Source organism: Triticum urartu, chromosome 2A (assembly GCF_056163025.1).
Source record: "Triticum urartu cultivar PI428250 chromosome 2A, HENAU_Tu73, whole genome shotgun sequence".
Classification (NCBI taxonomy): Eukaryota; Viridiplantae; Streptophyta; class Magnoliopsida; order Poales; family Poaceae; genus Triticum; species Triticum urartu.
In genome coordinates, this window is record NC_141874.1 from 692,205,308 (window position 1) to 692,276,990 (window position 71,683).

General features: G+C 46.7%; 4 protein-coding genes and 4 pseudogenes across 6 annotated transcripts; 2 read left to right on the forward strand and 6 right to left on the reverse strand.

The window, feature by feature from the left end:
• Positions 1-9,522: 9,522 nt before the first annotated feature.
• On the reverse strand, positions 9,523-11,185 carry LOC125534141 (acetylserotonin O-methyltransferase 3-like). The gene is made up of 2 exons (XM_087540156.1): positions 11,020-11,185; positions 9,523-10,067 (listed from the first exon to the last, which is right to left on the reverse strand). The coding sequence occupies exons 1-2, from the start codon at positions 11,059-11,061 to the stop codon at positions 9,762-9,764; spliced, it is 348 nt and encodes a 115-aa protein (XP_087396282.1). The 5' UTR covers positions 11,062-11,185; the 3' UTR covers positions 9,523-9,761.
• On the reverse strand, positions 11,087-11,791 carry LOC147986794 (acetylserotonin O-methyltransferase 1 pseudogene; annotated as a pseudogene).
• Positions 11,792-19,498: 7,707 nt separating this feature from the next.
• Positions 19,499-20,622, forward strand: LOC125534143 (uncharacterized). The gene is made up of 2 exons (XM_048697433.2): positions 19,499-20,158; positions 20,287-20,622. Exons 1-2 carry the CDS (start codon positions 19,499-19,501, stop codon positions 20,620-20,622), a joined length of 996 nt encoding a protein of 331 aa, XP_048553390.2.
• Positions 20,623-24,000: 3,378 nt separating this feature from the next.
• On the reverse strand, positions 24,001-25,023 carry LOC125534144 (BTB/POZ and MATH domain-containing protein 2 pseudogene; annotated as a pseudogene).
• Positions 25,024-27,680: 2,657 nt separating this feature from the next.
• On the reverse strand, positions 27,681-28,568 carry LOC125537926 (BTB/POZ and MATH domain-containing protein 1 pseudogene; annotated as a pseudogene).
• Positions 28,569-31,926: 3,358 nt separating this feature from the next.
• Positions 31,927-34,354, forward strand: LOC147986795 (uncharacterized). Of its 3 annotated transcripts, XM_087540159.1 has the most exons (4): positions 31,927-32,185; positions 32,350-33,710; positions 33,903-34,007; positions 34,214-34,354. In XM_087540159.1, the coding sequence occupies exons 2-4, from the start codon at positions 32,358-32,360 to the stop codon at positions 34,217-34,219; spliced, it is 1,464 nt and encodes a 487-aa protein (XP_087396285.1). In that variant the 5' UTR covers positions 31,927-32,185; positions 32,350-32,357; the 3' UTR covers positions 34,220-34,354. The 3 variants fall into 3 exon arrangements, with proteins under 3 accessions (XP_087396285.1, XP_087396283.1, XP_087396284.1); XM_087540157.1 differs by having other exon boundaries at positions 32,350-34,007; XM_087540158.1 differs by having other exon boundaries at positions 33,903-34,317.
• A 4,726-nt stretch (positions 34,355-39,080) lies between these two features.
• Positions 39,081-39,401, reverse strand: LOC147986796 (uncharacterized). Its single transcript, XM_087542162.1, has one exon. The coding sequence runs from the start codon at positions 39,399-39,401 to the stop codon at positions 39,081-39,083; it is 321 nt and encodes a 106-aa protein (XP_087398288.1).
• Positions 39,402-39,808: 407 nt separating this feature from the next.
• LOC147986797 (uncharacterized) lies at positions 39,809-42,067 on the reverse strand (annotated as a pseudogene).
• Positions 42,068-71,683: the final 29,616 nt, after the last annotated feature.

Genomic DNA, 71,683 nt, shown 5'->3' on the forward strand with positions numbered 1-71,683 from the left:
TCGTGCGACGGTGCGACAAGGCTCCTCCTTGCTGAAAGAAATATGCCCTAGAGACAATAATAAAGTTATTATTTATTTCCTTATTTCATGATAAATGTTTATTATTCATGCTAGAATTGTATTAACCGAAAACTTGATACATGTGTGAATGCATAGACAAACAGAGTGTCACTAGTATGCCTCTACTTGACTAGCTCGTTGAATCAAAGATGGTTAAGTTTCCTAGCCATAGACATGAGTTGTCATTTGATTAACGGGATCACATCATTTGGAGAATGATGTGATTGGATTGACCCATTCCGTTAGCTTAGCACTTGATCGTTTAGTATGTTGCTATTGCTTTCTTCATGACTTATACATGTTCCTATGACTATGAGATTATGCAACTCCCGTTTACTGGAGGAACACTTTGTGTGCTACCAAACGTCACAACGTAACTGGGTGATTATAAAGGTGCTCTACAGGTGTCTCCGAAGGTACTTATTGATTTGGCGTATTTCGAGATTAGGATTTGTCACTCCGATTGTCGGAGAGGTATCTCTGGGCCCACTCGGTAATACACATCACTATAAGCCTTGCAAGCATTGTAACTAATGAGTTAGTTGCAGAATAATGTATTACGGAACGAGTAAAGAGACTTGCCGGTAACGAGATTGAACTAGGTATTGAGATACCAACGATCGAATCTCGGGCAAGTAACATACCGATGACAAAGGGAACAACGTATGTTGTTATGCGGTTTGACCGATAAAGATCTTCGTAGAATATGTAGGAGCCAATATGAGCATACAGGTTCCGCTATTGGTTATTGACCGGAGACATGTCTCGATCATGTCTACATAGTTCTCGAACCCATAGGGTCCGCACGCTTAAAGTTCGGTGACGATTTGTATTATGAGTTTATGTGTTTTGATGTACCGAAGGTAGTTCAGAGTCCCAGATGAGATTGGGGACATGACAAGGAATCTCGAAATGGTCGAGACGTAAAGATCGATATATTGGACGACTATATTCAGACATCGGAAAGGTTCCGAGTGATTCGGGTATTTTTCGGAGTACCGGGGAGTTACGGGAATACGGGGAAGAAGTGTTGGGCCTTAATGCGCTTTAGTGGGAAGGAGAGGCAGCAGCCAGGAGGTGGCGCGCGCCCCTCCCAAGCCCAGTCCGAATTGGATAAGGGGTTTGGGGCGCGGCCCCCCTCTCCCTTCCTTCTCCCCTTCCCTCATTTCCCCCTTCTCCTAGTTGGACTAGGAAAGGAGGAAACCTACTCCTACTAGGAGTAGGAATCCTACTCCCTTGGCGCACCCCTCCTAGGGCCTCCTCCTCCTCCCTTGCTCCTTTATATACGGGGGAAGGGGGCACCACAGGACACACAAGTTGAGCCATTGATCTATTCCAGCCGTGTGCGGTGCCCCCCTCCACCATATTCCACCTCGGTCATATCGTACCGGTGCTTAGGCGAAGCCCTGCGTCGGTAGCAACATCATCACCCTCACCACGTCGTCGTGCTGACGGAAATCTCCCGTGAAGCTCTGCTGGATCAGAGTTCGTGGGACGTCATCGAGCTGAACGTGTGCTGAACTCAGAGGTGCCGTACGTTCGATACTTGGATCGGTCGGATCGTGAAGACGTATGACTACATCAACCGCGTTGTGTTAATGCTTCCACTTAACGGTCTACGAGGGTACGTGGATGACACTCTCACCTCTCGTTGCTATGCATCACCATGATCCTGCGTGTGCGTATGAATTTTTTTGAAATTACTACGTTCCCCAACAATGGTATCAGAGCCTGGTTTTATGCGTAGATGTTATATGCACGAGTAGTACACAAATGAGTTGTGGGCGATACAAGTCATACTGCTTAGTAGCATGTCATACTTTGGTTCGGCGTTATTGGTGGATGAAGCGGCCCGGGCCAACATTACATGTACGCTTACGCGAGACTGGTTCTACCGACGTGCTTTGCACACAGGTGGCTGGTGGGTGTCAGTTTCTTCAACTTTAGTTGAACCGAGTGTGGCTATGCCCGGTCCTTCAGAAGGTTAAAACAGCACTAACTTGACGAACTATCGTTGTGGTTTTGATGCGTAGGTAAGAACGGTTCTTGCTCAGCCCGTAGCAGCCACGTAAAACTTGCAACAACAAAGTAGAGGACGTCTAACTTTTTTTTGCAGGGCATGTTGTGATGTGATATGGTCAAGACATGATGAGATATAAATTGTTGTATGAGATGATCATGTTTTGTTGAAGTTATCGGCAACTGGCAGAAATCTTATGGTTGTCTCTTTATTGCATAAGATGCAAGCGCCAAATAATTGCTTTACTTTATCGCTATGCGACAGCAATAGTTGGCGAGACGACCATGTGACGACACATTGATATAGATCAAGATGATGGAGATCATGGTGTCATGCCGGTGACGATAGAGATCATGACGGTACTTTGGATATGGAGATCAAAGGCGCAAGATGATCATGGCCATATCATATCACATATTTTGATTGCATGTGATGTTTATATTTTATACATCTTATTTTTCTTAGTTCGATGGTAGCTTTATAAGATGATCTCTCACTAAATTTCAACATAAAAGTGTTCTCTCTGAGTATGCACTGTTGCCAAAGTTAGTCGTGCTGAGACACCACGTGATGATCGGGTGTGATAAGCTCTACGTTCATCTACAACGGGTGCAAGCCAGTTTTGCACACGCAGAATACTCAGGTTAAACTTGACGAGCCTAGCATATGCAGATATGGCCTCGGAACACTAAGACCGAAAGGTCGAGCGTGAATCATATAGTAGATATGATCAACATAGTGATGTTCACCATTGAAAACTACACCATCTCACGTGATGATCGGACATGGTTTAGTTGATTTGGATCGTGTGATCACTTAGATGATTAGAGGGATGTCTATCTAAGTGGGAGTTCTTAAGTAATATGATTAATTGAACTTTAATTTATCATGAACTTAGTCCTGGTAGTATTAGCATATCTATGTTGTAGATCAATAGCTTGCGTTTAGCTCCCCTGTTTTTATTTTGATATATTCCTAGAGAAAACTAAGTTGAAAGATGTTAGTAGCAATGATGCGGATTGGATCCGTGATCGGAGGACTATCCTCATTGCTGCATAGAAGAATTATGTCCTTGATGCACCGCTAGGTGACAGACCGCTTGCAGGAGCAAATGCAGATGTTATGAACGTTTGGCAAGCTCAATATGATGACTACTTGATAGTTTAGTGCACCATGCTTAACAGCTTAGAATCGGGACTTCAAAGACGTTTTGAACGTCATGGATCATATGAGATGTTCCAGGAGTTGAAGTTAATATTTCAAGCGAATACCCGAGTTGAGAGATATGAAGTCTCCAACAAGTTCTATAGCTAAAAGATGGAGGAGAATAGCTCAAGCAGTGAGCATGTACTCAGATTGTCTGGGTACTACAATCGCTTGAATCAAGTGGGAGTTAATCTTCCAGATAAAATAGTGATTGACAGAATTCTCTAGTCACCATCACCAAGTTAGTAGAACTTCGTGATGAACTATAGTATGCAAGGGAAGACGAAAACGATTCCCGAGCTTTTCATGATGATGAAATCGATGAAGGTAGAAATCAAGAAAGAGCATCAAGTGTTGATGATTAACAATACCACTAGTTTCAAGAAAAGGGCAAAGGGGAAGAAAAGGAACTTCAAGAAGAACGGCAAGCAAGTTGCTGCTCAAGTGAAAAAGCCCAAATCTGGACCTAAGCCTGAGACTAAGTGCTTCTACTTCAAAGAGACTGGTCACTGGAAGCGGAAGTGCCTCAAGTATTTGGCGGATAAGAAGGATGGCAAAGTGAACAATGCTATATTTGATATACATGTTATTGACGTGTACTTTACTAGTGTTTATAGCAACCCCTTGGTATTTGATACTGGTTCAGTTGCTAAGAGTAGTAACTCGAAAGGGGAGTTGCAGAATGAACAGAGACTAGTTAAGGGTGAAGTGACGATGTGTGTTGAAAGTGGTTCCAAGATTGATATGATCATCATCGCACACTCCCTATACTTTCGGAATTAGTGTTAAACCTAAATAAATGTTATTTGGTGTTTGCGTTGAGGATGAATATGATTTGATCATGTTTATTGCAATACAGTTATTCATTTAAGTTAGAGAATAATTGTTGTTTTGTTTACATGAATAAAACCTTCTATGGTCATACACCGGGCGCGGTGTTTCTCGCAGTTGCTCGATGGCTAGGGGAACGGATAAATCCCCAATGAAAATGGTTCATTGGATCTCGATCGTAGTGATACACATATTCATAATATTGAAGCCAAAAGATGCAAAGTTAATAATGATAGTGCAACTTATTTGTGGCACTGCCATTTAGGTCATATTGGTGTAAAGCACATGAAGAAACTCCATGCTGATGGGTTTTTGGAATCACTTGATTATGAATCACTTGATGCTTGCGAACCATGCCTCATGGGCAAGATGACTAAGATTCCGTTCTCCGGAACAATCGAGCGAGCAACTGACTTATAGGAAATAATACATACTGATATATGCGGTCCGATGAGTGTTGAGGCTCGTGGCGGGTATCGTTATTTTCTGACCTTCACAGATGATTTGAGAACATATGAGTATATCTACTTGATGAAACATAAGTTTGAAACATTTGAAAAGTTCAAAGAATTTCAGAGTGAAGTGGAAAATCATCGTGACAAGAAAATAAAGTTTCTATGATCTGATCGTGGAGATAAATATTTGAGTTACGAGTTTGGTCTTCAATTAAAACAATGTGGAATAGTTTCACAAATGTGTGCCACCTGGAACACCACAGCATAATGGTGTGTCCGAAGGTCATAATCGTACTTTATTGGATATAGTGCAATCTATAATTTTTCTTACCTATTTACCACTATAGTTTTGGGGTTATGCATTAGAGACAGCTGCATTCACGTTAAAAAGGGCACCATCTAAATCCGTTGAGACGACACCTTATGAACTGTGGTTTGGCAAGAAACCAAAGGTGTCGTTTCTTGTAGTTTGGGGTTGCGATGCTTATAAGAAAAGGTTTCATCCTGATAAGCTCAAACCCAAATTGGAGAAATGTGTCTTCATAGGATACCCAAAGGAGACAGTTGGGTACACCTTCTATCACAGATCCGAAGGCAAGATATTTGTTGCTAAGAATGGATCCTTTCTAGAGAAGGAGTTTTTCTCGAAAGAAGTGAGTGGGAGGAAAGTAGAACTTGATGAGGTAAATGTACCCGCTCCCTTATTGGAAAGTAGTTCATCGCAGAAATCCGTTCCTGTGACTACTACACCACTTAGTGAGGAAGCTAATGATGATCATCATCTAACTTCAGATCAAGTTACTACCGAAACTCGTAGGTAAACCAGATTGAGATCCGCACCAGAGTGGTACGGTAATCCTGTTTTGAAGATCATGTTACTTGACCATGACGAACCTACGGACTATGAGGAAGCGATGATGAGCCCACATTCCGCAAAATGGCTTGAGGCCATGAAATCTGAGATGGGATCCATGTATGAGAACAAAGTGTGGATTTTGGTTGACTTGCCCGATGATCAGCAAGCCATAGAAAATAAATGGATCTTCAAGAGGAAGACGGGCGCTGATAGTAGTGTTAATATCTACAAAGCTAGACTTGTCGGAAAAAGGTATTGACAAAGTTCAAGGTGTTGACTATGATGAGATTTTCTCACTCGTATCGATGCTTAAAGTCTGTCCAAATCATGTTAGCAATTGCCACATTTTATGAAATCTGGCAAATGGATAACAAAACTACAATCCTTAATGGATTTATTAAAGAAGAGTTGTATATGATGCAACCAGAAGGTTTTGTCAATCCTAAAGGTGCTAACAAAATGTGCAAGCTCCAGCGATCCATCTGTGGATTGGTGCAAGCATCTCGGAGTTAGAATATACGCTTTGATGAGTTGATTAAAGCATATAGTTTTATACAGACTTACAGTGAAGCCTGTATTTATAAGAAAGTGAGTGGGAGCACTACAGCCTTTCTGATAAGTATATGTAAATGACATATTGTTGATCAGAAATGATATAGAATTTTTTGGAAAGCATAAAGGAGTATTTGAAAGGAGTTCTTCAAAGAAAGACCTCGGTGAAGCTGCTTATATGTTGAGCATCAAGATCTATAAAGATAGATCAAGACGCTTGATAAAGATTTTCAATGAGTATGTACCTTGACAAGATTTTGAATTAGTTCAAAATGGAACAGTCAAAGAAAGAGTTCTTGCCTGTGTAGCAAGGTATGAAGTTGAGTAAGACTCAAAGCCCGACCACGGCAGAAGATAGAAAGAGAATGAAAGTCATTCCCTATGCCTCAGCCATAGGTTCTATAAAGTATGCCATGCTGCGTACCAGATCTATTGTATACCCTACGCTGAGTTTGGCAAGGGAGTACAATAGTGATCTAGGAGTAGATCACTGGACAGCGGTCAAACTTATCCTTAGTGGAGGTGACAAAAGGTTCGTCGTAAAGGGTTACGTCGATGCAAGTTTTGACATTGATCCAGATGACTCTAAGTGATACATATTGAAAGTGGGAGCAATTAGCTAAAGTAGCTCCGTGCAGAGCATTGTAGACATAGAAAATTGTAAAATACATAACGGATCTGAATGTGAAAGACCCGTTGACTAAGATTCTCTCACAACCAAAACATGGTCATACCTTAGTACTCTTTGGGTGTTAATCACATAGCGATGTGAACTAGATTACTGAATCTAGTAAACCCTTTGGGTGTTGGTCACATGGCGATGTGAACTATGGGTGTTAATCACATGATGATGTGAACTATCGATGTTAATCACATGGTGATGTGATCTAGATTATTGACTCTAGTGCAAGTGGGAGACTGAAAGAAATATGCCCTAGAGGCTATAATAAAATTATTATTTATTTCCTTATTTAATGATAAATATTTATTATTCATGCTAGAATTTTATTAACCGGAAACTTGATACATGTGTGAATGCATAGACAAACAGAGTGTCACTAGTATGCCTCTACTTGACTAGCTCGTTGAATCAAAGATGGTTAATTTTCCTAGCCATAGACATGAGTTGTCATTTGATTAATGGGATCACATCATTAGGAGAATGATGTGATTGAATTGACCCATTCCGTTAGCTTAGCACTTGATCGTTTAGTATGTTGCTATTGCTTTCTTCATGACTTATACATGTTCCTATGACTATGAGATTATGCAACTCCCGTTTACCGAGGAACACTTTGTGTGCTACCAAACGTCACAACGTAACTGGGTGATTATAAAGGTGCTCTACAGGTGTCTCCGAAGGTACTTGTTGAGTTGGCGTATTTCGAGATTAGAATTTGTCACTCCGATTGTCGAAGAGGTATCTTTTGGCCCACTCGGTAATACACATCACTATAAGCCTTGCAAGCATTGTAACAAATGAGTTAGTTGCGGGATAATGTATTACGGAACGAGTAAAGAGACTTGCCGGTAACGAGATTGAACTAGGTATTGAGATACCGACGATCGAATCTCGGGCAAGTAACATACCGATGACAAAGGGAACAACGTATGTTGTTATGCGGTTTGACCGATAAAGATCTTCGTAGAATATGTAGGAGCCAATATGAGCATCCAGGTTCCGCTATTGGTTATTGACCGGAGACGTGTCTCGGTCATGTCTACATAGTTCTCGAACCCATAGGGTCAGCACGCTTAAAGTTCGGTGACGATTTGTATTATGAGTTTATGTGTTTTGATGTACCGAAGGTAGTTCGGAGTCCCGAATGAGATCGGGGACATGACGAGGAGTCTCGAAATGGCCGAGACGTAAAGATCGATATATTGGACGATATATTCGAACATCGGAAAGGTTCCGAGTGATTCAGGTATTTTTCGGAGTACAAAGGAGTTACGGGAATACGGGGAAGAAGTGTTAGGCCTTAATGGGCTTTAGTGGGAAGGAGAGGCAGCAGCCAGGAGGTGGCGCGCGCCCCTCCCAAGCCCAGTCCGAATTGGACAAGGGGTTTGGGGCGCAGCCCCCCTCTCCCTTCCTTCTCCCCTTCCCTCCTTTACCCCCTTCTCCTAGTTGGACTAGGAAAGGAGGAAACCTACTCCTACTAGGAGTAGGAATCCTACTCCCTTGGCGCGCCCCTCCTAGGGCCGGCCTCGTCCTCCCTTGCTCCTTTATATACGGGGGCAGGGGGCACCCCATGACACACAAGTTGATCTATTGATCTATTCCAGCCGTGTGCGGTGCCCCCTCCACCATATTCCACCTCAGTCATATCGTAGCGGTGCTTAGGCGAAGCCCTGCGTCGGTAGCAACATCATCACCGTCACCACGCCGTCGTGCTAACGAAACTCTCCCGTGAAGCTCCGCTGGATCGGAGTTCGCGGGACGTCATCGAGCTAAACGTGTGCTGAACTCGGAGGTGCTGTACGTTCGGTACTTGGATCGGTCGGATCGTGAAGACATACGACTACATCAACCGCGTTGTGCAAATGCTTCCACTTAACGGTCTACGAGGATACGTGGACGACACTCTCCCCTCTCGTTGCTATGCATGACCATGATCTTATGTGTGCGTAGATTTTTTTTTTGAAATTACTACGTTCCCAACACTTGCCTTGCAGATGGTTCTGCTCTTGGGCAGATCCTGCCGATGCCTCGAAGAAGAAGAAGTCTGTCCCAGCTCCAGTTGATTCGTCGCTGAAGAAACGAAGGTAACTCTCGTACCAACTTGCATGCATGTTTGTCTCACGCGAATCATACTCAATTGACTTATCTATACCCTTCCCTCCGAAGGACGGGGAACTCCGGAGAGGTGAGGGGCGGTGCAAGGTTGTTACATAATTTGCCTTAACTAAACTCTTCGCCTTTAACGCAAGTGGGCCCCTCCTCCGATTTCCTCTAACCAAACACTGAATCCATTATGTAAATCAATGTAGGAATTGCTATGTAGGTGTAGCATTGCTCGGGGTTGCGCTTGCGCATGGGGTGGTCCGAGAAGAGGGGGAAATGCACCAAGGTGAGGGTCTCCGTCCCGCCTTGGATATGTCGTCCACCTCTTGTTTTATTTCTCTTCTTGATCTTGATCCGTCTTGGCAAAATATAACTATAGTTTTGGAGAGTATTTCAGTTTTTAAGACCACAACATTCATTGCATCAGAATGCAACAAAATATCCAATAACTCTTTTTTTGGGAAAACCATAGTATCCCATGAATACTTACAATATACTTTGATACCAATATCCCTCTGGGTTCTTTTTGGAGAACCTACACCATGGATTTTGAGCCATTTTTTCAATTGAGAAAGGATGGCAAGGTATATTGATTGCTATCATATTTGCAAAACAGAACATTTATTTTATTGAAATCAACTGTATTGCTTGCTGTGGGATTTTGTGCAACCAACTTTTAGAGAATTTCATTAAGTACCTGTCAAGAGAGCAAGTATATAGTATCTCATGATGTTTCATATCTGAACCTTCATAAACCTTAAATGATTTGCTTCAAGTTACATATTTGAAATTTGATGAAACTGTCGAAAACTTGATACAACGCATATGAGATAGCGTAAAACACAATCTTGTCTTTATAAATAAAAAGGCAGCAGTGAGTCATGAATTTTTTCATGATAATGTAGACCACTTTCTATCTTAATTGAAAGACATATGTGTTATCATAGCCTGGTCTAGAAATGTTGACTCGTAGGACGGGTGCGTATTCAGCCAGTCTCATGGATAGAGTTCAATGATTTGTCGAAACCCCTTGGTTGGTGTAATCTTATAGTCAGTGAATCCGGCTTCAACGAAAATCTTCTTCCACTCGTGGTCCTCTCGCTCAATTCCATCGATGTTCATGATGTAGACGTCGAACAAAACCTCAGTCTCTTTGGAGATGATTCCCTGCGACGAGCTTGCAGACCCAACCACAGCATCGATAATTATCGCCTTTCCTCCTGCGTCCCTTGATGGGATTGCTTCCTTGCATCGTCGCAATATCTTCACACAATCTTCATCTTTCCAGTCATGCAGAATCCACTACAACAACATCACCCGAGTTATCTATACTACGTATAACATCATGGAGTAAATACATGCTACTAATTCTGTAGCACATTGGTTACTTCCTTCATTTAAAAATATAATTATTCCCTATTAGGTCTCGTTAGTACATATCTATAGCCAACAATTACATTATTGCTCAATACGCTTCCTCTTTTAATATATGTATAAATCTTTTTAAAATCCACATTCAATATTAAGTTTAACCAAGTTTAGTTAAACAAATATCAACGTATATTTGTTTAAATAAACTCGGTTAAACCTCACAGCGTTTGAGTTTGCCCGGAATTTATACATCTAGAGGAACAACAAGAGTAGTATATAGTGTCGTGACGTACGAAGTCATAATTAACCATAAAAAATATTTTTCAAATATAGGAATCTCGGTAATGTTCTTTACTAGTAAGGTTAAACTTGTGACGGTTCATAAAAAAAATACTTCCTCCGTCCGTAATTACTTAAAGTTAAATTTCAGAAAGTTTGACCAAATGTATCTAAATAAATACTTAATTTTACAATATAATAATTCATGCAGTATAAAAATATATTTTATAATTAATCTTTCGTTACATTGCCGTCCGTTTCTAAATTTAAGCCCTTTTAGTGAACAGATGTATATACACGCATTTTAGAGTATAGACTCACTTATTTTTGCTCTATATGTAGTGCATATTAAAATCTCTAAAAAGCCTTATATTAAACAAAAAAAGCCTTATATTAGGAACGAAGGGAGTAGATGTTGACATTTTTTATATAGGCTTGGCCAAACTTTACAAAGTTTTATTTTGACTGAACCAAGATTAGAGGCTATTTGTGGGCGGAATACCTATACGATTCCAAATCAACGGAGAAGGCATCTCACGGATACTGTGCGAGTAAAAAGTAAAAACCTAATATGCTTTGTATTTGAGTTGGGGAGTACACGTACCTTGAGTAGAACAACGTCGGCGGGTGGGATGTACTCAAACATATCGCCGGCGACGAATGTCACCCTCTCATGGGCCGGAGCAGAAGCGACGACGTGAGGGAGATCCAGCACGCTGCACTTGAGATGTGGGAAGGCACTTTCGACGGCGGCCGCCGCCGACGTCCACTAGCGAGCCCCTCACGGCACTTAACACGCTTGCTCCGCAATCCGTGAGGAGGTTCTTCACCGTAAAGCGGCTGTCGGCGTCCATGGCAGCCTGCAAGGCGGTGCCAGTCGTGGGGTCCGACGCGGCCATCTCCCACAACGTGCGCCCATTTGCCACCTCGAAGAGCGACATGGCCGTCGCCCGCTCGTCGGTGAACCACTCGCGCATGTCTGAGAGAGCCGCTACATACTGCGGGTAAAGGAATCCTACCACCATGGGGGACAGGCCGCCCGACACGAGGAGACGAGACACGCGGGTGAGCTTGTAGCATGCGGCGTCGCCGGAGCCAGAGACAGAGAAGACACCGGAGGTGGTAAGCACTCGCATGAGCCGACGAAGGTTGGGGAGCTTCGTCGGGTGGATGCCGATGTCCGCGACGAGCTCGGAAAGGGTCGCGCCGCCCCCGCCGCGGCTGTGGATGGCATCGGGGATGCCGAGGTCGATGGCGGCCTTGAGCGCCAGCGACTTGACGAAGGCGAGGCCGTGGTGGTACAGCTCCAACTGAGCTTCGAGCAACTCGTCGCTGCTCATGGCGAGCTTGTCTTCCTGTTGGACGAGCGCTGCCATGCTAACGTGTGTAATGTACTAGCTAGCTTATGCGCGTTGTAGCGTCTATGAGCGTTGTCCTTTATTTATATATACTCCTCCTACGATACTCTCCTACCAGTTGGCTTGTACACTATAGTGCATTATTTTTCGGTCACTCGGGAAATATGAGACGTTGACAATAAAAAAGCACTCGGGCTAACTGAAAACGGGACAATACATGCACTTTATCGAAAAAGACTTTCGCCCCGCTTTATATATAAAGCAAAGAGCATCAACAACCCGGTACAAACACACACCGACATAACACATACACCCAAGGCAGAATATAAAGATGTTGAGCGCAGCAACACCACCCCTATCACTACAAGAACAATCGGAGATCTCGGCCGTGAACACGCCACTGCCAAGAGGTGAAGCCGCATATGGCGAACCATGTGCTCCAAGGCGGCGCCTTCAAGAAGGGAACGACACCGGAGCGCCGCCACCGCCCGGCACGAGGGTCAGGGTTTCCCCTAAAGCAACACGACGGACAATGAAGGTCGCGACGACGCCTTCAAGAAGGAAACGATTCGCCGCCGCCGGTCCGTCCGAAGATAGAGCAGGTTTTCACCCCGGCCGACAATCACCACCACTGAATGCCACACCCCGGCAACCATGCCGCCCACACGGCCATGCTCATCAGGCAGCACCAAGCCACGGGCTCTGCCCATGAGCACCGCGCTTCCACCACCAGGGCCTCCGCCTTGGCATCCAAGATCTTGACACCACCTCACCCGAGACCAGCCTCTACTCCAACCAAAGAGACGAGTGGAAAGGCCCCGTCTTTCGCACCCCTGGGCGACCCCCAGCACCGAGACCCAAGAGGCTGGCCGAAACTGGCCTCCATCATCCTGTCCTGCTGCACCGGGTGCGAGACGGGCTCAGTCCTGCTGCCGGGCGCGAGACGAGCTCGGTCCTGCTGCCGGGCGCGAGACGAGGTCGGTCCTGCTGCCGGGCGCGAGACGAGATCAGTCCCGCAGCACCGGGCGCGAGACAACCGATGGACCACAGCTGGGAGAGGGTCAGCCCTTTGACGAAGGTAGCGTCCGAACACCGAGGAGAGAAATCGAAGGCTAAAACAGGCCGCTTCCCGACGGGCCGACGCCGGAGATGTCCGACCGCCGCCGTGAAACGACCGAAACCATCGCCATGAGCCACCACCACGCCGTGGTAGCCACATCCATGCGGGGACCCTGAGGGGCAGCCCCGAGCCGCCCTACAGCGGCTGTGGTGTGCCGCCGAGGTCGCAGCCCGCCCCCGCGCCGCCCATCTGCGCTAGATCCCAAACCGGGAGCCGCCGCCGCCACGAGCACGCCAGCCACCGCGCAGCCTGCGCCCCAGCCCCGCCGCCACCTCCCGCACCGCACCAAAGCAGACCGGAGTCAGGTCTAGCCGGACCTAACCAAGGACACCCCACCGCGACCAACGGAAGAGAGCCCACCTCCCGCGCCGCCTGGATCCCGCGAACACAGCGCGCAACACCGCCCCCGTGCAGCCCTCCGCACCACCAGGAGACGCCCAGCACCGCCGCCAGACGCCGCCACAGCGCCGCCGCGCCATCCCGCACCACGACGCGCCCCGGCCTGATTGGATCTGCCCGTGGCAACCCCACCACGCGAGGAGGAGAAATTGCCCCACCGCCGCCTAGGCCGGCCGGGCTTTGCCCGCCGGCGCGATCAGGCGGCGGTGAGGAGCGAGGAGGAGAAGGAGGGCTGCTGGTGGGGGCGGCTAGGGTTCCTCCCCTGCCGCCCGCGGGAGCGACAAAGGGAGGAGCGGGGGCGGGCTCAAAAAAAGAATATCCGACACATGCACTTTACTCCCAAGTCCCAACACGATTCCTACTCTAGGCTAGGCTAGGAAACAGTCCTCTCAAGGATCCAGGCTCAAAATAACGTGATGGCTCATCCATATAATCGAGGACGAATCTCCCGCTGCTGCTTGGTCTTCCTTAGGAAAGAGCATGGCTACATGCACAGCGCTGGCCAGACGATATGCAGACGATATGACACCCATCATCAAAGGCCAAGGCAAAACAGCTCCAGCGGTTGGATTAGCCATCGTGCATGTAGCACGACGCTGCCTATTCCATCAGAGCAAACTCCAACGCGCCGATTCAAATGGACAGCGCTTTTATTCGTTTTTTGTCTGTTTCGGTCGGCCGCCCACTCGGCGTCTGCTCCATTTAAGATTTGGGTTGGTAGTACGCCCAACGCGCCGACCCATTTCATATCCGCACGCAAATTTTAAAAAAAAGGCCGCAGCCATAGTTCGTGCCAGTGGCCATGTCATCGCCCAAAGTTCATGCCGGCGCCATGCCAGGCCAGCATGTAGTCGTCGGCGGCGGCCTCCAGCATTTGGTCGAACAGGTTGCGTGCGCCTAGCAGCACGTCCACTGGCATCTGCCACGCGAGTTTCCTCGCCCCTCCGGATGAAGAGTCACAGGACACCGGTGTGGCGTTGAAGATGATGGGCGCGGGCACAGGCGTGGAAGGCGCCACCACGTTCACCTCGGGCGAGCACTCACCGGAGAGTCGGGAGGCCTGCGGGTAGACGTGGAAGTCGGGCATCGGCTGCATCGCCAACGCGCGGGGTGAGTCAGGCAGCGCCATCCGAAAGAACACGGATGAGTCGGTGCTGGCCGCAGCCACGACAACGTTGGTGTGTGCCATTTCCCAATGCCTAGCTATACTTGGCTAAATATACTCATGCCTCTTTTGGTTTACAGGAATTTCATAGGATTTCTATAGGATAGGATTTGCAAAGAAAAAATTTCCTTTGAAGCCCTTTAGTTTGTAGGAATGGATTCCTATTCCTATATAGGATAGGAATCAATCCTTCACATTTTGAAGGAAAAAAAAATATTAGCTAAGACTCAATGAAAAATTCCTATCCTATGCATCAAATGACATCTCTTTCTCTATAGGAATTGAGATACATGTCATCTCACTTCTTATGAATTTTCTATTCTTGTAAAATTCCTATCCTATGAATCAAAGAAGGCCTCACTAGTGAAGTATAACTTCCTCCGGTACATATTCTAAACACAGAAAGGGAAAATGCTCCGCCATGGTTACGGCTGATGACGACACCTCTGTATATACAGGTGACGCCCCTTGAAGAATCGATGCCACCGACTGTTCCTGCCTACGGATGGTTTCGAGCTGGATCTGTACTTCTTCAACCAACCGAAACTAGAAAGTCAACTATCCAACCTTGCAACATCTCAGCACTGGTTATTCTTCTGCCCCCTCTGTAAACTTTTAGATTTAAAAATGATCTTATACTAGTTTACTGAGGTAGTATTAGTTGACGTACAATAACAGGGACAACTAACTGAACTTTTTCGTTTGACGTACTAGTTGACAGTACCCCACCAAGGCAATGTTAATTTTTTCGTTTGACTTACAATAACAGGGACAGCTAACTGAACTTTCTGACACCTTAACTACAGGGGCATCTTTATTTCGTATGTTTAAACTGTGCACAAAAGTATCGGCACGCATCTATGGACAGCTAATGAAACATATACGTACTACTCCCTCCGTTCTAAATTACTCGTCGCAGAAATGAATGTATCTAGAACTAAACTAAATCTACATACGTCCATATCTGCGACAAGTAATTCGGAACGGAGAGAGTAGATTGCAGCCAAAAGATACTTATACAAGCGTTTATCCTCAATCACCCATAGATTCCAAAACTCTTATTTTAAAGAAAAATATTGGTGAAATCATAGAATGGACAAATCCTAAATAAGCAAAAGAGAAGAAATCATATAACTTTGCCAAGAATATAAAGGATAACTGGATTCTCACGTTCTTGGTAGAAAAATAGGTAGTTAGGTCCCACACAGGGGAGCACATGAAAGAGAGAAATAGAAGACGTAGAGACCAAAACACGACCTTGAACCAGCACACCAGTTACCTTCACTTCATTGGTTTCTACAGTATGTCACGATAGTGTTTCTTTGTTCTATTAGTTCTCTACATTTTGTATCAGCATGTCTTTATTTGTTAGTTATGCACTGTAAGTAGTTAATACTCCTTGATGTTGGCCCGAAACGGAAACTGAGATAGCTTAAGGAAAGGAAGGGAGGTGTGTCTGTTAAATGGTTTGCCTCAATTTTTTCATATCTCTATTGCCCCTTATATAGGGTAAGCACATGGTACAAAGTCAACTAAGCTATCACATCCGACTTTTGACGACATCACCGACTCGTGTACACTCTCCTGGAGTCGTCAGCGGCTCGAGCAACATTGCACACTCTCGTCGAGCACAACTTCGTAGGCAATGTGCACTCATCCCGTCACCGAGTCGTAGGCCTGATAACCCTTCATGACCGGCTCATACCCCACGACGATAATTGGCCATTGGCCGGCTGCGATCGCCGAGCTTCTTGAGCCCGGGCAACGTATCTCTAACGTGCACCATACCAGGGCCGGGCTGGCAAAATCCGAGGTCCTGTGCGAAACTAAAAACATGGCCCTATTTTACTAGAAAAAAACTAACGAGTAATTGTAATGTATATGATATAATGTCTTACATAACAGAATTGGATATATGAAAATCATACCTATCCAACTCCAGGTTGCATAGTGTTTATTTGAACATCATCATTCTTTTATTATTCTTTGAAATGAAATCTTCAACGATATCATAATCAATCCTCTCCAACACTTCGTTTCAAATGCTATTGTGGCCGAATATTAAGTCTTTGTTTCGTCGTAATAGTACACATATAAGACTTCAATAACTTCAAATTTAGAAAAAAGCTCTGTTCTGCCAATGCAACTGTACGAAGATGAATAGAATAAATTTGAACTATTGAAAATATACAAAATTGCTAATTCTAACTCACCTAGTCTATACAGCAATCATTGATCGAGGAGTCAAAGAAGCGATCGCTAGGCCTAAAGATCCATGCCGAAATTTAGTTAGGATTAAATAGCCAAAATCGATCAGAAATTTAGTTAGGATATAGTAGTTAGTATTCAAAAGACAAAAGGAGGATCAACTCACCAGGCACTGGCTGGGTTGGAACTTGGAAGGCAGACGAATAGAGGGTCGATTTTATGTTCGCCGTTTCGGTTTGTTCTGGAATCAGGAGCCAGGAGGCAGGTCCGGCCTGGTGCCTGCGCTCGGGACGGGAGTCGGGGACGGCAGGATGCGATCGTCACGATGCGAGTCAGGCGGCGCTGGACTGGAAGTCCGGAACCGCTGGCATCCTGGATGGGAATCACGAGCGATGCACACCCACACCCACAATCGATGGATCTTTCTATTTTTTTGAGGGAACGATCCACGGACGTGAGCGAACGCCACAACAGCTCAGGCGCCCAGCGAACACGAGGAGTACGCGATAGCGGCCCAGTCCCTAGGCCTATATAATTTTTGGGGCCCCCAAATTTATGGGCCCTGTATGGGCCGCACAGTTTGCACCACTATGGGCCCGGCCCTGCACCATACAACCAAACATGCTCATGAAGTGCACATTCGTCTTGCAGCCATGCCAGGCCTCGAATAGTGTCTTGCCGTCCACGCTCTTGGTCGGTGACCTATTCAAGATGAACACGGCCGTTGACACTATTTCACCCCAGAACTTGTCGAGGACCTTCTTGGCCTTCACGAGGCTACTGGCCATGCCCACAAATGTCTGGTTGCATCGATCCACTGCGCCATTCTGCTGCAGGCAGTAGGGAGCCGTCAGGTGACGCTCCACTCCAAGCTGCATGTATGTGCGACACATGCGTGAATGGTCTGCCGAAATCCGGTCCGCTGCCTTGCAGGGGCGCAACTTTCTTTTGCCATTTTTTTTTTGATGTCTTGACGATCAAGTTTATTGTTTCCTTGTTCGGTAAGTTTAACTTGGAAATCAAGCCGGTTTGAGATCGTGATCACGATACGATATTGTCTCTGGTTCTCCTATATATACTGCTTACCAGCCTCGGCTAAATACACACCGAAAACACCTAGGGTTTTACCTCATCTCGCAACTTGTACCGCTATCGTAGTCTAATCTATCCCGAAGGCCGGCATGCATCGACGTCGGGAGAGCAGGTCTCCGGAACCATCCATCCTTGCAATCATGCACTGGGAGAAAACACCATGTGGCATAAAACACAATGTTTAAGTAGTGATTATAGTGAGGAAAAAAGGTGTTACACCACTGCATAGAGGGGGAGGGGGGATTGGTGATGACGGCGGCAAAGTTGTTAGTATGGATCGCCGTCATGATGATTCCCCCGATGGCACTCCGGCACCACCGAAAGAGAGGGCGAGGGAGCCCCTCTCCTTCTTCTTGCTGGGCCTCCCCCTAGATGGGAGGAGGATTTCCCCTCTGGTCCGCCATGACTCCCGGAGGATAGGAGCCCCTCCGAGATTGGATCTCTCTCTCTGTTTCTCTCTTGTTCTGCGTTCTTATTTTTTGGTTTTTCATTATTTTTTATATTTCCGAAAATTCGTAACTCCGATTGGGCTGAAATTTTAACATGATTTTTATCCGGATATTATCTTCCTTACTGCGAAAGAAGGGCCTCAACCGACTTACGCGGTGGCTACAAACCTGCTTGGCATGCCCTAGAGTAGAGGGCACGCCGTGTGAGCTTGTGGGCCTCTCGAGCATTATATTGCATTGATTCTTCCCCCCCAAAAAAATCACATATATTCCAGAAAAATCTTTCTAAAATTTTATCGCGTTTGGACTTCGTTTGGTATGGATTTTCTGCGAAACAAAAGACATGCAACAAATAGGAAATGACATTGGGCACTGAATCAATATGCTAGTTCAGGAAAATCATATAGAATGTTGTCAAAAGTACGTGAAAATAGTAAAATATTGGCATTAAACAAACACAAATTATAGATTGTATCACATACCTACTTGCCACAAACCACACACTCAGCACATGATTCACCATCTTTCAGGTGCTGCCGATGCAAACCATAATCTGCATCCACTCCTGGACTACCTCCCAAGTTCCGTGCCGACGCTGGAGCTAACGCCGTCGCAACGGCTATGTCCAAGGATACAAGTCCACCAGGAGGATGTCGCAGCCGCCACGCCATCCTTAGTTGAACACACTAGTTTCCAAATCAAATCCCAATACGGATCGCCTCATCGGGGAAGGGTCTGAAGATTCTTTATCAGCGGCGTCATCGCTATCACCGAAGCTAAAATGATGAACAGCTTAAAAAACTAAGCTACCAATACCTAAAACGATCCACGCACGCGGATATGGCAACCCCCTCATTGTCGGCAACCAAAGCCGTCGGCGGAGGAGAGCCGCCCGAGGAAGCCCGAGGACGGCGGAAGGAAGGAAGCTCCCTGGCGGAGGAGAGATCGCCTTTCTTCCATCCGCTGGAAGAAAGAAAACGATTGCACGCTCGTATCCGTACGTCGCTCGCTCGCGGTATTTTCCCGATCAACTTGAGCTACACAAGTCTACTCAAACAAGTCAGGTACTATTAAGGTACATACTCGGTACGAACCATAACTGGTGTACGCATGTAGGAGTATTTATTTTCAAACGGATTATGTCGTTGTTATCTACTTGTACAAGAAGAAAGTAAACCATGCACGTCTAATCCCGTGAATGGATATATAACAGCGGACGCATGGAAATCTCCTTAACAGTTCCAGATTTGTAGCCGAAACACCAACGTCCTCTGTCCTCCTGCCTCTCTACCATGGAAAACTTCCCATTGCTCTCCCGGCTTTCCTCCATGGACAACATAAATTTCTCTTCGCTGAGGAAGCGGTTGAACGCCGATCTCTCCTCGGCGAAGCGGTACCTGCGCTGGAAGTGGCTGAGGCTGTCGAGGAGGCGGTTCCTGGCGCGCAATGTCGAGGGCGCGCCGCCGGGTCTCAAGGCGGACTTCGTGACCATGCTGGAGGACGAGGGCGCGGATGTGACGATCGTCGTCGGCGACCGGCAGTTCCGCGCCTACAGGCGCGTGCTCACCGCGGGGTCGCCGGTGCTCGAGGCGGAGCTCGTCGGCCAGATTGAGAAGACCTCCGCCGAGCTCGTCAAGATCGACGGCATGGAGCCGGCCATCTTCGAGGCCCTCCTCCACTACGCCTACACGGGCGCGCTGCCGGATAGCGTCGACGGCAACGAGCCGCTGCAGCGCCTGCTGGTCGCCGCGGACCGGTACGGGATGCACAACCTGATGGCCATGTGCGAGTGGAAGCTGTGCAAGAGCATCGACGCGCAGACCGTCCCGACGACGCTGGCACTGGCCGAGCAGCACCACCGTGCGAAGCTGAAGGATGCTTGCATCAGATTCGAGTCCTCCAAGATCAAGAGTGTGCTCGCCGCCATCAAGGAACAGGAGCTGCCGTCGCGGGTACGTGCCAGCAATTTCTCCCTTATTATATACCGTGTTTGATTCCAAATTTCCGATAGACCGATCGCTAGTTTTCTGCAGTTTCAATCTGATTGATTGTTTCCTTTGCTCGCGATGGATGGATGCAGGTGACAGGGACCATGGCCCGGCTGGGGACGCGCGTCCAAGGGAGGCTGGCGCTGTTGGGCACGAAGGCCACCTCGTTGTTCCGCCATGCGAGGAACAGCCAGGCCTGCCGGGACACCCTGCTGTTTGTCGCCTCGTGGGGCCTTCTCCTATACCTATCCATCAAAATGGAGCACATCATAGAGGAGGCTATCCAACTTGAGCAAGACTCTTGGCTCGACAACTTCCAACAGATGCAGTCTTCCATCTCTCGGCTCTCCTGGATCTGCCGGCTCGCTTTCCTTGAGCGCAATCTCCAAGAGTTCCAAGAATCTGCGTGGCTCAACTCGAATATATGATTTGAATTTGAATGACCCAGCTCATCTGCTAGCTCCTGTAAATTTTCGTTCGTCCCTTCGTTCCGAGCACAACTCATCTTGCATGCATCCATCAAGGAGGTTGGAGTGATATACTACGCAGTTACCAATTTTGATTTAGGGCAAGTTTTTACGATTTCAAACTGTTTTTAATTAGTGCTAAACTTATAGTATATTTTTTCATAACTAGCTAGACGCAGTTGTGGTGCCCACAGAACCCTATCGACGGGGAGGTGGGGGTACATCGACCGAAAACTATGTGATGGCCTTGTCTCCTCCCACCCACACTCTGCTTTAGCTGCCTTGTTCGTTGGCATCGACATTGTATTCTTTTCTGCGTGAAATCCATGACTTGGCCTTCTGCCCAGAATCAAGTGGCGCCGCGGATATCTTGGTTCGAAGTTCTGCTATAAGGGTGATAGCTCAAAGTTTGATTTAAGGTCGGACTGATAGTCGAAGCGGCGGCTGTGGCGCGCGGTCGTCTCCTTGGTGGTGGAGGACCGATCGAGAGCCCATGCCCCCGCCAGGTCGGATATTGATGATGATCTTGTTTTTTTTTATCATGAGCATTGTTATGGTAATAAAGTTGCTATAAATAATGAGAACACGTTGTTATTGAAAGAGAAAAGTCCATACTTAAACCCCGACTGACCAATCGATTTGATTTACAATCCTAATCTTTGAAACCGGTCGTGTTGCATCCTCCACTTACCACAAAGTTGAAAAGACAACCACGGTATCGTTTTTGGGCTGGTCAACCGGTGTTGATCCAAGTCAAAATTGACTTGGCGCTGACTTAGTAGCCAACTCACAGGCGCATCTAAACTTACCCCTCTCGCTGTTCATTTTCTTACCAAGCCCTCACCAGTCCGCACCGCCGCAGCTTGGAACGAAAAGACAACCATGATATCAATTTTGGGCTGGTCAACCGGTGTTGATCAAAGTCAAAATTGACTTGCCGCTGACTTAGTAGCCAACTCACGGGCGCATCTAAACTTACCCCTCTCTCTGTTCATTTTCTTACCAAGCCCTCACCAGTCCGCACCACCACCGCTTGGAACGAAAAGACAACCATGGTATTGATTTTGGGCTGGTCAACTGATGTTGATCAAAGTCAAAATTGACTTGCCCCACTGTAGAGGTAGTAACAAAGACTAGTAACATACGCATGTTACTACTCTATGTTACTACCCATTGTGGCTAGTCTCACCAGTCCGCACCGCCACCGCTTCGAACGACCCCCCCCCCCCCCCCCCATCCCCCTAACCCGTGACCATCCAACAAGAGGCAGGTCCGTCCGGCATTGCCGACTCGTTGGTAGTCGAAATCTCCGACAATGAGAGTAATATATGCTGGTTTTAGGTTATCTACGTTGTGGGTAAATCTTGTGATGCATGCTATTGTATGGATTTGAGGTCTAATATGAGGTACTTGGTTGCAACGGAAAAAAAGAGAGAGATGACGGGTTACTATCCAGATTTGATATGTCCAGCTGCAGATGCTCTAGTACCTATACATCTGTACCTAGCTAACAAAAATCATTGGGTTGAAGCGAATCAACTTGTAGTTGGATGGTTAAGAGGACATTGGTACTCGCATTATTTTTAGATTTATTTCAGTCTTCCAGCGATGTTTGTTCAGTGGGAGAGACGTTCCCGTCAACTGCGAGGTGCCTGCAGTGACTTCATAAAATCTGAAGATGCTATGGCGTTGGCTCGGTCTTTCGAAGGTGCTCATAAGGGTAGGGTGTGCGTGCGTGCGTTCATAGGAGTGAGTGTATGCTTGTGTATGTGAGCGGTTTCGATGTTACCGTGTTAAAAATAAATCGAGTTCCAAATTGATATTTCCTCATGTAAGCAATAAAATGTGAAGCTAATATTCATCACGAAACTTCAAACACTGACGATTGTGAGGTTCCGGAAGAGAGACGACGTAGGCTGGTTCATAGTAAACAGAAAACCACCCCTTAAACTTATTTGCTCAACATTCTTTTTACAACAACTAGAAAAGTGAAGAAAATCCAATAAAGGGAGGTCTGGGCTGAACCCAACAATAACACACTGGCTCTCGTGAACTAACATGTAGTTGGATGGTTAGGTGGACAGTGGTATCCTCAGCCCATCAGGGTTCAAGTCCCGGTGCTCGCAATTATTTTAGATTTATTTCAGAATTTTCGGCGATGCGCGTTCTGTGGGTGAAGACGTTTCCGTCGACTACTAGGCACTTACGGTGACTTCGTAAAATCTCAAGATGATATGCAGGCTCAATCACTCGAGGTTCTTATAGAGGTAGGGTGTGTGTGCATTCATAGAGATGAGTGTATGCGTGTATATATGAGCTCTTACGTCTGTACCGTGTTAAAAAAACACGCTGGCTCGGATCCTAACCACGTCTAAGTTTGTAGAAAAAATATGGGGCGTGCTACGCGTCCACCCGCTGATCTTTTTAAAAGATCAGACGAATCGCGAGCCGTCAGATTTGCCGTATCGAGCGAGCTGAGCGCGCCTCCATCACTACAACACAGGTCTTGTTACAGATTTTTTTGCAACAACTGTTTTGTTGTTTTTTTTGCAACTGAGGACTAGTTGCATAAAAATGTCCGCAACCGAGATTTTATTGCAAAACATAAACCCATCGTAGACCATTACAACACTGCGCATGTTTCAGAAGCATAGCCCTTGTTGCAGAAGCGCATTCGATAAAGGACAGTATGCGAGCCCTCACTTAACGCGTGTCATGCAGGGGAGATGACGGACATGGCCGTTGCCATCCGCCGGGTGATGGTAAGCTTTTCCCTTAGAAAATCGAGTAACAAATTGTATCTTCAAGAACATACATAACATAATGAACACACACTCGGTCTCTGCATAGTTAGGATGCATATAACCAACACTTACTAGTAGTTTTAAAAGCCAAAGCTAAGAGTGGTTGAGAAAAAAAACTCCAAAGTGATCATATATGCAATCGGCAAACTGCAGTAATGACCATATTAGTATCAACCATCTCATGACACCACATGGATGATGAGATTCTGCAACAATAACGCCATTATAATCAGAACGACGCTCAAGCATCGTCGTCATCGGATTCAACTATCAAGGCAAGAATCTAGTTTTCACCTTGAAAAATCAATCAGAGCCAGGGTCAATTGTATCCATATAGCCCAATATAACTCCAAATAAATGAACCTTTTTTTTTGGAAATACAAGGAATTTGTAGCGCAAATCAAAAGGAACACATTAATTCTCTAAGACAAGTTCATCGATGATGCCAGTTACATGGTGTGTCAAGATCAACCAAATACGATATATACCACGAGTCCACGACTATATACTCCAATGAAAGCTACAATTAAGCTAGTCATGGCAGCGGGGCAGGCATGTCAAAAAACTCCATGACAACCGAGGGACAGCTTGTTTCGAGGTTCTTGAATCCACGAGTTGCTTTGACAGCTCGGCGCACGTCTCGTGAAGAGAGGAACCTAAGACATGCATCTTTTAGTGCGACGCAATGGTGCTGCTCTGCTAAAGCTAGTGCCGCCGCAACCGTTTGCACGCTAATGCTCGAGTAGAGCTTCTGTTCGCACATGGCCTTCAGCCTGTCCATCCCGTAGCGATCCGCGGCATCCAGCAGGCCTGGCATGTTGGCCCCGACATACAAATTATCGGGCATGGTGTCGGTGTAGATGAAGCTGAGAAGCGCCTCGAAGATCAAAGGCTCCATGTCGTCGACCTGGATGCACGGCGCGGTGCTCTCCTTCATGTGACCAAAGAGCTCGGCCATGAAGACCGGCGACCGCGCGGCCAGCACGCACGCGTGCGCGTCGAACACCTGGCCGCCTACGCTGAACTTGACGTCGGCGCCTTTCCCGCACTTCAACATGCTCGCGAAGTGGTCGTGCAGGTTCGACGGCGGGACGACGACCACGCTGACATCGTGGGTGCGAGGCTCCTTGATGACGGTGAGATTACATCTTATTGTGAAGTCGTTGAGTTGTAGCAGCCTGGACTTCTCCACAAACTTGGTATACCCATAGGTAAGACCTGCCGACTCGAATGTATACGGCTTAGCCGCGCTGAGTACAGATATGCTGCCTTCTCTGGCAAATAGATTCAGAGTGAACTTCACTTTGACCGACCTCTCAGTGGAGAAGAGGAAGACGGATGCGTAGGCGCCTTCGTTCGCCTCCCTGTCTCCGTCGGGGTAGAATCGGATCTGCCAGTCGTAGCCGCCGACGCTGAACGTGCTCGAGCCGACGAACTTCCCGACGCCCATGCCTTCGAGCAGCGAGTAGCTGGTGACCTCGAAGTCGTGCGTCCCGGTGAAGGTCTCCGTGATGCATCTCGACGACGTCTTGGCTAGGCACTCGTCGTGGTTAGCCATGGCGAAGGTAGACGGGCGATGGATCAGGGGCTCTCGTCCTAAACCTAGGTTTTCCTATCTGTTATGTGTGTTTGAGGGTATAGGTGTTCTCTGCTTCTGACCTACGGGAAAGAACATATCGATCAAACTATTCTCTTACGGCGCGGTGGGGTGTCCTCTCTGCTCTCGGCCTCTGGCTGTCAGTTTCCGGTGCGGCGTAAGCGTGCTGGGCTAGTTTTTTTTTTTTTTTTTGAGAAGGCGTGCTATGATAGAACGAGGGTAGATGGGCCAATACTTTTAAAAAGAATTGGATAGGCCAATACTAGTGAAGGAAAACACACATCAAAGGTTTAAAACATTGTCCCCAATGAGTCAGGCCCGAACAGATAGCTGGCGACAAGGCGCCCCACCTCATGGGCCGGCCCTATTCGATTCCTTCCCGATCACGATTCCTCGAAAAATAAGACCGCTCTCGATCCCTCAATTTATTTTTGCGAAAATCCCTCAAACAAGTTTATCAATTTTTAAGAAAAATCACCAAAATGAAAAAGGTTCATAGACTTTGAAAGAACAACGCATTGATTTGGAAAACAATTCATTGGTTTTAAACAAAAAAATCATAATTTTGAAATAAAATATTGCATATTTTGAAAAAAAATTCATCAGTTTTAAAAAAAAGATCATTGACTTTGAAAAAAGTTCATCGAATTTGAAAAAGTTCGTCAAAAGTGGAAAAAAGATCATCGGATCTAAAAAAAGTTCATCGAATTTGAAACAACTTCATCGTATTTAATGAGAAAAGTTCACGCATTTCCACACAACATAAAAGAAAAATGGAAAAGAAAAAAAAGAAAAGAAAAAAAAAGGGGAAACGCTGATTTTTGTGGCATTGTATCTATATCTATACCAATATAAAAAGATCCAAAGGGGCAGATCCAATGAATCTCGGCCATCAAATCATGTCAATCCAACGACCTAGACTGCTTCGATGTCGAGCGCTCAACACGTTTAGCGTGCAGTTAATTTGATGTCAAATATAGTGTTAATCACATAATAACATGTAAATAATATCCTACTTAATATTCACATGCATTTGATATACTTCCAAATTAACAACATTGACTAATCACAGAAATCAACACACAAATAATAGCACACCTAATATCCGCGTGCAAATAATATATTGTCTAAATATTAATGTATGTTGCACGTGCGCATTTACTAGTCTCTACTATTAAAGGAAAAATAGTAACGTTACCACAACACCTAGGTTGGTTACCTCAGCTTGCCGGTTTGTAAAAACGGTAGAAACCAGAGCCAAATAGGAATTGCCTCGCCTCCATACATAGCAGAAAATGACGAGGGAGTAAATATTGTGCAATATGTACCTTTTCGTCCACGGTAGCTATTTGTTTTTTCTTTTACAATGCAAGGCAGGAGCTCTGCCGGTTTCATTAAGATGGCGAAAAAGAAGAAAATGCAAAGTGGCCATGTTTATAAAGGGAAAATATGCCAAAAACCACAAAGCCCGGTAAAAAACTGGGAGGAAACCAAAGAACAAAACGCCAAAAAAATGACACTGGGGCTTGGGGATAGAGACTAAAGAAACACATATACACAACATCAAAGAATACCATCTAAGTCGGACACAAGTGTTCCAAGGTCCAAGCAGAGGAAGATCAAGAGCAACTGACCTAACCACCACACAATCGAACCGACGCAACCAAACCGAGCCTGACTCGAAATAGTTCACTTCTGGGCTGAAATTTTATTTGGGGTCAGCTGATTAGAAGAGGAGGCGCAACCCACAGGCGCAATGCCATCAGTGACACCGTCCACTCCTCCATTAACCTATCCATAGTCCCACCGATGACGTTGAGTAGCATGCGCCGCTTGCCTGCCGCAGCGGGTCGCGTGCCCTGGAGGTTGCAGAGGTTGGAGGATGCGGCGAGTTGCTCCGCCAGCTTGACGCTTCCGCCGCGTGGGACGACAACACCCTTGGTGCCCCTCCATTAGCCAACATTCACGTGCTAGGTTGCTCGGGTCAGGAGGGGAGCACACGGCGCTGGAGGACAGAGGGAAGCGCCTCTGTGCTTCTCAATGCTATATATAGTGTCTGAAGAAGAGTGATTTTGAGTGAGGGGAGAGAAGGAAAATGGGAATAACGACGTGTGGCAGAAACATATCTGCTGCAGACATGACAATCGCCTTAGCGGCAAGATTCGTGTGTCAGATCCAACGAGGGGCACCAGTTTCGCACCAAAAACGCCTAGAACGGACGTCTGACTTCTAACATTTAGTTTTTCTTCGATGACCAGTATATTTTTCATGTATATACCAAACTGATATGAAGTACAACCAGTGTGATAGTCTGATAAAGTGTCTGATTCTATAAAGATCCAAGGTGCAAAGAAAAAGAATAGAATTAATCACGACAAATACATGGAATTAATGGTACCAATACGTCAAGAACAAACATTTTAAGTCACGTAATGGCCACAAGAAAAGTTACAGGTACCAAAATAAAGACAAGAGAAGGAACAAAAATTGGATAATCTAGATTATGTAGAGCTTACGGTGCCATTAACTCATTAAGTCAAAATCACACATACATTTCAAAAAGAGTGTGAACATCCACCCGACATGAGTAAACCCTAAACCATGCTATATACCCATATTCAGGATTGTGGGGGAGGCTTGTTGAAAATCTCGAGAATAACCGATGGGCAGCTTGTTGCGAGATGCTTGAATCCATCTGTTTCTTTGACACCTTGGCGGACATCTCGGGAAGACAAAAATTCAAGACATGCCCTTTTCAGGTGCACGCAGTGGTGTTGCTCTGCTAGAGCGAGGGTCGTTGCGACGGTTTGCACGCCGATGCTTCGACACAATTTCCCTTCGCATATCGCCATTAACCTATCGACTCCGTATCGATCCGCGGCAACCAGCAGGTGCTGCATCTCTGTGTGTCTATCATCCGCATGTCGGTCATCCGGCAGAGAATCCGTGTAGATGAAGTGAAGGAGTGCCTCCAAGATGGAGGGTTCCATGCCATCGATCTTGATGCTCTGCGCCAGAGTCTCATTCATCTTACCAAAGAGCTCAGCGTTAAACACCGGGGACCTTGCGGCGAGCACACATCTATGCGCGAGGAACGACTGGCCTGCGACGGTCAAGGTCATGTCCGCGCCTTCCCCACCCTTCAACATATCTAGGAAGTGTTTGTGCAGGTTGGAATGCGGGAGCGGGGCGACGGCCGTGTGCACATCTTCTGCCTGACGCTTTTTGATGACAGTCAAGACACATCTGACTGTGAAGGAGTCCCCGGTGAGGGCAAGCTGCTGTCGCAGCTTTGATTTCTCGACAAACTTTTCAAAGCCCCAATAGCCGGTGGTACTATGGAAAGTATGTTGTATGCTACCTTGGGATCCCTGGGTAGTAAGGTTGGATACTCTACCATGTTGGTCCAGCAATGTCAAGGTGGAAGGTAAGCTTTTTTCAAAAAGGGAAAGTATGTTGTATGCTACCTTGGGATCCCTGGGTAGTAAGGTTAGATACTCTACCATGTTGGTCCAGCAATGTCAAGGTGGAAGGTAAGCTTTTTTCAAAAAGGGTGACGCTATGCGTCCGCCGGCGGATGTTTAGATTTTATCCGTTGTCTTGACGGCCATTGCATGCCCGAACTGATAGCCGTCCGATCTAATGTCCGCGTCCTGCATGTTCGCTCTTTATTTCCCGCAACGAACGCTCTGTTGCGGAAACAACACTTTATCCCCCGGCCTCGACAGAGTCGCGCCTTGCACGGCGCCAGCACCAACCCACCGCAAAATCAGCCCACCGCTGGTGTGCAGGAACTAAATTGAAGTTTCTGCAACACTATGGTGCACCATGGTTGGATCTGACGCAAATTGAGCTCACCGAGGGGGGCTGCTTCGAGAACAGTCGCGCCCTCTAGTCTAGCATGACGGCGACGAGCTCCCACGCTTGGCACTCCTTTGACGATTTATGCAACTGAAGCTATGTTTCTGAAACATGCGTCGTGTTGAAATGCTTGGCCTCGTACGCTCTAACATCGTGTGCTCCTCCAACGCTTTCTTCAACCGGGGCTATGTTTCTGAAGCAAGACCCATGTTACAAGAAAAAAACTTCGCTGCCGAACCATTTTTTTTGAAACAAGACCTGCGTTGCAGAAACTTTCTAAAACCAGATCCTATTGCTAAAATAAACTTCACAACTGAATCGTTTTTTTATTTCTGAAACAAGATCATTGTTGCAGAAACCGCCGATCTCTGATTCGTACCTGCGTGAGTCGTCGCCAATCCCGAGCAAGTCGTCTTCGCCGCCGCGATGGATAAGGCATGGTGGCCCAACGCTTTGCGCCGCCGCGCCCGTCCGCCGGCTCTCAAATCCATCCGCTCGACCTCTAATCCAGACGAGCCCCGAAACCCGCCTACTGTTACCCAGTTGCAGGAATGACTGTCTTGAAACAACAAGTGAGCTGCAAGAAACTGACGCGGCTTCCCGACGAGGCCCGAAACCCCCTGCTGTTACCCGGTTGCAGGAATGATTATCTTGAAACAATAGGTGAGTTGCAGGAAAACAGACGCGGCTTCGGCGGACACAGGGACGCTGTTGACCGTCTGATTAACACACGATCAAACGGCCAGGGAGCTGGCAGACGGACGCACGCGATCTGCCGGTAGAAGGTAAGCTTTTTCCGAAAAACAAAAGGGAAAGTTTCTAAATCAACCGACTGATTTTTCCATCTCGTAAACCACCTCCTCTACGCGCCACGTGGCCTGTGTCAAGCGGCCCACCACTTCCCCCAACCTTATCTCTAAAGCATCTCCAGCCGATCCCCCAACACGCCCTTCCCAGGCGATTTTTTCGCGCCGGTGCACAAAAATCGGCCTAGTCGCGCCCCCAGAAGCCCAATTTTCGCCGGCCCAGGCCGAATTCGGCGCTGGCGGACCCAGGCCGAACCCGGCGCGCTGGGGGCGCTCGGGGGCACCGGGCGAAATGGTTTTGGCACGAAAGAGCCGCGGGCCCGCCGAATCAGCGACACTCGCCTCGTCGTCCTGCGAACGCCTCGGTTTCCCGCGGGGAATCAATGCCAAGGCTGCCGCCGGTCAGCCTTCCATTGATTCCTCACGGGGCGGCTCTTCACGGGTGGCGCGGCGCCGCCCCCCCCCCCCCCCGCGTACGCACGCCCTCCCCGACAGCTATAAAAAGCGCCCCCCGGCCATTGGCCACAGACGTCGTGCTCTCTTTCTCTCTCCGCCGACGAACCTCTATGTCTCTGTACGCCGCCGCCGATCCTCTCCTCTCTCCCAGCCCCATCCACGACAATGTGCGAGCGGTTCCTCGGCGATGCGCTGCAAACGTGGGAGGAGTACATGCTTTTCGAGGCCAACATTCCGGCGTCTCCAGACATGCGGGCTGAGCCGACAGGATGGAGGCTCAACGCCGGAGGCTTCCCCGTCCCCCCTGCCGGACGTCGTCGCGCGCCCCGATCTCTTCGCCGACGAGCTCGACCGCATTCGGTCGTTGCTGACCGAGGAGCAGTGCGCCTCCCCGCAGTACGCCGCCGACAACCACGAGGTGTGGGCGGCGTACTTCCAGCGCCGCCAGGAGCAACACCTCGCCTCCACCAACGGGGCACCGGTAGTGGCGGGCGGCCAGTGGAACGGCGAGGGGCGATGCCTGTGGTGGTCCGTCCCCGGCTGGACGCTCGGCGAGGTTCTCGCGCTCCTCGAGGGTGGCAACAACATGTCGCTCGCATACCCTCGGGGACCGGCCATCGCTTCGGTGGCCCGCCGCGGCGCCGGGCAATGGATGCCAAGGAGGTTTGCCTCCTGTTCGTCGTCCTCGTCCCGTTCTTCCTCCCACTCCTCCGGCTTTCCGGCGGTGTTCGGCGTCAAGGCCGAGCCCATAGCGGAGACCCCGCTCGGCCGGCGCAAACGCTCGGTCGACATCGTCATCAACGAAGGCGGCGTCCGTGCCTCGTCCTCGGCTCCTCCCCGACTCGTCAAGCCGAAGACGGAGCCAGGGCTCCCCGCCGTGAAGATGGAGCCCGGGCTCACCAGCGGCATCAAGGAGGAGGTGCTCGACGAAGAAGTGGCCCTCAAATGGGCGCGCGACGACTGGGTGCAGACGGAGAGGGAGCGCCAGTGCGTCGCCCTCGCGCGGTTCGAAGCTCGTCGCCGTGGCCGGGACGAGGGAGGCATCGTCGTCCTCGACGACAGCGACGACAACGACGCGCCGCCACCGCCTGTCCGCCATGGAGACGCCGGGCAGGGGTCCAGTAGGGGCGGCCGCGCCATCAAGAAGGAGAAGGCCGCCGCCGCCGACGAGGACGGCGGCGACGTCGGCGACTTCGCCGCGCTGATCGAGTTCTTCGCCCCATAGATTAGTTTTTTTAATAATGTATGTAAAACGCCGAACATGTTTAATATAAATATCAAATTTGCCGATTTTTAGCCAAACTTTGCCGAACTGCGTCGAATTCAGTTTTTTAAAAAATAAAAAAACGCGTCCGGAGCGACCCTGGGCGAGCGGCTGGTAACCCGCTCGCCCCCGCGCCGATTTAAGTGCCGGGGTGCTTAAAATCGCCGCCTGGAGGGGGCCAACGGCTGGAGCAGGGGCGGACCTACGTGAAGAGCCGTGGGGGCCAGGCCCCACTTGATTTTTTCCATCGAGGTATAGTAGTACCATGTGATTCATTAGTGCCCCCACAAAGGTTAATGACGTGCCCCCACTAAGCCTAATTCTTTAGATATTTTAGAAGCCCAATACTAAAAAAGTAAGCCCAGTAAAAAGGATTGCCAACAGCCCCGTAGCGTAACTCCCCTGCCTACACATCAACACATGTACGCAGCCTGCAACGCCTCCTGTTAAGAAAAAATACGGACTGGGATTTTCCTAAGAAAAAAACGCACGGGACTAAAGAAAGCCCTCGCCTATCGTATCGCCTCAATCTCGAACCGCCGCGAGTCACCGGCTCGCTGCGGCGCCGCCGGCAATCGTCGACTCCCCCTCGCTCCTCGTCCGTCCCTTGCTGCTCGATCGCGCTCCTAGCGACCTGGCCGGCGACGTTGCAGCGGCACTGCGGCAACACGGCGACAGTCGACGGTGATCCAATCTCCTGATCTCCTGCAATTCCCTAACTTCAATTGACATCAAGGTAAATCCCTAGAACGTTTTTCTTCAAGCTTTTTGTTTGTTTGTTTCTATGTTAAAAACATCTTAGTCTTGTTAACTCCTGTGTATAAATTATCAGTTTGTGTAATTAGATCAGTTCAAACCTCTTTTCATTGACGTTTGAACTATTGGCACTTAATATTACAGGACAACTAATGGAGAGGTTTTTTAAAAAATCAACAACTTCCGTGATGCCCGAACTAGTTGATTTGGAGAAGCTTCCTAGGGATCCATCTAAAAGGAGGAGGATTATATATTACAATCCCAATCAGCATGAGGACATAGGAAGAAAATACTTGATGTGGGGGCCCCATCGACCTGAACCAAAAACTTTTAAGCCAAGGATGATTGGGAAGACCAATAGGTATTTCAATCCTGATTGGTATGAGGAGTATGGTGGTACTTGGCTAGAGTACAGTGAGGCAAATGACAATGCATATTGCTTGTGTTGCTATTTATTCAGGGACAACACCAAAGGTAACAAACCTGGGCATGATGCATTTGTAGTAGATGGCTTTCATAATTGGAAGAAGCCAGAAAGATTTGTGACTCATGTAGGTGATCGCAACAGTTTCCACAATAGAGCACTAAAAAACTGTGAGGATCTAGAGAACATAGATCAATCAATCCCGGTAGCCTTACACAAGCAAAGTCCAATTGAGAAAACTGAGCATCTTATTCGGGTCAATGCTGCAATTGATGTATGTCGATACTTGTTGCATCAAGGACAACCATTCCGTGGTCATGATGAATCAGAAGAGTCGGTAAATAAGGGAAACTATTTGCAGTTGATGGAATATACTATTAGTCAGAATGAAATTGTAGCCAAGGCATTCAAAAACGCCCCACAAAATAATCAAATGTTGTCTCCAAAAATTCAGAAAAGTATTACTGAATGCTTTGCAGAAGAAATCTTGTCATGTATTTTGCAAGAAATTGGCAGTGATGTGTTCAGCTTATTGGTTGATGAGTGTCGTGATATTTCTGACAAAGAGCGGATGGCATTGGTTCTACGATACGTGAGTGGTGGACTGTCATATGAGAGGTTTGTAGGTGTTGTTCACGTTGAGGAGACTACAACTACTTTTCTCAAGTCCAAAATTGATTTTATGATTGCAAAGTTTGGTTTGAGTTTAAAACAAGTGAGAGAACAAGGGTATGACGGTGCAAGCAACATGGCAGGTGAGTTCAATGGTTTGCAAGCAAAAATTATGAGAGATAACAGTTCAGCTTATTTTGTACATTGTTTTGCGCACAAACTTAACTTGGTTGTTGTGGCCATTGCAAAGAAAATTACTGATGTTGGAGATTTCTTTGATATGATATCACTTATGGTGACTGTTGTTGGATCATCTTGCAAGAGAAAGGATAAACTTAGAGTGGATCATCAAGAAGAAGTGAGGAAAGCAATTGGTAAGGGTGAGATTGCTACAGGAACTGGACTAAATCAAGAGCTTTCTCTTCAAAGGCCAGGAGATACTAGATGGAACTCTCACTATAGAACTTTGGTAGGTTTGTCAAAGATGTTTCCATCGGTGGTTAAAGTGCTAGAATATGTTGAGGAAGATGGCACTGATTCTGTTAAGAAACGTCAAGCCAGTGGGATTCTGAAATATTTTCAATCATTTGATTCTGTATTCTATCTACACATGATGATGATTATATTTGCTTTAACAAATGGGCTATCTAAAACATTTCAGAGAAAGGACATGGACATTGTTAATGCCATATCAGATGTGGAATCTACTAAGAGAGAGCTACTAAAGCTTAGATCTGAGCATGGTTGGAATGATCTTCTAGACAAGGTACGTTCTTTTTGTGAGAAGAATGACATTTTAGTGATGGACATGGAAAATGATTACGTGAATCCAAAGAAGATAAGGCAAAGGACCGGTATTAACAATGAGCATCATTATCGGATTGATTGTTTCTTTGTTGTCCTAGATGTTGGTAGAAGAGTTAAATAGCAGATTCAATGTTATCAATTCTGAGTTACTTTGTTGTATGTCAGCTTTGAGTCCAAGTGATCAGTTTGGTCACTATAATGTTGAGAAGTTGAAGAAATTGGCTCAGTTTTACCCAGATGACTTCAATGATTTGGTGGGTCTTGAGCATGAACTTGATCTCTATTTGGATAATGTAACCCATGATACAAGGTTTGCCAGCTTGAATAATATTGGTGATCTGGCTGAACTAATGGTGACTACAAAGAAGCATCTTTCTTATCCTTTAGTATACCGACTTATAAAGCTAGCACTTACTTTGCCTGTTGCCACTGCAACCGTTGAGAGGTGCTTCTCAGCTATGAAGATTGTGAAGAATGCTCTACGTGGCAAAATTAGTGATGATTTTATGAACCATAGCCTTATCTGCTTTGTAGTAAAAGAATTGTTGAACGGAATTCCAAATGAAGTGATAGTTAAACGTTTTCATGCGGTGAAAGAACGTCGTGGGATGAAACGGAAGGTAATGCTCGGCCTAAAGCTCTTACTGTTTTTTTAATATCAGCCTTCTTCAACGTTTCCACCCTCTCAATTTTGATCATGTTTTTCGTTGTTGTTGCAGGTTGTAGATTAAGTGTTAGAACAATGTGTCAATGTTCTGTTTTGCAACTTCAGAACAAGATATGGTTATATTGTTGTTATTACTTTTTATCTCAAATGGTTAGTTTCCTTTCCCATTTCAATGAACTTGGGTACCATGTGGATAATAAAGTGATTATTCCCACGTTTTAGTTTACATGGATGTTTTTTTCTTGTTGATTTATCATTTATGCATATGGCCATACTTTTTTTGCCCCCTCTCAATTATTTTCCTGGGTCCGCCCCTGGGCTGGAGATGCTCTAACGACGAAGCTCCCTTCTCCACATGTTTCTTTTCTTCCTCTTCCAATCTCATTCATGCTCACAGCCAGAGCAGAGAATCCATGGCGAGCACTACCATAGCAGCAAGAAAATCGGCATGGAGCTACCGCCGGCCACCACCTTGATGCATCCTGCGCCCAACCCCGTGAATGTTTGAAAATAGAGAGGGCGGCACAACCACATCGCTGCTGCATCCTCGCCATGGACTGCGATCCTAAAAAGGACAAGGGCGACACCGGCCACCACAACAAGATTGTTACAGGGCCCGGGGGAGGGCGACTCCGACCACTTCAGCTGCAAGGTTCCGGTGTGCTTCGTCGCTCCTGCAACCCTTGATTTTTTTTGCAGCAGCACCATTGCTGCGACGGCGCCCATGGCGGGCGGTGATTTGTGCAGCAATGATGACAATTTTTTTGCTATAATGTCCTGCTACGACGGCGGAGCAGCGTCTGCGGCGGTGCTCGGTGGCTGCAATGGAGCGCTCCTCCCGGTGCTGCAAATTGAGTGCTCACGGGCGCGACAATGGAGGCTCGACGGATTTCCTGACGCTGCCATGGAGCGCTCACCGGCGGTCTCGGAGCGTCGGTGCAACTCGCCAGCGCTGCAATGGAGCAGTTGCCGGCCTTCCCTCTGGCGCTGCAATGGAGCGCTCGCCGGCGCTCCTGGCGATGCAATGGAGTAGTGCTCAGTGCTCACCGGCAGTCTCGGAGCTTTGATGCAGCTCGCCGGAGCTCCCCCCAGTGCTGCAATGGAGCGGTCGCTAGCGCTCCCTCGGGCGCTGCAATGGAGCACTCGCTGGCGCTCCCGACATTGCAATTGAGTGCTCGCCGGCGGTCTCGGAGCTACAATGCATCTCGCCGGTGCTCCCTCCAGCGCTGCAATGGAGCGCTCAATGGCGTTCCCTCCGCCGCTGCAATGGATCAGCACTCGCCGACGCTCCCGACGCTGCAATGGAGTGCTCACCAGCAGTGTCCAGATGTTGCGATGCAGCGCTTTGCATCCGGCGGCCGCGAGCGGCGGCGACCCCGTCGTAGTAGCAGGGGGATGGGATGCGTTCTGCAGCATCTCCGGCGAGCAACAACCAGCGGAGGACATGGTCTACTGCATCGGGTCAAGCGGTGGCCGGCTGCCGATACTGAAGAGGAGCGATGTTGGGCGTGTGCTGCGGGAGAAAGATGCAGGATGCGCCAGAGGCCCGAGCGATGGTTGTGATGGTGGGCATCTAACGACGGAGGAGGTGGCTTATTTTTCCCTCAAATCAGTCAAATGATTTGTAGCACGCCCCATTTTCTAATCATATTTAGGCACAAAATTCAAGTGGACTAACAAATCTGGCCCAAGACAGTAGATAAAAGATTAGATTAAGGGTTAGCCCATGTGATCAGTCTGTACTAAACAAAACAAAATCCAATAGACCATGTACAACTATGGCCCAGCCACCCCCCTACACCCCCACCCGTCCACCCCCTGTCCGTCGACCCGCTCATAGAGGCGGAATTCCAGGCCATTGTCACCTTAGTTGGAATTTATTTATTTATTGAACGGACCAGCTGATGGCTGGCATATATTGATATCATAGAAGGAAGTAGGCAGGAAAACAAAAGGTGGTGTTCGATCTAGCGATCAAGGAAGAAAAAAAAAAAGAAACTGAAAAAGATCAGAAAAGAACTAGCATAAGGCTAGACTAGCATGCCGAGGGAGGGTCCCAGAAAGGGTGCTCTAGGTGAACTGCTCCCGCTTGGCGCCATAACTCGAATGTCCTTCTTATGCTCGCCATGGTTTCAGTCATGTTTGTTGTCTTTTGCCTGAAGGTGCACTCGTTTCGTAGATGCCAAATGCCTCCCAACACCAGAACGATCATTGTCTTGACTCCCTTCTTGTGCTTAGGCCTTGCACCGTTTATGATCTCAGTTATAATCTCCACGGCTTTGCTCTTGTGTTGCCAGTTTGTGGGGTGCATGGAACTACATCCGTTTCCTTGGGCAATTCTTGTCCAGATTTCTGCTGAGAAAGGGCACTGCCAGAAAAGGTGTTGCGAGGTCTCCAGATTTCTAAGGCAAATCTGGCAGAAGTACTCATTTGGCCAGCCTCTTCTTTGGAGCCGGTCATTGCACCCTAGTCTGTTCTTAAGCAGCAACCAGACCATAAATTTCAGTCGGGCCAGTGCCCAAACCTGCCATGGCACCTTTCTGAAAGTTGTCTTGATCATCCCTTGGAATTGGCAGCTGTAGGCCGAGTTGGTGGAGAAAGATCCTGAGGCCGTATGCTTCCATCTAATTGTTGGGGAACGTAGTAATTTCAAAAAAATTCCTACGCACACACAGGATCATGGTGATGCATAACAACGAGAGGGGAGAGTGTGTTCACGTACCCTCGTAGACCGAAAGCGGAAGCGTTAGCACAACGCGGTTGATGTAGTCATACGTCTTCACGATCCGACCGATCCAAGTACCGAACGCACGGCACCTCCATGTTCAGCACATGTTTAGCTCGATGACGTCCCATGAACTCCGATCCAACAGAGCTTCACAGGAGAGTTCCGTCAGCACAACGGCGTGATGACGGTGATGATGATGCTACCAACGCAGGGCTTTGCCTAAGCACCGCTACGATATGATCGAGGTGGATTATGGTGGAGGGGGCACCGCACACGGCTGGGAGAGATCAACAGATCAACTTGTGTGTCTAGAGGTGCCCCCCTGCCCTCGTATATAAAGGAGCAAGGGGAGGAAGCCAGCCAGCCCCTGTAGGCGCCCCAAGAGGAGGAGTCCTCCTCCTAGTAGGAGTAGGACTCCCTTCTTTCCTACTCCTACTAGGAGGGGGAAAGGAAGGGGGAGAGGAAGAAGGAAAGGGGGGCGCCGCCCCCTCTCCTAGTCCAATTCGGACCAGAGGGGGAGGGGCGCGCGGCCTTCCCTAGGCCAGCCCTCTCTCTCTCTCCACTAAGGCCCATAAGGCCCACTATTTCTCCCGGGGGGGTTCCGGTAACCCTCCGGCACTTCGGTTTTCTTCAAAACCATCCGGAACACTTCCGGTGTCCGCATATAGTCGTCCAATATATCGATCTTTACATCTCGACCATTTCGAGACTCCTTGTCATGTCCATGATCATATCCGGGACTCCGAACTACCTTCGGTACATCAAAACACAAAAACTCATAATACTGATCGTCATCGAACTTTAAGCGCGCGGACCCTATGGGTTCGAGAACTATGTAGACATGACCGAGACACGTCTCCAGTCAATAACCAATAGCGTAACCTGGATGCTCATATTGGCTCCCACATATTCTACGAAGATCTTTATCGATCAAACCGCATAACAACATACGTTGTTCCCTTTGTCATCGGTATGTTACTTGCCCGAGATTCGATAGTCGGTATCTCAATACCTAGTTCAATCTCATTACCGGCAAGTCTCTTTACTCGTTCCGTAATACATCATCTTGCAACTAACTCATTAGTTACGATGCTTGCAAGGCTTATAATGATGTGCATTACCGAGTGGGTCCAGAGATACCTCTCCGACAATCGGAGTGACAAATCCTAATCTTGATCTATACCAACTCAACAAGTACCATCGGAGACACCTGTAGAGCACCTTTATAATCACCCAGTTACGTTGTGACGTTTGGTAGCACATAAAGTGTTCCTCCGGTAATCAGGAGTTGCATAACCTCATAGTCATAGGAACATGTATGAGTCATGAAGAAAGCAATAGCGGTGAACTAAACGATCAAGTGCTAAGCTAACGGAATGGGTCAAGTTAATCACATCATTCTCCTAATGATGTGATCCCGTTAATCAAATGACAACTCATGTCTATGGTTAGGAAACTTAATCATCTTTGATTAATGAGCTAGTCAAGTAGAGGCATACTAGTGACACTCTGTTTGTCTATGTATTCACACATGTACTAAGTTTCCGGTTAATACAATTCTAGCATGAATAATAAACATTTATCATGATATGAGGAAATAAATAATAACTTTATTATTGCCTCTAGGGCATATTTCCTTAACTAATGGTGTCTTGCAGCTGGTCGTTTAGGCTCAGGTTCTTGGAGATGAGCCATCTGTTCAGGCGGATCACCTCAGGCCATAGTTGTTGCGTGTTCCCATGAGCCAGATCAGCAATCCAAGTGTCATTCAGTAGTGCAGCATGGACGGTCCTGTTCTTCCTTCTTGATTGCTTGTGGAGCTCTGGGAACTCCATTTTGAGAGTTCTTGCGCCAGTCCAGGAGCTGTCCCAGAAGCTGGTCGTCTTCCCATCTCCCAGCATCACCGTTGTTGAGGCGGTGAACAGATCCTTGTCCCCTTGATCGCATGGTAGCTGCATGCCCACCCAAGGTCTATTGGGTGTTACCCAGGAGAACCAGAGCCACCTGAGTCTGAGGGCACGGCTGAATTGATGTAGGTTTGGAATGCCAAGTCCACTGTTGTCGATCGGAGAGCACACCACAGGCCAGTTTACTTTGCATTTCCCGCCACTGACCTCTTCCTCTTGAGCCCATAGAAAATGTCTTCTGGTCTTGTCCACCTCGGCTAGGAGCTACTTTGGCACCTTCAAAACAAACAGTGCAAAAGTGGGGAGTGCACTGAGCATGCTTCTGACGAGAACGCGCCTTCCTGCTATGGACAAAAGTCGTCCCTTCCATCCTGCCAGGCGCGCTCTGATTCGGTCCAGGATGAACTATAGGTGCACTATGCGCAGCCTAGAGATGGTGACAGGCAGCCCAAGATAACTCAGGGGGAATTGGGTTTGTTGCCCACAGAAATTCTGAAGTACTGCTGCAGATCGATGAGATCGCACCTGATAGCAGTGACTAAAGATTTCAGCAGGTTCACTTTCAGACCTGAAGCTTGTCCGAACTCATGGATGATATCCATCAGGGCGTCGACCCCCTCTTTCACAGGGTTAGCAAAGATGATGGCATCGTCTGCATATAGAATCACACACAGCGAGAGATCTTTGCCCGGCAGCGAGTCTAGCTGGCCTAGCTCCATGGCACGCTGTAGGAGCCGGTGTAGAGGGTCTATGGCGATGATGAACAGGAGCGGGGACAGGGGATCGCCCTGCCTGAGCCCGTGGTAGTGTAAAATTTTCTTGCCCACCGCGCCATTTAGCAGGATAGAGGAGGTCGAAGACGCTAAAAGCATGGTGATCCAGTCTCGCCATCTCACCGAGAAGCCTAGGGCTTGAAGGAGCTCGAGAAGATACTCCCAGGATACATTATCGAAAGATTTTGCTATGTCAAGCTTGATCAGAAGCGCTGGTGTTTTTCTTCTGTGCGGAGACCTAACTACATTTTGGACATAAAGGAAACTATCATGCGTGCTTTTCTTTGCCAGGAAAGGAGATTGTGCTGGTGAGATTATGGAGTCGATGATGTTGGAGAGCCGCATGGAGAGGACTTTGGTGATTAGCTTAGCTACGGAGTGAACTAGACTGATTGGCCTGTAGTCTGAAACTATTGCCGCGTCATCCTTTTTTGGGATCAAGACTTCCAGGGCGGAGTTGAGTGTAGCAAGATTGTCGCCGGCAATGCAGTAGAACTATTGGAAAACCCTCATGGTGTTTGATAGTTTGCCAACAACTACGGAAGAAAACTCCTATGAATCCGTCCGGACCCGGGGCTTTTTCTGCTGGCGAGGCCTTGATCGCCTCCCAAACCTCTGCTTCAGAGAATGGGTTGTCGAGGCCTCCTCCTCTTATTGCAGGCAGTTGTAGCTGGCTCCAGTCGATGGCTCTAGTCCGGGCCCCTTTGGAGCCGAGGACGGAGTTGAAATGCTCAAAGATGACTGCCTCTTTGTCCTCGTGTGACGTGGTGATCCCATTGCTAGTTTGCAGGTTGTGGATGAAGTTTTTTCTTTGCCGCGATCGCATCTTTGCATGGAAGAACTTGGTTCCCGCGTCGCCCAGCTTGAGCCAGGTTAGCCGGGAGGCTTGCCGCTTGCGCGCACGCTCGATCGCAGCGAGGCCAATCAGTCGTTGCTTGAGGAGTCGACGGAGATTGAACTCTGGTGTGGTGAGGTTGCGGGACTCCTGGGCTATGTCGAGGCGTAGAATAATCTCTGTTGCTATGTGGAATTGTAGCTTAGCATCACTAAGGAGGGAGGAGCTCCAGATCTTCAAGTCTCTTGTAGTACGCGCCAACTTGATCGACAGAGATTTGAAAGCGCAGTTGCTCTGCAGAGGTCTGTTCCAGGCATGATCAACTGTCTCGTGGAACCGCAGGAACTGTAGCCAGAAACTTTCAAATTTTAATTTGGCGCGACGGCGGGGGCAGCAGCGTCGGCTAGGAGCAGAGGGCAGTGGTCAGAGCACGCCGTGGATGCTGCCATCAGCATGCTAGAGGGGAACAGATCTTCCCAGCTGCAGTTGCAGAAAAACTTGTCAATGCTGACGAGCGTTGGGTTCTCGCGCTCGTTACTCCAGGTGAAGCGACGGTTTTTGCACTTGATCTCTTTCAGGCCGGCGTTGTCGATTGCTCGTCTAAACATGCCCATGATCTTGCGGTTTAGGAGGTGATTATTCTTGTCCCTTGCCTCGTAGATCAGGTTGAAATCTCCGTTGATGAGCCAAGGATCAGTTGGTGGTGGAGCAGTTCTAGCTAATTCGACTAGGAATGCATTCTTCCTAGCGTCGTCTGCTGGGCCGTACACAGTGGTGAGCGAGAAGCTTTTGGATTGCCGGAGTAGAGTCACTTTTGCAGTGATCGCGAACTCGCCAATGGCGTGCGATGCAATGCTGACCAGCTCGCTGTTCCAGAAGATAGCAGCTCCACCGCGGGAGCCGATCGCAGGGAGGACTACACATTCAGTCAGGGTAGCACCGCCGATCTCCCTAACGAGGCTGGGCATCCAGATATCGATCTTAGTTTCCTGCAGGCACGTGATTGCAGCTTTGTTTGTTGTAACTACTTCGCAGATTGCCACGCGTTTAGCCAGCTGGTTAAGGCCGCGTACATTCCACGACATGATTGGACAGAGGTTGTCATTCATTTGGAAACAGAAATTGCTCCGATAGCTGAAAGATGCTAAATGGCCTCAGGCCCAGTACAAAACACATCTGAACTAGCAGGGGCACGCCGGCGTCCACCAATAGTGCCCAACTCACGCCGGCGAGAAGCTATCCACTCTACCGAAACAGAGGAAAGGGAACCTAATTCTACCCGGCGACATGCCGACCGCCACCGGAGACTATAGCATAGGCGAATTTATCTTAACATGAACATCCCCAAGTACGTCGACGCTCTTATTTCCGAAGTGCAATGTCTCTCACATTTTAAGTTCAAGGTTAGACCATTGCCCTCTTCTTATTCAATTGTTGGGTAATTCACCTTCTGTTCAAGTTAAGAAGCACTTGAGATATGAATCCTATTGTGAAAGATAAGGATTGGCTTTGGATGACCAAGTTAATTGTTCATGGAATAAAAATGCTCATGTGTGAGGTTTGAAGGACGTGGCCAACAGGTTGGACAATCGTATGAAATCGTTGCATGGTTGGAGTCGAACCCATATTGGCTATCTACCAAAAAAACTGGACTGGGTTCATAAAAGATTAAATGTTTTGTTTAAGAGAAATGATCATGGTGCAGTGGAAGAGAGGAAGAAGATTTATAGAGAGATGGATGAGCTTCTCCTAAAGAGGAAATGATGTGGAAGCAAAGATCGTGCATCGACAAGATAAAGTGGGGAGATCGCAATACAAATTTTTTTCCACATGAAAGCGTCTTGGAGAGCCAAGAAAAATAATATTTCTTCTCTTATGAGGAGTGATGGGTCTCTCACGGATAATATGGAGGAAATTAAGGTGCCGCTGAAGGGGATTATTGTGCCGCTGAAGGAGGAGCCCAAGTCAGCGAGACGTCCGAGCTTGCTGACGCCTGCATCATGGAGCGCCCCGGTGGCTGGTCGGTCTAGACCTCCTTGCGCGGAGGACGGCGCAACTGAGGCGATGCTGGGCCGTCGCCGTCGTGGACGACGACGATGTAGACACTGACGACCTCCAGGTGCCCCCCGACCCCCCCTCCGTCGTCAGAGGAGTGTCCTGGCGAGTCCGACTGTGGTTACGCTGGGCGCTCCCGGCGAGCCTCCCCGTCGGCTGCTCCTCGTGCGCTCCCCGACGAACTGCTCTTCCGGCAAGCCTCCCCGTGGGCGGACACCGTGCACGTTGCTCAGCCTTCCTAGGACGGCTGCTGGGACGCGCCTGGACGACGCTGCCGAGCCTAGGTCGAGGCTCAACTCCGGGGGAGTTTGGGAGGCGCGACACCGGCGAGGACACATCAGCCCACCTCATCTCAACCACGCAACATCCGGATGTTGGATCCGGTGGAGCTCCTCCCCGCGCCTCCCACCTCATGCCCGCTGCTGCCCGCCTCAAGTATGGCATGGCCGCCTCGTCACCGGCGTTTGGTGCTCTTCCTCTGTGTGCTGTAGCGAGGAGAGGGGACTAGAGTGGAGGTCTGTCGATTTGTCCGACGGGTGAGCAGAGAATGGTTAAGGTAGCGGCATGGGGCAATGAAAACATTCAGGACAACCACATCCCTTTCGAACAAAAGGAATCGATGATGTGGCTGCTTTGACACACTTTAAGATCGGTCCTGTGGTCAAAAGGTCGTTCGGGGCGAGAGCATGAAACATGGACGTTCGGCACTAGGACTGGACGTCTGAGCGAGCTTTTCGGCTTGGCCCGAAGCTCGCTCCAGCTCGGCCCGTTGCAGCTCGGCCCGATAAAATAAACGAGCGAGCCCAGTTGTGAAAAGAGGCCTGATTCCCAACCGAGCCGAGCCGAGTTTCGCCCGGTCCAGCTCGGTGACTCGCTCGAGGCCCATCCCAGTTCCCATCGGCCATCCTCGCGTTAGGTCACGAGCCCCTCCCTTCCTCTGTTTGGCGCTGCCTCATCCCTCACCTCGCCGTGCCGCAAAAACTGGACCGATGGCGACGCAGCCTTTCCTCACCACACAGAACGCCGGCGGACGCGCCTCCCTGGTTTCTTGCCGAGCGTGACGAGCAGGTACTCTTTCTTTCTTCTCGTCCCTAGCAGTACCTGGGCGCGCAAACGCTCGGCACTCACGCGCTCCCCTGCACGGGCGCATGGACGGCATACGACATACATGCTCCCGGCTGCACGGCTGCGAGTGCGTACGCACGCGATGGATGGATGGATGGCTGAATGCTTCTGCTTGATTGTGTAGAGTGTAGCCATCGTCGTCCTCGCCATGTCATGTGCGGTCATCGTCCTCGCCACGCCCGACACTGGACGGCGCTCTCGGCACCGACATCGGCTACGTCGCTAGCCAAGTGTCCGCCACTGAACCCTTTCATCACCGTGTCGGCCACCGACGTTCGTCGCTAGCCAAGCGTCCGCCACCCCGACACACGCAAGCACTCACTGCCCAGGCATGTGCCACATGAGCTGCTCGGGCTGGACCGAGCCAGGGGCAAAACGAGCTGAGCCTCCAGAAACAGGCTCGTTCAACGAACGAGCTGAGCCGAGCTCGGCTCGCTTTAGACGAGCCAAAGGCAGGCTCGGTTTGAACTCGGCTCGGCTCGGCTCGTGTCCAGCCCTATTCGGCACTTATCGATACCGTTCTTTTTTTACTTTTGAACCGCTTTAGTACTCTTCTTATTCTAATATAAGACTGTTCATACAATCATACTCTTCTAAGAAAATGACTGTTCGTACTAAACCCTGAATTTCGTATGTTAGAGCATCTACACCGGATACGCCAAACCCAGACCTTAAACACCCGCAGACGTGCTCGGATAGTGACTTGGACACATTATTTGGCTATAGAGATGTGTTATCCTGTTCTCTAGCAATCAATCTGAGCATAAATCAAACCTCGAGCTATCACCCTTATAGCAGAAGTTCTTTCTTTTTTTTGCGAAAAAGTTTCAATCTATTCATCTTCAATCATGGCAGTACAATGAAGAATCTTTATTTTTATCTAATAATAAAGGGGCTATTGCTTCTGCCTGCTCATCGTCATAATTGTTTTTCTAATTGTTTTCCTTGCGTTATTTGGTTTTCCACACACGCGTCTATAATTGGAGTTCTTATGTAATTGGGCCGAAATAACTTTTTGCGCGTTCTATTGGGCATGGAGCTGCAGAATTGGGCCTTGGGCCTTGGGCTGAAGAACAATAGAACGAACACACCTTGGCCTTCAAAGAACAACGCACTGCCGCCGCCACGCGTTGCCGATCTTCTTCTCCGACTTCTCTCCTGCGCCGCCCCGGCCGCTACCTTGTTCTCCTTCCCCTCCTCACCCAGCCCCAATCTTTGCCAGCGCCACCCTCAGCCTCCTCCACGTCCAACCTCCCTCCGGCGGCCATGTCCTTTTTGGATCGGATCCGCGCAGGAGACCTACTCCAATACGTAGCCATGGGTGTCCGACCTGGACTCCACATAGAATTCGTTGGTACAAGATGAAAGGCTCGATTGGAAATCCAGCTAAATTGCATTGCAAGTCTACAAGTCGCCTCCGCCCACTTTACTGGAGGACCACCCGATGTCGCCTCTGTCGACTTCGCCGGAAGACAATCCGCTGTCTGACAATGTTCCACAGTTCGCTGAAACTTTGTCGTCCGGTTCTCCACTTGAGGTATATAGACATGGAGGATCAAAATCATGGTCTTTGGTTTTCTGCAACCTACAGTTCATTGATTCAAGTATGTCTATGGTCTTATTTTACTAATGGTTGTGATTGTGGTACATAACACTCTGATGTTGAAAGCGTGGATCAGGTCATGTAGTATAAGTAGCACATATAATGGTTATAAGTAGCACATATTATCTTGGACATATTCTATGATTGTGAATACCCATTAATCATTTTCAAATTTGAGCAAATTAGTTGAAGTTGGACAAGGAAGACAACGTAATGAGTTATGGTTGTGTATATTTGCATAGAAATTATATTGTCATGGATCCTCCAACATGTGGTGTTTGCCTAGGGTATTTTGCTAGCCAAAAATTCATACTAAGTAGAGATACTACTTATGCATCCAAAAACCCTTAAACCTAGTTTCTTGCCATGAGTGTCCACTATACCTACCTATGGATTGAATAAGATCCTTCAAGTAAGTTGTCATCGGTGCAAAAAGGCAATAAAAATTGCTCCTAAATATGTTTGATCTTTTATTGTAAGGGAAAATTGAGTGTTGTACGAACTTGTGATGGCAAAGTAATAAAAGCGGCGAACTGCATAATAAAAGTTGCTATAATAAGGGGCAATATACCGTGACGTTCCTTTGCATTAAGAGCTTGTGCATCCAAATAAAAAGCGCATGACAACCTCAGCTTCCCTCTACGAAGGGCCTATCTTTTACTTTTCAGTATTTACTTTTATGCAAGAGGCAATAGTATGCATTCTCATTTCAACCTCAACTATTCTCTAGTTGGCAAGCATCATGTGGTGGGGAAAGATCTAGGAACATATGACAAGTCAAATATATTTGATCATGGTTTATTATTGTTAACAATTATCTTTATGATAAATGAGTTGGGAGGCAAAACATTAAGCCCCTATCTTTCTCTGTGTTTGATGGATGCCATTTGTTCTAAGAATATACTTTGAGTACTAGCAATCATGGAAGACTATATGATGATTGAGTATGTAGAGCTCTTACTTAGACTCTGTTAAATAAATTGAATTGCAATTGTTTGATGACTAAGAATATAGGTTGTTGAGTTTCAAGAGAATTCATTGTTTGAACCTTAGCGTCTGAATTGGTTGCTACTTTAACCTGATGAATTTTATGGGAAAGAGTTGTTGTTATGATGTTAGAAAAAGTGACTGAAATTATCATTGATCAAACTTATGCACTTTGCTAGCATTCACACTTCATAAATTATTTCTTTTATCATTTTCCTACTCAAGGACGAGTAGGAATTAAGCTTGGGGATGCTGATACGTCTCCAACGTATCTATAATTTATGAAGTATTCATGTTGTTATATTATCATTCTTGGATGCTTTTACAATTATTTTATAGCAAATTTATATCATTTTTTGGGACTAACCTATTGACATAGTGCCCAATGCCAGTTGCTGTTTTTGCTTATTTTTTACATCACAGAAAATCAATACCAAACAGAACCCTAATGCAGCAAAACTTTTTGGAGAATTTTTATGGACCAGAAGACAGAACTTGTGCCAAAGAAGTACCCGAGGGGGGGTGATAACCCACAAGTATAGGGGATCGCAACCGTTTTCGATAAGTAAGAGTGACGAACCCAACAAGGAGCTAAAGGTAGAACAAATATTCCCTCAAGTTCTATCGACCACCGATACAACTCTACGCACGCTTGACGTTCGCTTTACCTAGAACAAGTATGAAACTAGCAGTACTTTGTAGGTGTTGTTGGATAGGTTTACAAGATAATAAAGAGTACGAAAATAAAACTAGGGGCTGTTACGGTAAAGAAGCAACTAAAGTAAATATAGCGAGTGTGGAAAAGTGGTGGTAGGAGTTGCGAAATTGTCCCTAAGCAATTGACTACTTTACTAGACCGATAGCAAGTATTATGTGGGAGAGGCCACTGCTAGCATGTCATCCCTTACTTGGAATTCTATGCACTTATGATTGTAACTATTAGCAAGCATCCGCAACTACTAATGTTCATTAAGGTAAAACCCAACCATAGCATTAAGATATATTGGCCCCCCTTCAATCCCGTATGCATCAATTTCTATGCTAGGTTGAAGCTTCTGTCACTCTTGCCCTCCAATACATAGTCCTATCAACATACAACTAACCCTATGGTGTGATCCACGCGCGCGCTCATATGATGGGCACCAAAGGATAGCAACATAACCGCAAGCAAATTAAATCAATCATAGCAATTCATCAACCACTGATAGGACAACAAAAATCTACTCAGACATCATAGGATGGCAACACATCATTGGATAATAATATGAAGCATAAAGCACCATGTTCAAGTAGAGGGTACAGCGGGTTGCGGTAGAGTGGACCGCTGTAGATAGAGGGGGGAAGGTGATGGAGATGTTGGTGAAGATGGCGGAGGTGTTGGTGAAGATCGCGGTGACGATGATGATGGCCATGGCGGCGTTCCGGCGCCACCGGAGGAGAGGGGGAGAGGGGGCCCCTTCTTCCTCTTCTTCCTTGACCTCCTCCCTAGATGGGAGAAGGGTTTCCCCTCTGGTCCTTGGCCTCCATGGCATGGGAGGGGCGAGAGCCCCTCCGAGATTGGATCTATCTCTCTGTTTCTCTCTGGTTCTGCGTTCTGTTCTGGCTCTGTTTCACCGTTTCGTATATATATGGAGATCCGTAACTCCGATTGGCCTAAAACCTTCACCGTGATTTTTTTTCCGAATATTAGCTTTCTTGCGGCAAAAGAAGAGCGTCAACCGCCTTACGGTGGGCTCACGAGGGTAGGGGGCGCGCCCTAAGGGGGGGGCGTCCCCCTGCCTCGTGACCACCTCGGGCACTGGTTCGCATTGATTTTCCTTCCGAATTTTCCATATTTTCCAAAAATAAGCGCCGTCTGTTTTTATCCTGTTTGGACTCCGTTTGATATGGATATTCTGCGAAACCAAAAACATGCAACAGACAGGAACTGGCACTGGGCGCCGGATCAATATGTTAGTTTCAAAAATAATATAAAAAGTTGCCAAAAAGTATATGAAAGTTGAATAATATTGGCATGGAACAATCAAAAATTATAGATACGACGAAGACGTATCAGCATCCCCAAGCTTAATTCCTGCTCGTCCTCGAGTAGTTAAATGATAAAAAAGATAATTTTTGATGTGGAATGCTACCTAGCATAATCTTGATCATATGTCTCATCATGGCATAAATATTAAGACACGAGTGATTCAAAGCAATAATCTATCCTTTGACATAAAGACAATAATATTTCAAGCATACCAACCAAGTAATCATGTCTTATTGAAATAACAAGGCCAAAGAAAGCTCATCCCTACAAAATCATATAGTCTGGCTATGCTCCATCTTCACCACACAAAGCATTCACATCATGCACAACCCCGATGACAAGCCAAGCAATTGTTTCATACTTTGACGTTTCTCAAACCTTTTCAACTTTCACGCAATACGTGAGCGTGAGCCATGGACATAGCACTATAGGTGGAATAGAATATCATGGTGGGGGTTATGTGGAGAAGACAAAAAAAGGAGAAAGTCTCACATCAACTAGGCGTATCTGAAGGAAATATGCCCTAGAGGCAATAATAAAGTTATTATTTTATTTCCTTATATCATGATAAATGTTTATTATTCATGCTAGAATTGTATTAACCGGAAACATAATACTTGTGTGAATACATAGACAAACTAAACGTCACTAGTATGCCTCTACTTGACTAGCTCGTTAATCGAAGATGGTTATGTTTCCTAAGCATAGACATGTGTTGTCATTTGATTAACGGGATTACATCATTAGGAGAATGATGTGATTGACATGACCCATTCCATTAGCTTAGCACCTGATCGTTTAAGTATGTTGCTATTGCTTTCTTCATGACTTATACATGTTCCTATGACTATGAGATTATGCAACTCCCGTTTGCCGGAGGAACACTTTGTGTGCTACCAAACGTCACAACGTAACTGGGTGATTATAAAGGAGCTCTACAGGTGTCTCCAAAGGTACATGTTGGGTTGGCGTATTTCGAGATTAGGATTTGTCACTCCGATTGTCGGAGAGGTATCTCTGGGCCCTCTCGGTAATGCACATCACATAAGCCTTGCAAGCATTGCAACTAATGAGTTAGTTGCGAGATGATGTATTACGAAACGAGTAAAGAGACTTGCCAGTAACAAGATTGAACTAGGTATTGAGATACCGACGATCGAATCTCGGGCAAGTAACATAACTATGACAAAGGGAACAACGTATGTTGTTATGCGGTCTGACCGATAAAGATCTTCGTAGAATATGTAGGAGCCAATATGAGCATCCAGGTTCTGCTATTGGTTATTGACTGGAGACGTGTCTCGGTCATGTCTACATTGTTCTCGAACCCATAGGGTCCGCACGCTTAACGTTACGATGATAGTTTCATTATGAGTTTATATATTTTGATGTACCGAAGATTGTTCGGAGTCCCGGATGTGATCATGAACATGACGAGGAGTCTTGAAATGGTCGAGACATAAAGATTGATATATTGGATGGCTATATTCGGACACCGGAAGTGTTCCGGAGAAGTTTCGGATAAAATCGGAGTACCGGGGAGTTACCGGAACCCCCCCGGGGATTAATGGGCCTCATGGCCCCAAAGTGGAGAAGAGGAGGGGCGGCCAGGGCAGTCCACGCGCCCCCTCCCCCTCTAGTCCGAATTGGACAAGGAGGGGGGGCGGCGCCCCCCTATCCTTCCTCTCCTCTCTCCCTTCCTTCCCCCTCTCCTAGTTGGACAAGGAAAAGGAGGGAGTCCTACTCCTGGTAGGAGTAGGACTCCTCCCTGGCGCGCCTCGTCCTGGCCGGCCGCCCCTCCCCCTTGCTCCTTTATATACAGGGACAGGGGGCACCTCTAGACACAGAAGTTGATCTTGGTGATCGTTCTCTTAGCCGTGTGCGGTGCCCCCTCCACCATAATCCTCGATAATATTGTAGCGGTCCTTAGGCGAAGCCCTGCGATGATAGAACATCAAGATCATCACCACGCCGTCGTGCTGACGGAACTCTTCCCCGACACTTTGTTGGATCGGAGTCCAGGGATCGTCATCGAGCTGAACGTGTGCTAGAACTCGGAGGTGCCATAGTTTCGGTGCTTGATCAGTCGGGCCGTGAAGACGTACGACTACATCAACTGCGTTGTCATAACGCTTCCGCTGTCGGTCTACGAGGGTACGTAGACAACACTCTCCCCTCTCGTTGCTATGCATCACCATGATCTTGCGTGTGCGTAGGAATTTTTTTGAAATTACTACGTTCCCCAACAGTATCAACGGGCTATGGAGATGCCCATTAATAGATATCAATGTGAGGAGTAGGGATTGCCATGCAACGGATGCACTAAGAGCTATAAGTGTATGAAAGCTCAAACTGGAAACTAAGTGGGTGTACATCCAACTTGCTTGCTCATGAAGACCTCGGGTGTTTGAGGAAGCCCATCATCAGAATATACAAGCCAAGTTCTATAATGAAAATTCCCACTAGTATATGAAAGTGAAAGCATAGGATACTCTCTCTATGAAGAACATGGTGCTACTCTGAAGCACAAGTGTGGTAAAAGGATAGTAACATTGCCCCTTCTCTCTTTTTCTCTCATTTTTTATTTTCTCTCCTTTATTTATTTATTTTTTTGGTGGGCTTCTTTGGTCTCTTTTTTTTGGGGCTTCTTTGGCCTCTTTTAATTTTTTGTAAAGTCCGGAGTCTCATCCCGACTCTATGGGGGAATCATAGTCTCCATCATCCTTTCCTCACTAGGGCAATGCTCTAATAATGATGATCATCACACTTATTTACTTACAACTCAATATTACAACTCGATATCTAGAACAAAGATATGACTCTATATGAATGCCTCCGGCAATGTACCAGGATGTGCAATGATCTAGCGTAGCAATGACATCAAAAAATGGACAAGCCATGAAAACATCATGCTAGCTATCTTACGATCATGCAAAGCAATATGACAATGAATGCTCAAGTCATGTATGTGATGATGATGAAAGTTGCATGGCAATATATCTCGGAATGGCTATGGAAATGCCATGATAGGTAGGTATGGTGGCTGTTTTGAGGAAGGTATATGGTGGGTTTATGGTACCGGCGAAAGTTGCACGGTACTAGAGAGGCTAGCAATGGTGGAAGGGTGAGAGTGCGTATAATCCATGGACTCAACATTAGTCATAAAGAACTCACATACTTATTGCAAAAATCTATTAGTCATCGAAACAAAGTACTACGTGCATGCTCCTAGGGGGATAGATTGGTAGGAAAAGACCATTGCTCGTCCCCGACCACCACTCATAATGAAGACAATCAATAAACACCTCATGCTCCTACTTCGTTACATAACGGTTCACCATACGTGCATGCTACGGGACTTGCAAACCTCAACACAAGTATTTCTCAATTTCACAATTACTCGACTAGCATGACTCTAATATCACCATCTTTATATCGCAAAACTATTGCAAGGAATCAAACATATCATATTCAGCGATCTACAAGTTTATGTAGGATTTTATGACTAACCATGTGAATGACCAGTTCCTGTCATCTCTCTAAATAGATATAAGTGAAGCAAGAGAGTTCAATTCTTTCTACAAAAGATATGCCCATGCTCTAACAAATATAAGTGAAGCAAAAGAGCATTCTACAAATGTTGGTTTTCTATGTAAAGAGAAAGAGGCAATCCAAACTTCAAATGATATAAGTGAAGCACATGAAGCATTCTATAAGGCCATACTCAATAGATATAAGTGAAGTGCATAGAGAATTCTATAAATCAACCAAGGACTATCTCATACCAGCATGGTGCATAAAAGAAAAATGAAAACTAAATGCAAAAGACGCTCCAAGATTGCACATATCGCATGAACAAAACGAATCCGAAAACATACCGATACTTGTTGAAGAAAGAGGGGATGCCTTCCCAACATCCCCAAGCTTAGACGCTTGAGTCTCCTTGAATATTTACTTGGGGTTCCTTGGGCATCCCCAAGATTGAGCTCTTGCCTCTCTTCCTTCTTCTCACATCGAAACCTTCTCAATCATCGAGCACTTCATCCACATAAAACTCCAACAGAAAACTCGGTAAGATCCGTTAGTATAATAAAGCAAATCACTACTCTAAGTACTGTTGCAAACCAATTCATATTTTGTTTTTGCATTGTGTCTACTGTAATATAACTTTTTTCATGGCTTAATGCACTAACATAAATTGATAGTTTCATCAAAATGGGCAAACTATGCATCAAAAACAGAATGTGTCTAAAACAGAACAGTCTGTAATAATCTGAACATTCACCATACTTCTGATACTTGAAAAATTCTGCCAAAATTAGGAAAAATAAACAATTTGTATGGCAAGATAGTGCAAAAAGAATCAGAACCATTTGACATTCCAGTAAAAAAATAAATTCATGCACTACAGCCAAAGTTTCTGTCCTGCACCGCACAAACCAACAAGCATCGTAAACATCCTAAAGGAAAACCTTGGCACGTTATTTTTATAATACAATGGAATTGTACAAGGGGATAATTATTTTTGTTGAAAAGTTTCTGTAATCAAGATTCGCAAAGTTGCCGTGAGCATGAACAAAGTTCAAGGAGCTCTCCCACTTCAATAGTGCTTGTCTTTCTCACTTTCACTTTCCTTTTTGAAAAGTTTTGGGTTCCCCTCTTTATTTTTGTTGTTTTTAAACTATATGAAAGCACTCAATAGAAATAAATGACTCTCTAAAACTTTCGGGTTGTCTCCCTGGTAGCACTTTCTTTAAAGCCATTAAGCTAGGCATATAGTGCTCAAGTAGAGAATCCACCCGGATCCCAAGGTATATCAAAGCCAATTTTAATTAACAATGATTTGTAATTTAGTAGTGAGCACAAAGCAACATATATCAAGCAATGGCGAAGTCTAACTCTCTTCCTATGCATCGGCATGTCATAAAAGAAACAATTCATGCACACCTAGTAAAGGCCAATGCATAGTATAAATAGTTTCTTGCAATTTTATCATGTTGGAAACATAGAGAGGTGGAGATATAGTTCCTCTCTCATAATAATTGCAAGTAGGAGCAGCAAGCACATGCATATTATATTTATCGAAATCATCATGTGCAACGGTAAAAGGCAACCCATCAATATAATCCTTAATAAGTGCAAACTTCTCCGATATAGTATAATCGGGAGAATTCAAAAAGATAATAGGACTATCATGCATGGGTGCAATAGCAACAATTTCATGTTTAACATAAGGAACTATAGCAAGTTCATCTCCATATGCATAATTCATATTGGCATCTTGGCCATAAGCATAGCAAGCATCATCAAAAAGGGATATTTCAAAAGAATCATAGGGATCATAACAGTCATCATAGCAATCATCCTTCGGTAAGCATGAAGGGGAATTAAACAATGTATGAGTTGAAGAGTTACTCTCATTAGAAGGTGGGCACGGGTGATCAATCCGCTCTTCCTCCTTTTGTTCTTCGCTCTCCTCCTCATCTTTTTCATCCAATGAGCTCACAGTGTCATCAACTTCTTCTTCCATAGATTCCTGCAAAATATTAGTCTCTTCTTGGACAACGGAGACTTTCTTAATAAGTGCATTAATTTCATAATTGTATTCATAATTCTCATAGCAATATTTGAGGATAGCTAAATTTTCAAATCTATAACAAGCATCATCAATACCATCAAACTCTTTAAACATAGATTCAATTTCATAAGCACCCATAAAAACAACAAATTCTTCTATTTGTGCCACATCATAGTAATCATATATACCTCTAGCATAAGAAGACAAGGTTTCATTATCATTAAATTTGCATGAAAAGGGGAGGTGTGGAGAATTCATCCTGGAGCAACAAGTATAATCATATTCCGAGCATAGTTGTATAGCATACCACTTCAATATATAAATTTGATCCCATAATAGTTTCCCTTTTTGTGTCAAGCGATAGTCCCTAAAGTATTCGCGTTGATCCAACATTACTCCCATTACATAATTGAATGGGGTTTTCTCAGGATTATTAAAGTAGTACATAATATCTTTCACATAACCAGCATCGAGGGTTTTAGGAGGTTCCCCATCTCCATGATAGAAAGTACACCTAATTTTTTTGGTATTTCGTGTTCCATATCCATAACTAAAGATAAATAACAACTAAGAACAGCAAATAAAAATTACTTAGTGATAAAGCAAACAAGCACACACGAGAATATTCACCCCACGCTATTGCTCCCCGGCAACGGCGCCAGAAAAAGGTCTTGATAACCCACAAGTATAGGGGATCGCAATAGTTTTCGGTAAGTAAGAGTGTCGAGCCCAACGAGGAGCAAAGGTAGAACAAATATTCCCTCAAGTTCTATCAACCACCGATACAACTCTACGCACGCTTGACATTCGCTTTACCTAGAACAAGTATGAAACTAGAAGTACTTTGTAGGTGTTGTTGGATAGGTTTGCAAGATAATAAAGAGTACGAAAATAAAACTAGGGGCTGTTAAGGTAAAGAAGAAACTAAAGTAAATATAGCGAGTGTGGAAAAGTGGTGGTAGGAGTTGCGAAATTGTCCCTAAGCAATTGACTACTTTACTAGACCGATAGCAAGTATATGTGGGAGAGGCCACTGCTAGCATGTCATCCCTTACATGGAATTCTATGCACTTATGATTGTAACTATTAGCAAGCATCCGCAACTACTAATGTTCATTAAGGTAAAACCCAACAATAGCATTAAGATATATTGGCCCCCCTTCAATCCCGTATGCATCAATTTCTATGCTAGGTTGAAGCTTCTGTCACTCTTGCCCTCCAATACATAGTCCTATCAACATACAACTAACCCTATGGTGTGATCCACGCGCGCGCTCATATGATGGGCACCAAAGGACAACAACATAACCACAAGCAAATTAAATCAATCATAGCAATTCATCAACCACCGATAGGACAACGAAAATCTACTCAGACATCATAGGATGACAACACATCATTGGATAATAAGATGAAGCATAAAGCACCATGTTCAAGTAGAGGGTACAGCGGGTTGCGGGAGAGTGGACCGCTGTAGATAGAGGGGGGAAGGTGATGGAGATGTTGGTGAAGATGGCGGAGGTGTTGGTGAAGATCGCGGTGATGATGATGATGGCCACGGCGGCGTTCCGGCGCCACCGGAGGAGAGGGGGAGAGGGGCCCCCTTCTTCCTCTTCTTCCTTGACCTCCTCCCTAGATGGGAGAAGGGTTTCCCCTCTGGTCCTTGGCCTCCATGGCATGGGAGGGGCGAGAGCCCCTCCGAGATTGGATCTATCTCTCTGGTTCTGCGTTCTGTTCTGGCTCTGTTTCACCGTTTCGTATATATATGGAGATCCGTAACTCCGATTGGCCTGAAACCTTCGCCGTGATTTTCTTCTTCTGAATATTAGCTTTCTTGCGGCAAAAGAAGAGCGTCAACCGCCTTACGGTGGGCTCACGAGGGTAGGGGGCGCGCCCTAAGGGGGGCGCGCCCCCCTGCCTCGTGACCACCTCGGGCACTGGTTCTGGTTGATTTTCCTTCTGAATTTTCCATATGTTCCAAAAATAAGCTCCGTCCGTTTTTATCCCGTTTGGACTCCGTTTGATATGGATATTCTGTGAAACCAAAAACATGCAACAGACAGGAACCGGCACTGGGCACTGGATCAATATGTTAGTCCCAAAAATAATATAAAAAGTTGCCAAAAAGTATATCAGAGTTGAATAATATTGGCATGGAACAATCAAAAATTATAGATACGACGGAGACGTATCAGGGGGCACCACCACCTGGGCGCGCCTGGGTGGGTTAACATTGTGCCCACCTCGGTGGCCTCCCACACCACCTCTTCACCCTATAAATTCCTAAATATTCCAAAAACCCTAGGGGAGTCGATAGATCAGAAGTTCCGCCACCGCAATCCTTTGTAGCCACTAAAAACTAATCTAGACCCCGTTCTGACATCCTGTCGGAGGGGGAAATCATCACCGGTGGCCATCTTCATCATCCCGGCGACAACCATGATGAGGAGCGAGTAGTCCACCCTCGGGGCTGAGGGTTTGTACCAGTAGCTCTGTGTTTAATCTCTCTCTCTCTCTCTCTCGTGTTCTTGATGGCACGATCTTGATGTATCGCGGGCTTTGTTAATATAGTTGGATCATATGGTGTTTTCCCCTCTCTATCTTGTTGTGATGAATTGAGTTTTCCCTTTGAGATTTCGTTCTATCGAATTTAATATTTTAATGGATTTGAGAGAAGTTGATATATGTCTTGCATATAAATACCCGTGGTGACAATGGGGTATTATATAGATTCACTTGATATATGTTTTGGCACTCAACTTGCGGATTCCTGAGGTGAAATTGGGGTAATCTATGCATAGGGGTTGATGCACGTTTTCGTCCTTGTTTCTCCGATAGAAATCTTGGGGCACTCTTTGAGGTTCTTTCACTACTAGGAAAACGCATGTGACGCCACGAGACCGATGCACCAGGTGTCTCCCAGTTATTCGCCGTTGTTGCCATGTCATTTGCTTGCGTGTTGCATTTCATCATGTCATCATGTGCATTGCATAATCATGTTTTTCAAAACTTGCATCCGTCCGGGTTTCCCCAGTTCCGTCTGTTGTCCGTTCTGAGCCTAGACACACTCGCACACGCCCGCGACACGTTCGTAATATTGTTTTATAAGTGGCCGGAAAATGTTCTCGGAATGGGTTGAAAGTTGGCATGCGGTGTTGTTATGTTGTCAGTAGGCCGCCTGCCAAGTTTCATCGCATTCGGAGTTTGTTAGACGCCCCAACAGATAACTATAGTGGCATTATAGCCGGTCTAACGTCGGACGTTTTCGGTCTCTGGAAACAGTCGCCGGGTCTCTCTCTCTCTCTCTTTTCTCTCCTCTCAGCCCGAGGCTTCTGCACAGCCCACAAACTCCAACCGACCCCTCACGTGCGTGTCCGAAACTTCCCCGAACCCGACCCGGACAATCGTCACCATTGGATCCGGATCGACCCCAAACATCTCGAAAACATCTCCGATTTATTATTTGATCTCCCTAGCCTATTTATCCGAGACCGTCCGATTAAGATCGGTGGGACCAAATGCCCCTAAACCTAGTCTTTTTGCTATATATAGATTAACCTATGCCTATTTTGGACAAAGCCTAATTTCTAGGAAGGTTGTCCCCGTCGCCGCCGCCACCCGGTCTCGATCCACCTCGGGATCCCTTCTCCTCGTTTTCCTCCACCCACCAACCAACGCTCCCCACTACTCCTCCCCGATTCGCTCTGCCCGATCCACCACTGCAGCAAGCCGCCGCACCAGCAGGACCCCGTGTCGCCGCTCCACCCCTCTTTTTCTCCCTTTTCATCTCGTTGCTCCCTCCCATCTCAAATCTCTCTCTTTTATCTCTTTCTACAAGAACATGAGGAGGCCATGGAAGCCGTCCTTCCGTACCTCATCTCCGGCCCCTGCCCGCCAGAGCCTTGCCTCCCTGGAACCGCGACTGTGGAGTTGGTCGTCAGTCCCGCCGCGTCCGCCTTGCCTCGCTCATCATCGTCGCCGGGAGCTTGCGCCAAGTCCGCCGTCGTCCTCTGCTCAGGAACGAGCTCCACACCATCCTCTGCTTCGCCCGCATGAACCCCGCTGCTGCCGTTCGAGCTCTCTGGCCGGATCTCCCTCTCTGCATCAGGAACGAGCTCCCCGCGCCTGGATCCACTCATTCTCGCCTCGTCCATGTCACCGGGAGCCACACCATGGACCTCTGCAACCTCGACGAGAGCCTCGCTCGTGCCCTCTCTGTTCCATCGCGTGCTTCGTCTTCCCCGTGCGCCGCAGGAGACCGGCAACCACCCCGGCAAGCTCCACCGCCTCCCCTCGCCCCAGCTCCGTGAAGGAAACATACCCTAGAGGCAATAATAAAGTTATTATTTATTTCCTTATATCATGATAAATGTTTATTATTCATGCTAGAATTGTATTAACGGGAAACATAATACTTGTGTGAATACATAGACAAACTAAACGTCACTAGTATGCCTCTACTTGACTAGCTCATTAATCGAAGATGGTTATGTTTCCTAACCATAGACATGTGTTGTCATTTGATTAACGGGATCACATCATTAAGAGAATGATGTGATTGACTTGACCCATTTTGTTAGCTTAGCACTTGATCGTTTAGTTTGTTGCTATTGCTTTCTTCATGACTTATACATGTTCCTATGACTATGAGATTATGCAACTCCCGTTTACCGGAGGAACACTTTGTGTGCTACCAAACGTCACAACGTAACTGGGTGATTATAAAGGTGCTCTACAGGTGTCTCCAAAGGTACTTGTTGGGTTGGCGTATTTCGAGATTAGGATTTGTCACTCCGATTGTCGGAGAGGTATCTCTGGGCCCTCTCGGTAATGCACATCACATAACCCTTGCAAGCATTGCAACTAATAAGTTAGTTGCGGGATGATGTATTACGGAACGAGTAAAGAGACTTTCCGGTAACGAGATTGAACTAGGTCTTGAGATACCAACGATCAAATCTCGGGCAAGTAACATACCGATGACAAAGGGAACAACGTATGTTGTTATGCGGTCTGACCGATAAAGATCTTCGTAGAATATGTAGGAGCCAATATGAGCATCCAGGTTCCGCTATTGGTTATTGACTGGAGACGTGTCTCGGTCATGTCTACATTGTTCTCGAACCCATAAGGTCCGCACGCTTAACATTACGATGACAGTTTCATTATAAGTTTATATATTTTTGATGTACCGAAGATTGTTCGGAGTCCCGGATGTGATCACGGACATGACGAGGAGTCTCGAAATGGTCGAGACATAAAGATTGATATATTGGACGGATATATTCAGACACCGGAAGTGTTCCAGAGAAGTTTCGGATAAAACCGGAGTACCGGGGGGTTACCGGAACCCCCCGGGGGTTAATGGGCCTCATGGGCCCAAAGTGGAGAAGAGGAGGGGCGGCCAGGGCAGGCCGCGTGCCCCCTCCCCCTCTAGTCCAAATTGGACAAGGAGGGGGGCGGCGCCCCCTTTCCTTCCTCTCCTCTCTCCCTTCCTTCCCCCTCTCCTAGTTGGACAAGGAAAAGGAGGGAGTCCTACTCCCGGTAGGAGTAGGACTCCTCCCTGGTGCGCCTCCTCCTGGCCTGCTGCCCCTCCCCCTTGCTCCTTTATATACGGGGGTAGGGGGGCACCTCTAGACACACAAGTTGATCTTCGTGATCGTTATCTTAGCCGTGTGTGGTGCCCCCCTCCACCATAATCCTCGATAATATTGTAGCGGTGCTTAGGCGAAGCCCTGCGACGGTAGAACATCAAGATCGTCACCACGCCGTCGTGCTGACAGAACTCTTCCCCGACACTTTGCTGGATCGGAGTCCGGGGATCGTCATCGAGCTGAACGTGTGCTAGAACTCAGAGGTGCCGTAGTTTCGGTGCTTGATCGGTCGGGCCGTGAAGACGTACGACTACATCAACCACGTTGTCATAACGCTTCTGCTGTCGGTCTACGAGGGTACGTAGACAACACTCTCTCCCTCTCGTTGCTATGCATCACCATGATCTTGCGTGTGCGTAGGAAATTTTTTGAAATTACTACGTTCCCCAATAGTGGTATCAGAGCCTAGGTTTTATGCGTTGGTGTTATGCACGAGTAGAACACAAGTGAATTGTGGGTGATATAAGTCATACTACTTACCAGCATGTCACACTTTGGTTCTGCGGTATTGTTGGATGAAGCGGCTCGGACCGACATTACGCGTACGCTTACGCTAGACTGGTTCTACCGACGTGCTTTGCACACAGGTGGCTGGCGGGTGTCAGTTTCTCCAACTTTAGTTGAACCGAGTGTGGCTACGTCCGGTCCTTGCGAAGGTTAAAACATCACCAACTTGACAAACTATCGTTGTGGTTTTGATGCGTAGGTAAGAACGGTTCTTGCTCAGCCCGTAGCAGCCACGTAAAAGTTGCAACAACAAAGTAGAGGACATCTAACTTGTTTTTGCAGGGCATGTTGTGATGTGATATGGTCAAGACGTGATGAGAGATAAGTTGTTATATGAGATGATCATGTTTTTTTGAAGTTACTGGCAAGAGGCAAAAGCCTTATGGTTATCTCTCTATTGCATAAGATGCAAGCACCAAATAATTGCTTTACTTTATCGCATGCGATAGCAATACTTGTAAGAGCAATTGTTGGCGAGACAACCATGTGACGACACGTTGATATAGATCAAGATGATGGAGATCATGGTGTCATGCCGGTGACGATGGAAATCATGACGATACTTTGGAGATGGAGATCATAGGCACAAGATGATGATGGCCATATCATGTCACATATTTTGGTTGCATGTGATGTTTATCTTTTATACATCTTATTTTGCTTATTTCGATGGTAGCTTTATAAGATGATCTCTCCTAATTATCAAGGTACAAGTGTTCTCCCTGAGTATGCACCGTTGTGAAAGTTCTTCGTGCTGAGACACCACGTGATGATCGGTTGTGATAGGCTCTACGTTCAAATACAACGGGTGCAAAACAGTTGCACACGCGGAATACTCAGGTTAAACTTGACGAGCCTAGCATATAACAGATATGGCCTCGGAACACGGAGACCGAAAGGTCGAGCGTGAATCATATAATAGATATGATCAACATAGTGATGTTCACCATTGAAATTACTCCATCTCACGTGATGATCGGACATGGTTTAGTTGATATGGATCACGTGATCACTTAGAAGATTAGAGGGATGTCTGTCTAAGTGGGAGTTCTTAAGTAATATGATTAATTGAACTTTAATTTATCATGAACTTAGTCCTGGTAGTATTAGCATATCTATGTTGTAGATCAATAGCTCGCGTTGTTGCTTCCATATGTTATATATATGTTCCTAGAGAAAACTAAGTTGAAAGATGTTAGTAGCAATGATGCGGATTGGATCCGTGATCTGAGGATTATCCTCATTGCTGCACAGAAGAATTATGTCCTTAATGCACCGCTAGGTGACAGACCTATTGCAGGAGCAGATGCAAACGTTATGAACGTTTGGCTAGCTCAATATGATGACTACTTGATAGTTCAGTGCAGCATGCTTAACGGCTTAGAATCAGGGCTTCAAAGACGTTTTGAATGCCATGGAGCATATAAGATGTTCCAAGAGTTGAAATTAGTACTTCATACTCATGCCCGTGTCAAGAGGTATGAGACCTCTGACAGTACTTTGCCTACAAGATGGAGGAGAATAGCTCAACCAGTGAGCATGTGCTCAGATTGTCTGAGTACTACAATTGCTTGAATCAAGTGGGAGTTAATCTTCCAGATAAGAGAGTAATTGACAAAGTTCTCTAGTATCTATCACCAAGTTACTAGAACTTAGTGATGAACTATGATATGCAAGGGATGACAAAAGTAATTCCCAAGCTCTTCGTGATGCTGAAATCGAAGAAGGTAGAAATCAAGAAAAGCATCAAGTGTTGATGGTTGACAAAGACCACTAGTTTCAAGAAAAGGGCAAAGGGAAGAAGGGGAACTTCAAGAAGAACGGCAAGCAAGTTGCTGCTCAAATGAAGAAGCCCAAGTCTGGTCCTAAGCCTGAGACTAAGTGATTCTACTGCAAAGGGACTGGTCACTAGAAGCGAAACTGCCCCAAGTATTTGGCGGATAAGAAGGATGGCAAAGTGAACAAAGGTATATTTGATGTACAGATTATTGATGTGTATTTTACTAGTGTTCATAGCAACCCCTCGGTATTTGATACTGGTTCAGTTGCTAAGAGTAGTAACTCGAAACGGGAGTTGCAGAATGAACATAGACTAGTTAAGGGTGAAGTGACGATGTGTGTTGGAAGTGGTTCCAAGACTGATATGATCATCAGCGCACACTCCCTATACTTTTGGGATTAGAGTTGAACCTAAATAAGTGTTATTTGGTGTTTGCGTTGAGCATGAATATGATTTGATCATGTTTATTGCAATACGGTTATTCATTTAAGTAAGAGAATAAATTGTTGTTATGTTTACATGAATAAAACCTTATATGGTTACACACCCAATGAAAATGGTTCGTTGGATCTCGATCGTAGTGATACACATATTCATAATATTGAAACCAAAAGATGCAAAGTTAATAATGATAGTGCAACTTATTTGTGGCACTGCCGTTTAGGTCATATTGGTATAAAGCGCATGAAGAAACTCCATGCTGATGGGCTTTTGGAATCACTTGATTATGAATCAGTTGATGCTTGCGAACCATGCCTCATGGGCAAGATGACTAAGACTCCATTCTCCGAAACAATGGAGCGAGCAACAAATTTGTTGGAAATCATACATACTGATGTATGTGGTCCGATGAATATTGAGGCTCGCGGCACGTATCATTATTTTCTGATCTTCACAGATGATTTGAGCAGATATGAGTATATCTACTTGATGAAACACAAGTCTGAAAAATTTGAAAAGTTCAAAGAATTTCAGAGTGAAGTGGAGAATCATCATAACAAAAATAAAAGTTTCTACGATATGATCGCAGAAGTAAAATATTTGAGTTACGAGTTTGGCCTTGAGTTAAAAACAATGTGAAATAGTTTCACTACTCACGCCACCTGGAACACCATAGTGTAATGGTGTGTCCGAACGTCATAACCATACTTTATTAGATATGGTACGATCTATGATGTCTCTTACCGATATACCACTATCGTTTTGGGGTTATGCATTAGAGATAGCTGCATTCACGTTAAATAGGGCACCATCTAAATGTGTTGAGATGACACAGTATGAACTGTAGTTTGGCGAGAAACCTAAGCCGTCGTTTCTTAAAGTTTGGGACTGCAATGCTTATGTGAAAAAGTTTCAAAATGATAAGCTCGAACCCAAATCGGAGAAGTAAATCTTCATAGGATACCCAAAAGAAAATGTTGGGTACACCTTCTATCACGGATCCGAAGGAAAGTTATTCATTGCTGAGAATGGATCCTTTCTAGAGAAGGAGTTTCTCTCGAAAGAAGTGAGTGGGAGGAAAGTAGAACTTGATGAGGTAATTGTACCTGCTCCCTTATTGGAAAGTAGTTCATCATAGAAATCTATTCCTGTGACTACTAGACTGATTAGTGAGGAAGCTAATGCTGATGATCATGTAACTTCAGATCAAGTTACTACCGAACCTCGTAGGTAAACCAAAGTGAGATCCGCAATAGAGTGGTACGGTAATCCTTTTCTGGAGGTCATGCTACTTGACCATGACTAGCCTACGAACTATGAGGAAGCGATGATGAGCCCAGATTCCGCGAAATGGCTTGAGGCCATGAAATCTGAGATGAGATCCATGTATGAGAACAAAGTATGGACTTTGATTGACTTGCCCATTGATGGGCGAGCCATTGAGATTAAATGGATCTTCAAGAGGAAGACGAACGTTGATAGTAGTGTTACTATCTACAAAGCTAGAATTGTCGCAAAAAGGTTTTCGACAAGTTCAAGGTGTTGACTACGATGAGAGTTTCTCACTTGTATCTATGCTTAAGTCTGTCTGAATCATGTTAGCAATTGCCGCGTTTTATGAAATCTGGCAAATGGATAAACAAAACTGCATTCCTTAATGGATTTATTAAAGAAGAGTTGTATATGATGCAACCAGAGGGTTTTGTCAATCCTAAAGGTACTAACAAAATATGCAAGCTCCAGCGATCCATCTATGGACTGGTACAAGCATCTTGGAGTTGGAATATACGCTTTGATAAGTTGATCAAAGCATATAGTTTTATACAGACTTGCGGTGAAGCATGTATTTACAAGAAAGTGAGTGGGAGCACTACAATATTTCTGATAAGTATATGTGAATGACATATTGTTGATCGGAGATAATGTAGAATTATTCTACAAAGCATAAAGGAATGTTTGAAAGGAGTTTTGCAAAGAAAGACCTCGGTGAAGCTGCTTACATACTAAGCATCAAGATCTATAGAGATAGATCAATACGCTTGATAAGTTTTTCAATGAGTACATACCTTGACAAGATTTTGAAGTAGTTCAAAATGGAACAGTCAAAGAAGGAGTTCTTGCCTGTGTTACAAGGTCTGAAGTTGAGTAAGACTCAAAACCCGACCACGGCAGAAGATAGAGAGAGAATGAAGTCATTCCCTATGCCTCAGCCATAGGTTCTAAAAGTATGCCATGCTTTGTACCAGACCTATTGTATACCCTGCCCTGAGTTTGGCAAGGGAGTACAATAGTGATCTAGGAGTAGATCACTGGACATTGGTCAAAATTATCCTTAGTGGAATAAGGATATGTTTCTTGATTATGGAGGTGACAAAAGGTTCGTCGTAAAGGGTTACGTCGATGCAAGTTTTGACACTGATCCAGATGACTCAAAGTCTCAATCTGGATACATATTGAAAGTGGGAGCAATTAGCTAGATTAGCTCCGTGCAGAGCATTGTTGACATAGAAATTTGTAAAATACATACGGATCTGAATGTGGCAGACCCGTTGACTAAACTTCCCTCACAAGCAAAACATGATCACACCTTAGTACTCTTTGGGTATTAATCACATAGCGATGTGCACTAGATTATTGACTCTAGTAAACCCTTTGGTTATTGGTCACATGACGATGTGAACTATGGGTGTTAATCACATGGTAATGTGAACTATTGATGTTAAATCACATGGCGATGTGAACTAGATTATTGACTCTAGTGCAAGTGGGAGACTGAAGGAAATATGCCCTAGAGGCAATAATAAAGTTATTATTTATTTCCTTATATCATGATAAATGTTTATTATTCATGCTAGAATTGTATTAACCAGCAACATAATACTTGTGTGAATACATAGACAAACTAAACGTCACTAGTATGCCTCTACTTGACTAGCTCGTTAATCGAAGATGGTTATGTTTCCTAACCATAGACATGTGTTGTCATTTGATTAACGGGATCACACCATTAAGAGAATGATGTGATTGACTTGACCCATTTTGTTAGCTTAGCACTTGATCGTTTAGTTTGTTGCTATTGCTTTCTTCATGACTTATACATGTTCCTATGACTATGAGATTATGCAACTCCCGTTTACCGGAGGAACACTTTGTGTGCTACCAAACGTCACAACGTAACTGGGTGATTATAAAGGTGCTCTATAGGTGTCTCCAAAGGTACTTGTTGGGTTGGCGTATTTCGAGATTAGGATTTGTCACTCCGATTGTCGGAGAGGTATCTCTGGGCCCTCTCGGTAATGCACATCACATAAGCCTTGCAAGCATTGCAACTAATAAGTTAGTTGCGGGATGATGTATTACGGAACGAGTAAAGAGACTTTCTGGTAACGAGATTGAACTAGGTACTGAGATACCGACGATCAAATCTCGGGCAAGTAACATACCGATGACAAAGGGAACAACGTATGTTGTTATGCGATCTGACCGATAAAGATCTTCGTAGAATATGTAGAGCCAATATGAGCATCCAGTTTCCGCTATTGGTTATTGACTGGAGACGTGTCTCGGTCATGTCTACATTGTTCTCGAACCCGTAGGGTCCGCACGCTTAACGTTACGATGACAGTTTCATTATGAGTTTATATATTTTTGATGTACCGAAGATTGTTCGGAGTCCCGGATGTGATCACGGACATGATGAGGAGTCTCGAAATGGTCGAGACATAAAGATTGATATATTGGACGGATATATTCGGACACCGGAAGTGTTCCGGAGAAGTTTCAGATAAAACCGGAGTACCGGGGGGTTACCGGAACCCCCCCGGGGATTAATGGGCCTCATGGGCCCAAAGGGGAGAAGAGGAGGGGCGGCTAGGGCAGGCCGCGCGCCCCCTCCCCCTCTAGTCCGAATTGGACAAGGAGGGGGGCCAGCGCCCCCCTTTCCTTCCTCTCCTCTCTCCCTTCCTTCCCCCTCTCCTAGTTGGACAAGGAAAAGGAGGGAGTCCTACTCCCGGTAGGAGTAGGACTCCTCCCTGGCGCGCCTCCTCCTGGCCGGCCGCCCCTCCCCCTTGCTCCTTTATATACGGGGGTAGGGGGGCACCTCTAGACACACAAGTTGATCTTCGTGATCGTTCTCTTAGCCGTGTGCGGTGCCCCCCTCCACCATAATCCTCGATAATATTGTAGCGGTGCTTAGGCGAAGCCCTGCGATGGTAGAACATCAAGATCGTCACCACGCCGTCGTGCTGACGGAACTCTTCCCCGACACTTTGCTGGATCGGAGTCCGGGGAACGTCATCGAGCTGAACGTGTGCTAGAACTCGGAGGTGCCGTAGTTTCGGTGCTTGATCGGTCGGGCCGTGAAGACGTACGACTACATCAACCGCGTTATCATAACGCTTCCGCCGCCGGTCTACGAGGGTACGTAGACAACACTCTCCCCCCTCGTTGCTATGCATCACCATGATCTTGCGTGTGCGTAGGATTTTTTTTTGAAATTACTACGTTCCCCAACACTCCGCTGCTGCCGGCGTCCTTGCCAAGCCCTGCATCGCGCCAAGTCCGTGTTGCATCCGCTTCTTCCCCTACGTTGCGTAAGAGGAGCAGAGCGCAGTGTTGTAGCCGCTGTTGACCCCGGCGCCCATTGACCCAGCCTCGCTCGGCCTCCCATGCCAGATCGCAAGGCGAGCGGGCCTCCCCACCCAGCCCGCCTGCCCGGCCTCCTGCCACCGAACTGGGCATGGCCCAGCTATGTGAGCCCCACCCCTCCTCTCTGTTAGCCCAGATCTGTCCAGATTCGGCCTAGTTCTTCTTTTTTTCCTATTCTGTGAATTTCCTAATTTCCAGGGAATTGGCAGAATTGCAGAAAAGACCCTAGAGTTCATGCATTTAATAACTCATCAACCGTGCATCATATTAAAATGATTTATATATGAAACATGACTAGAATTTCATCTAGTTTCGTAATTTCCAACTTCCATCCATGTTTAAAATGTTTAAACTATTTGCATGTATTTTCTTAATTGCCATGTTAAAATGCTTTAATTCATAACTAATTAAACGTAGCTCGGATTTACATAATCTTTATATGTAAATGGGGTAGAAAAATGCCTAGTTTAACATGGTGGCATTACTTTGCATGCTTAACAACTCTAAAATATGGTCTAGGGCATAACAGTACCAAATCTAATATATGCTCATGACGATGTAGCCGGACTTGCTGTTTGTTGTTCCAGCCTCATTTAAACTTGCCTAGATAGGTAGTTTTCATTTGCTTCACCTCTTGCCATGTTAATCAACATTTAATATTGTTGAGTACATAAACGGGAGAGAACTAAATAATTGTTGTGGTGTTTCTTCAATATGCAACTCGTTGCATATTGAGCTCCACTTAATTTGTAGGATTGTTTTGTGCATTTTTCCATGCCATGTTTCATTAAACCGGACATGCATCGTACTTGGTTGTGCATCATGCCATGTTTATGTGATGGTTATTTACTATGTTGTTTGATTCTTTCCGGTGTTGCTTCTTCGGGTTAGTTCCGATAACGTTGCATTTGTGAGGATCCGTTCGACTACGTCTGTTTGTCTTCTTCATGGACTCATTCTTTTTCCTTGCGGGATCTCAAGCAAGATGACGATACCCTCGAAATAACTTCTATCTTTGCTGGATAGTTGCTCGCTCTATTGCTATGCCGTGATACCTACCACTTGCTATGTCATGCCTCCCATATTGCCATGTCCAGCCTCTAACCCACCTTTCCTAGCAAACCGTTGTTTGGCTATGTTATCGTTTGCTTAGCCCCTCTTATAGCGTTGCTAGTTGCAGGTGAAGATGGAGTTTGTTCCATGTTGGAACATGGATATTGTTGGGATATCATTATTATCTCTTATTAAATTAATGCATCTATATACTTGGTAAAGGGTGGAAGGCTCGGCCTTATGCCTGGTGTTTTGTTCCACTCTTGCCGCCCTAGTTTCCGTCATACCGGTGTTATGTTCCTTGATTTTGCATTCCTTACGCGGTTGGGTGTTATGGGGACCCGAGGGAGTCCTGGATTAGGGGGTGTCCGGATGGCCGGACTATACCTTCAGCCGGACTCCTGGACTATGAAGATACAAGATTGAAGACTTCGTCCCGTGTCCGGAAGGGACTTTCCTTGGCGTGGAAGGCAAGCTTGGCGATACGGATATGCAGATCTCCTTCAACAAATTCGGCAGGGCCGAACACAGTAGACAAAGCTCATTGGAGCTACGTCGTGATATAGCCCAGTACAGAGGCGCCGCAGACCCACTATGCTTCACAGACGAAATAATGGATCATCAAATCCCCGAGGGTTTCAAACCCGTAAATATCGAATTATATGATGGCACAACAGATCCTGCGGTATGGATCGAGGATTATCTCCTTCATATCCACATGGCCCGCGGCGATGATTTCCACGCCATCAAATACCTCCCACTCAAGCTTAATGGACCAGCTCAGCATTGGCTTAACAGCTTGCCAACAGGATCAATTAGTTGTTGGGAGGACCTGGAAGCCGCATTCCGCGACAATTTCTAGGGCACTTATGTGCGACCCCCAGACGCCGATGACCTAAGTCACGTAATTCATCAGCCAGAGGAATCGGCCAGGCAATTTCTGGACACGGTTCCTAACAAAGAAAAATCAAATAGTCGACTGTCCAGACGCTGAGGCCCTAGCAGCCTTCAAGCACAATATCCGTGACGAGTGGCTTGCCCGGCACCTTGGACAGGAAAAGCCGAAGTCTATGGCAGCACTCACGATACTCATGACCCGCTTTTGCGCGGGAGAAGACAGCTGGCTTGCTCGTAGCAACAATATGACCAAGAACCCTGGTAATTCGGATACTAGGGACAGTAGTGGCAGGTCACGTCGCAACAAGCAGAAGCGCCGCATTAACGGCGACAATGCTGAGGATACGGCAGTTAATGCCGGATTCAGAGGCTCTAAATCCAGTCAGCAGAAAAAGCCATTCAAAAGGAATCCTAGGGGCCCGTCCAGTTTGGACCGAATACTCGACCGCTTGTGCCAGATACATGGCACCCCCGAAAAGCCGGCCAATCACACCAACAGGGATTGTTGGGTGTTCAAGCAGGCAGGCAAGTTAAACACCGAAAATGAAGACAAGGGGCTGCATAGCGACGACGACGAGGAGCCTCGGCCGCCGAACAACAGTGGACAGAAGGGTTTTCCCCCACAAGTGCGGACGGTGAACATGATATACGCAACCCACGTCCCCAAAAGGGAGTGGAAGCGCGCGTTAAGGGACATATACACGCTAGAGCCAGTCGCCCCAAAGTTCAACCCATGGTCCTCCTGCCCGATCACCTTTGATCGAAGGGAACATCCCACTAGCATCCGTCATGGCGGATTCGCCGCATTGGTTCTAGACCCAATTATTGATGGATTTCATCTCACTAGAGTCCTTATGGACGGCGGCAGCAGCCTGAACCTGCTTTACCAGGATACAGTGCGGAAAATGGGCATAGATCCCTCGAGGATTAAGCCCACCAAAACGACCTTTAAAGGCGTAATACCAGGTGTAGAGGCCAACTATACAGGCTCAGTCACACTTGAAGTGGTCTTCGGATCTCCGGATAATTTCCGAAGCGAGGAGTTAATCTTCGACATAGTCCCATTCCGCAGTGGCTATCACGCACTGCTCGGGCGAACCGCATTCGCCAAGTTCAATGCGGTACCGCACTACGCATACCTTAAGCTCAAGATGCCAGGCCCTCGAGGAGTAATTATGGTCAATGGAAACACCGAACGCTCCCTCCGAACCGAGGAGCACACGGCGGCCCTTGCAGCGGAAGTACAAAGCAGCCTCTCCAGGCAGTTCTCCAGTCCGGCCATTAAACGACCGGACACCGTCTGTCACACCCTAGCTAGTTCAAGCATTAGAGTGTGCATCATGTTTAATTTCCTTTTAAGTTTGAAATGGGGATGACAGAACCCCCAACACCCCCCATGGAAACAACTAGGGTTTACTAAAATTATTTTCAATGAACCTGAAATGCCCTTCTAAAAAGTTCACTCTCTTTGTCTTGGGTTGGAACCTCTGGCAAAATTGGTGCACAATTTTCTAGGTCAACAGAAGGTCATTGAATTAAATCATAAGTATTTGATTTTGGGTATTTAAATGCTATAAAATAATTTAAATGCTCAAATAATTCTGGAAATAAATGTTTGCTGTTGGAAATATTCTAAACAGAGCCCACAATTATTTTCAGGATTTTTGGAAACGTTTTAGTATTTTTAATAAAGCCCAACAGTTGCAGAAAAAAATAGAAAACAGAAACAAATAAGAAAAAGAGAGAGAGGGAAACCCACCTGGGCCTCACCTGTGTTGGCCCAGCCCACCTGGCTCGGCCCAGCCGACTGGCCTTGCCAGTCGTCCTCCTCCTCCCGCCAGGAGGACGAGGAGCGCGTGGCCGGCGCCCGCGGCCACACGCCGGCCACCTCCTGCTTCTGCCGACGCCCTGGAGGCGTCTAGGGGTGCCACGCCGACCCCCACGTCCCCCTCACTCCCTTCCTCACTCCCCCCCTCATCTCCCTCACCCTCTCCCGCGATGGCTGAGCGCGATCCTCGCCGCTGTTCGCCGTAGTCGTCACCAGAGCCACCCCCTCGCCTCTCCGACAAGCCCATTAGCTCCGCGCTGCCGTCCTTGACCTCCTCGTCGACTCACGCGATGCCGGACGCCTCCAAGCACCTCCCCGACGCCTTCTTCTTCCTTGGTCCGCCGAGATCGCCGACAACGCCCCGACGACGTCCGACCTCCCCTGAGCCCGCTGAGACGCGTTCTGCAACCGTTGTGAGCCCATCTTTCTTCCACCCCTCTCCCCGTGCTCGTCTGTGTCCCCCAACCCCCTCTGCCATCGAGGCCGAGAGCTCGGCTCCGCCGGCCATGTCGCCGCCGTGGCCACAGGCACCTAAGCTCGA

Excerpts from the sequence above, each read along its gene's own strand:
- LOC125534141 (XM_087540156.1), bottom strand. The coding sequence starts at position 11,061 with ATGTTTGAGTACATCCCACCCGCCGACGTTGTTCTACTCAAG. Across the intron at positions 10,068-11,019 it reads CCGACGTTGTTCTACTCAAG|TGGATTCTGCATGACTGGAA; the intron begins GTACGTGTACTC and ends ATGTTGTTGTAG.
- LOC125534143 (XM_048697433.2), top strand. The coding sequence starts at position 19,499 with ATGGAAAACTTCCCATTGCTCTCCCGGCTTTCCTCCATGGACAACATA. Across the intron at positions 20,159-20,286 it reads AACAGGAGCTGCCGTCGCGG|GTGACAGGGACCATGGCCCG; the intron begins GTACGTGCCAGC and ends GGATGGATGCAG.
- LOC147986795 (XM_087540157.1), top strand. The coding sequence starts at position 32,358 with ATGGAGAGGTTTTTTAAAAAATCAACAACTTCCGTGATGCCCGAACTA.
- LOC147986796 (XM_087542162.1), bottom strand. The coding sequence starts at position 39,401 with ATGCAGCTACCATGCGATCAAGGGGACAAGGATCTGTTCACCGCCTCA.